Genomic DNA, 62,631 nt, shown 5'->3' with positions numbered 1-62,631 from the left:
GTGTTTTCCAGATGCTAATTGACACTGCCCCGCGGAGATTCCAAAAGCAATGCAGATAAAAGAAAATAAAAACTGGTGCTTCAGCTCCACCTACAGAAAAACAAAATAAAGACATTTACTTATCAACCTGCCAACCAGTGAAGTGTCAAATTCTTAAAAAACAAACAAACAAAAAAAAAAGCACTTTTTTTGCTACGAATGCCCAGGCAGAGAAATAATTCTTCAAATACCATGAATACCATGGTTACAGGCAGCACAGAAAGAAAATGAAAAATCTCCAGAAAATAAACTTAAAGACATGAAAGAATGTGATTTAAATGACAGAGAATTCAAGATTGCAGTTCTGAAAAAATTCAACAAGATACAAAAAAACTCAGAAAGGCAATTCAACAAACTCAGAAATAAAATCAATGAACAAAAGAAGTACTTCACCAAAGATATTTAAACTATAAAAAAAAGAACAAAACAGAAATTCTGGAGCTGAGAATTTAACAAAAGAGATGAAGAATGAATTAGAGAGCTTAGAAAATAGAGCAGACCACCTGAAGAAAAAAAAAATAAAGATATACAAAATAGACATCTAGAAATAACTCGGATGTAAGAGAATCAAGAATTTAAAAAATAAAAAACTCTATTAGAACTATCTGAATTTATTAAAGAGAGAAATGTAAAAATAATGGATATATCAGAAGAAGAAGAGTAAGAGAAAGAAACAGGGAGCTATTTACATGAATAATTGACAAGAACTTCCTAAACCTATGGAAAGAACTGGATCCTTGAATCTAAGAACACTTAATTATCTCAATCAAAAAAGGCCTTCTCCAAACACATTATATTAAAAATATCAAAAATCAACTGAAAAAAGAGAATTCTCAAGGCAGCCAGGGGAAAAAAAGATGGTAATCTATAAAAGAAATGCCATTAGAATATCATCAGATTTTTAAGCAGAAACCCTATAAGCCAGGAGAGAGTGAAATCATATATTCAAATTATTCAAAGAAAGAAATCGCCAGCCAAGAATAATATGTCCAGCAAAGTTATCCTGCAGATATGAAGGAGAAATAAAGGCTTGTCCAGACATACAAGAGCAGAGGGAATTTACCACCACAGTTGCTGCATGACAGGAAATACTAAAGGGAGTTATTCACCTGAAACAAAAAGACAAGAAGATACAAAACTACAAGCAAGAGAACTAACAAACAGAAGCAAGAAATTGCAACCCTTGTTCAGAATAAGGTATCAATCATTTAAAGATTACATAAAGGTTAAAGGAAGTAGAAATATTTTAAAAGAAGAAGAAAAAGAAGACAATAGCTATTGAAATTTGGAAATGAACACACAGCATAAAAAGGGATAGTTTGTGACAACAAAAACATAAAAGTGGAGGGGTAAAGGACTGACTTTGCACAGGTGGATGAAGATGCAATCAGAAGAAAAAAGATTACTATATATATGAAACTTTCTTTTGCATGAACCTGATGATAACCACAAAAAAAAAATCTAGAACTGAAACGTAACACAAAAAAGAGGAAACAGAGGAGGAAATCATAGAATACCACCAAACTATAACATCAGAGAGAAATAGAGGGAAAAGAAACTATGGAGACACAGGGCTACCAAAAAATAAAAGATAAAAAGGCTATAGGAAAACCTCACATTTCAATAATCACCCTAAATGTAAATGGACTGAACTCATCAATTAAAAGGCAAAGCATATTAGTTTGGATCAAAAACTAAAATCCAACTAGATGCAGCCTTCAGAATATACATCTTGGCTTCAAGGACAAAGGTAGACTCAAAGTGAAGGGATGGAAAACAGTGCTCCAACCAAATGCCATCCAGAGAAAAGCAGCTGTAGCTGTATTAATATCTGACAAAATAGATTTCATGATAAAAGAGGTAACAAGAAACAAAGATGGATATTTTATAACGATAAAGGGGAATATATGTCAAGAAGGCATACCACTTATTAATATATATGCACTCAACCTGGGAGCACCCAATTATATACAACTAAACTAAAGGGAGAAGCTGACAAAAATACAATTATAGTAGGTGACCCAAATATCTCCACTGATAGTTATAGGTAAATCATTCAGAAAGAAAATCAATAAGGAAATATCAGGCTTAAACGACCCATTAGACCAAATGGATATAATCGATATTTACAGAGCTTTTCATCCCAGAACACCAGATTACACATTTTTTCTCTAGTATACAAAGAACATTCTCAAGAATAGATCATATGATGCGACACAAAAGGGACAAAAAACTAGCCTTAACAAATGTAAGAAAATTGAAATCAAACCAAGCTATTCTCTAACCACAATGCTTTGAAATTGGAAATCAACAGCAAAAAGAAAGCTGAAAAAAAAAAACAAAAATGTGTGCAAATTAAAAAACATGTTACTAAACAATGACTGAGTCAAAGAAGTAAAGGAAGAGAGCAAAAGATACATAGGACAAATGAAAATGATAACATAATTTATCAAAATTGGGGGGATACAGCAAAAGCAGTAATAAGAAGAAAATTTATCGTTACTGGCCTACCTCAAGAAACAAGAAAAATCTCTAATAAATAACCTAGTATTTCACCTTAAAGAACTAGAAATAAAAAAGAGCAAAGCTCAAAGTAGAAAGAAGGAAATAACAAAATTACAGAAGGATTAAACAAATTTGAGAACAAAAAAGACAATAGAAAAAATTAATGCAACAAAGAGTTGGTTCTCAAGATTAATAAAATTGTCAAACCTCTGGCTAGTCTGGATAAAAGATTCAAACAAAATTGGAAATGATAGCATAGAAGTTACAAAGGACACCATAGAAATACAAGGAACTATGTTTGAATGCTCTGAAAGGCTATACACCATCACATTTGATAACCCAGAAAAAATGAACAAGTTCTTAGAATACATAACCTTCCTAGACCGAGTCATGAAGAACTGGAAAATATAAATAGATTGATGACTAGCAAGAAAATTGAAAAAGTCATCAAAAACCTCCCAAAAAAGTAAAACTCCAGGACCAGATTGTTCCACTAGTAAATTCTACCAAGCATTCAATGAAGATTTAATACTTATCTTTCTCAAACTCTTTCAAAAAATAAAAGAAGATACAATACTTCCTAATTCATTTTATGGGGCCCATGTTACAATGATACCAAAACCAGGTAAGACAACACACAAAAAAAGAAAATTACAGATCAATATCTCTGATGAATACAGATGTAAAATTTTAAAAAAATACTAGCAAATTGAACACAATACATTAAAAAAGATAATACATCATGAAAAATGGGGTTTATTTCAGGGATGCAAGAATGGTTCAACATAAACAAATTAATCAATGTGATACGCATATAAACAATATAAAAGATGAAAATCATATGATCATATGAATAGATGCAGAAAAAGCATTTGACAAGATAAAATATTTATTTATGATTAAAACTCTTAATAAAATGTGTATAGAAGAAAAGTACCTCAACATAATAAAGGCCATACATGACGAAACCCTCAGTTAATATCATACTTAATGGTGGAAAACTTAAAGCTTTTTCTCTAGGATCAGAAACAAGACAAGGCTGCCCACTCTCACCACTCTTTTTCAATACAGTATTGGAAGTGCTAGCCAGAACAATCACGCAAGAGAAAGAAATAAACAGCATCCAAATCATAAATGAAGAAGTTGAATTGTCAGTTTTTGCAGATGACATGATTCTCTATATAGAAAATCCTAAAGACTCCACCAAAAAATCTATTAGAAACAATAAACAAATACAGTAAAGTTTCAGGATACAAAATAAATGTATAAAATCCATTGCGTTCCTATGTACTAACAATGAATTTCAGAAAAAGAAATAAAAACAATTTTTTTGCAATTGCAACAAAAAATATGAAATACTTAGGAATAAACAGCAAAGGATATAAGACATACACATTGAAAACTACAAGACATTATTAAAAGAAATTGAAGAAGACACAAAAAAAAATGGAAAGATATTCCATGTTCATAACTGGCAGAATCGACATAGTTTAAATGGCCCGTTACCCAAAGCAATATACAGCAATATGTGATCCTTATCAAAATCTCAATGGCATTTTCTAAAGAAATAGAACCAAAAATCATCAGATTTGTGTGAAAACTCAAAAGACCCTGAATAGCCAATGCAATCCTTAGAAAAAAGAACAAGGCCAGAGATATCACACTACCTGACTTCAAATTATACTACAAAGCAACAATAATCAAAACAGCATGGTATTGACAGAAAAACAGACACAGTCCAATGGAACAGAATTGAGAACCCAGAAATAAACCTACATGTATCTGGGCAACTAATTTTCAACAAAGGAGCCAAAAATATATAATAAATAAAAGAAAGCCTCTTCAATAAATGATGCTGAAAATTAGAAAGAATGACTTGACTGCTATTTGTCACACTACAAAAAAATTAACTCAAAATGACTCAGCCAAGTTTAAGACCTAAAACAGTAAAATATATAGAAGAAAATATAGGTACTGAACTCATGAACTTTGGTTTTACAAGATTTTATAAAGTTGACCTCAAAGGTAAGGGAAGTAGAAGAGATGGGGAAAAAATGGCATAGATGATAGAAGTTTTGTTACCTGCTTTTGTGACCAAATCAAAGTTGTAATAGAAACACGGAACAAACAGCAAGTAAAGTTGCTTGGGATCTAGATGAACAGAATCACTACAACTCGGGAGAGAAATAATTAATCAACCTGCACTGGTAGAAGGTAGGAGAGAGTGAAAACACAAGGCTACCTGGTTCCTGCAAGCTGAGTGAGACAGAGCCTGCTGCAGCCAGCAGCTTCAGATGCTTCTTAAAGGGGCCATGTCCAAGGGCAAACTTTGCATTGACATACCTGCTCACTCTGAGCACCAGCTTCTGGTCAGCTGCTCAGGGGACACCAGGGACTTACAGGGAGTCACTGAGTTATCACAGTGAGGGCCAGGCAGGAATGCCTCAGTGTATCCATTGTTCCTCTGTTGAGCCCACCCCACTCCCACTGCACAGACGCAGTACCACCATGGCTGATACATCATCGACTGGATAACAGAGGTCGCTCCACCCAAAGGATCCCCTGAAACTCTGCCTACCACAACTCACAGCCCCACCCAAGCCACATCCAGCTGTGTCTTCAGCGAGTCAAGTGCTCCTGAATGAGCAGCACCAGATTCAACCTGCTGGCAGCTGGCCTTGGTTTCTGGTGTGAATTCTTGAGGCAACTATAAGCACAGCATCTGTGGATTGCTTGCTAAATCTTAATAGGTGGACCCAGATGGGCACAGGCTAAAGCTAAATTTGGCCTGTAGCTGAACCTCTCTAAGGACTATGCCACTGGATGCCTACTATACAAAGCCACACCAATAAGACTGGGAGACTTGAGAGCTTTGCTTAGTACATAGAAACAGATACAGAAAGGCAGCCAAAATGGGAAGACAGAGAAGCAGAAACTAGATGAGAGAACAGAACAGAGATCTAGGAATAATGGAGTCAAGCAATCTAACAGATACAGAGTTCAAAACACTGGTTATAAAGATGCTCAATGAACTTAGGGGAAGTGTAGCTGAATTCAGTGAGAACTTCGACAAAGAGATAAAAAACATAAAAATGGAAATTATAAAAGGGAGCCAATCAGAAATGAAGAACACCTTATCTGAGATGAAGAGTATATTAGAGGGAATAAACAGTGGGTAAAGTTAGATAAAGTTAGAGTTAAAGGACAGATAAAGAGCTTCCCAAACAAAATAAGCTAAAGGAATTTATCGCCACCAAGCCAGCATTACAGGAAATGTTGAAGGGACTTCTCTAAAAGGAAAAAACATGTATCAAAAACAGGAATAAAGAATGGTAATAATTACATTCCTATCAACAAGTACCTCAAGTGGAAAAGAATTAAGTGCTCCAACCAAAAGATAAAGTGGCTGAATGATAAGAAAACAGGACCTCTACATATACTGCCTACAAGAGAATAACTTCAGATTAAAAGACACACAGAGACTAAAAGGAAAGGGTTGGGAAAAGACATTGCCCTGATAGATCTAGAGGGTAGTGCACTGAATGAAATGGGTTGGATAGAGAAAGACAAATATCACATGATTTAACATACATGTGGAATATAACGAACAAAATCAACAACAAAATCAACAACAAATGCAGAAATAAACTCATAGACAGACAATATTTTGAGGGCTACTGGATGGGAGGGGAGTTGTAGAGGACAGTGAGAAAAGGCAAAGGGATTAAAAAGTACAAAAGGATAGTTCCAGAATAGAAATGGAGACATAGAGTATAGCATGGGGAAGATGGTTAATAATGTTGTAATAAATATGTAAGGGAGAATTGGGGGTACAATATTTAGTGGGGTGATCACTTTGTGAGTTATATGGATCTCTGATCACTATGCTGTACAACTTAGACTGGTATTTTATTGTATACCAACTATAATTGAAAAAACTCATTGAATTGTACAATGTAAATATGAGCAACTAATTGTCTATTACATTTCAATAAAGCCAGAAAAAAAAAAAGATGTTTGATATCACCAGTTATCAGGGAAATGCAAATTGAAACCACATAGATGTATCACCTCACACCTGTTAGAATGACTACTATCAAAAAGACAAAAAATAGCAAGTGTCGGAGAGGATGTGGACAAAAGAGGACTCTCATACACTGCAGGTGGAAATGTAAATTGGTACAGCCACTATGGAAAACAGTATGGAGATTACTCAAAAAATTAAAAATAGATTTATGTTTTGACCCAGCAATTGTACTCCTAGGTATTTATCCAAAGAAAACCAAAAACAATAATTCATAAAGATCTATGCATCTCAAAATTCATGGCAGCACAATTTACAATAGCCAAAATATGGAAGCAACATAAATGTCAATCAACAGACAAGTAAGTAAAGAATTTGCAGTTCATATATACAATGCAATTTTATGCAAACATAAAAAAATGAAATCCTACAATCTTCAATGACATGGATAGACCTAGAGGTTATTATGCTGAGTGAAATAAGTCAAACAGAGAAAGATAAATACCATATGATTTCATTTATATGTGGAATCTAAGGAACAAAAAGAACAAACTAATCAAAAACAGACTCACAAATACAGAGCACAACCTGGTGATGGCCAAAGGAGAGAGGATTGGGGGCCCTGTAAGAATGAGGTGAAGGATTAAAGAAGCACAAATTAGTAGTTGAGAGATGGCCACATGGATAGGGAGCATAGCAACATGGAATGCAGTCAGCAGTAATGTAACGGCTATGTGTAAAGCCAAATGGATGATAGAATATTTGGGGTAATAGTTTCATAAACTATATAAATGTCTAAAATGAGATGCTTAGAGTATTAAAAAAAATGCCTCTTCTGGATATTTACCTGAAAAAAATGAAAACACTTATTCATAAAGATATATGTACACTTATGTTCACTGAAGATTTACAAAAGCCAAGACAGGGAAACAAGTTTACTGTCCACCGAAGGGTGATTGGATAAAGATATTACATATATATATATATAATTTTAAAAGTTTATGATTAACATGAGTAGTTTATTAATAGGCAAATTATGCGATAATTATAAAACTGTATTTTTTCTTTTAATATTCAATTAAATTTATTGGGGTAACATGGTTAATACAATTACATAATTTTTCAGATGTACATTATCAATTGACATCTGTATATTCTATTGTGTGTTTACCACCCAAAGTCCAGTTTCCTTCAGCTACCACATATTGGATCCCCTTTACCCACTTCACACTCCCCCTAAACCCATTATTTGACCCCCTTTACCCTGTCTACCTCCCCCTTTCTCCCTCATCCCACTAGTAACCACTAGTCTATAGTCCTCTGGTAACCACTAGTCTATAGTCCATGTCCATGAGTCTCTGTTTGTTTGTCCTGCTCATTTGTTGCTTTTAGGTTTATATCCCACATATAAATGATATCATGTGATTTTCAACTTTTTCTGTCTGGCTTATATCGCTTAGCATGATTATCTCGAGGTCCATCCATGTTGTCGCAAATGGCAGTATTTTATCTCTTCTTATGGCTGAGTAATATGCCATTGTATATATGTACCACAGCTTCTTTAGCCAGTCACCTATCGTAGGACACTTCGGTTGCTTCCATGCCCTGGCCACTGTGAATAACGCTGCTATGAACATCGGAGTGCAAATATCTTTTTGGATATGGGTTTTCGAGGCTTTGGGGTAAATACCTAGTAGAGGGATTGCTGGATCCTATGGTAGATCAATTCTTAGTTTTTTGAGGGACCTCCATACTGTTTTCCATAGTGGCTGTACCAATTTGCAGTCCCACCAGCAGTGTATGAGGGTTCCTTTTTCTCCGCATCCTCTCCAACATTTGTTATTACTTGTCCTGTTGATTATAGCTATTCTAACAGGTGTGGGATGGTATCTCATTGTGGTTGTGATTTGCATTTGCCTAATAGCTAGCGATGTTGAGCATCTTTTCATCTATTTGTTGGCCATTTGTATGTCCTCTAGGGAGAAGTGTCTGTTCAGGTCTTCTGCCCATATTTTGATCGGATCATTCGGGGGTTTTTTGTTGTTGTTGTTATTAAGTCGTATGAGTTCTTTGTATATTTTGGATATTAGGCCCTTATCGGAAGTGTTGCTTGCAAATATATTTTGCCATTCGGATGGTTCTCTCTTTACCTCACTGATGATTCCTTTTGCTGAGCAGAAGCTTTTTAGTTTGATATAGTCCCATTCATTTATTTTAGCTTTTACTTCCCTTGCCTTTGAGGTCAAATTCATAAAATCCTCTTTAAGTCCAAGGTCCTGGAGTTTAGTTCCTATGTTTTCTTCTATGCGTTTTATTAATTCCGGATTATACTAGATCCATTTTATGGATGGAGAAATGAATTTTAGGTTAAATTTAAGACTTCTAGTGAACCATAGAACTGTATTGTGAACACAACTTTTAAAATATCTTTAATATAATTTTAGAGAAACTTTTAGGCACATTATACCAATGCTCAGAATCACCAAAGAGAGGAATTAGAAGATCCAAAATTATACTATTCCAAAATCATCACAACTCAGGCAACATGGAATGTTAACTTTCATAATGCTTTGTTTATTGCATATGCTTCATTTTCATACCCTACATGGGAACTATTTCCTTTGTATCTTGATATACATCCTTTGTTCTAAGCATATACCTAACTAATAAGGAAGCAAAAGTTTAGACATTTGGGGGAGGAATTAAACTTCAGTTAAAGTCTAACAACTAATTAGATTCATCATATGACTTTGATAGATTGCTGTGGCTGACAGTACTGATCATTAATGGGAAGTAAAGGCTACTAATGAAAAGTAGTAAAAGGCTAAGATTCTTAGGGATATATAATCAATCTAATTCAGATACAAACAGATTAGGCCTACAGAGTACACATAAGTTCTCTTCAGGGAGCCTTTGGCAATATATACATATATATCTGATAAAGATATAGGTATATAGATATATATGGTATATATATCAGATACAAGATCAATATACAAAAAACAGTTGCAGCAATGAATCATCAGAAAATGAAATTAAGAAAACAATTCCATTTACAACAGCATCAAAAAGAAATACATAGGTATAAATTTACAAAGCGCAAGACTTGTACACTGAAACTGTATAATAGTGTTGAGTGAAATTGAAGAAGTAGATAGAAAGTCATCCCATGTTCATAGTTGGATGATTTAATGTTGTTAAAATGGTAAGACTTCCCAAAGTAATCTATAGATTCAATGAACTCTCTATCAAAATTTCAACTTTTTTCACATAAATGAACAGGCTGATCTTAAAATTCATATAGAAATGCAAAAAAAAAAAACCAAACAAACAAACCAAAAAACAAAAAACAAAACAAAAAACCCAGAATAGGGTTTTTTTGTTCTTGAGAAAGAACAAAATTGCAGGACCCAAACATCTTGATTTCCAAACTTACTACAAAGCTATAGTAATCAAGACAGTATGGTACTAACATTAAGTATATACAGAGATCCATGGAATAGAACTGAGAGTCCAGAAATAAACCCATATATATGGCCAATTGATTTTCAACATGGATGCCAGGACCATTCAGCAAATGGTACTGAGATAACTGGATATCCACATACAAAAGAACTTGGATCCCTCTTTCATACCATACACAAAAATTAACTCAAAACAGATCAGACCTAAATGTAAAAGCTAAAAGTGTAAAATTCTTAGAAAACATAGATCTTCGTTTTCTTCTACTAAATAATGCTGTTATAAACATTAGTGTACAAGTCTCTGTGTGGACGTTTTCATTTGTAGATAACTAAGAGTGCAATTGCTTAGTTATAATGGTAACTCTGTTTAATCATTTGAGGAAATGTCTAGTTGTTTTTTTAAGTGGCCACAATACATTCCTACCAGCAATGTATGATGGTTCCAATTTCTCTACATTAATAAATCTGTTACTGTATAAGTCAGAACCAATAGTAGATAAATGGATGGATGGACAGATGGACGGACGGACGGATGGATGGATGGATGGATGGAGATAGGCAAGATAGAGTTATTTTTAAGGAATTGGCTCAAATGATTGTGGGTGCTGATCAGTCTGAAATGCACACAGCAGTCCAGCGCACTGGAAATTCAGGCAGGACCCGATGCAGTCTTGAAGCAGGATTTCTTCTTATCCGGGAAGCCTCAATTTTCACTTTTAAGGCCTTCAACTATTGGATAAGGCCTAATCACATTATTGAAAGTAATCTTTAAAGTCAACTGATTGTAGATGTTAACCACACTTACAAAATATCTTCAAAGAAACACCCAGATTAGTATTTGATTAAATAACTGGTTACTATAGCCTAGCCATATTGACACATAAAACTAACCACCATATTGACCTTGGACTAAGCGATGATTTCTTAGATATAAAATCAAATGTACAAGTAACCAAAAAAAAAGAAATAAAGAAAAATTAAGCTGCATCAAATCTTAAACTTTTGTGCATCAAAGAATACTATCAAAAAAGTGAAAATGACAATCTAAAGAATGGAAGAAAATACTTGTAAACCATATATCTGGTCTAGTATCTAGAATATATAAGAACTCTTACAACTCAACAATAAATCAACAAAGAACTCAATTTTTTAAATGGGCAAAGGATTTAAATTGACATTTCTCTATAGAAATACACAGCTAGCAAAAAGATGCTCAGCATCATTAATGATTAGGGAAAAAACACAATAAAATACATCCACTAGGATGGCTAGAATCAAAGAGAAACACTGTTGACAAGAAAGTAGAGAAATTGAAACCACCATACATTGCTGGTAGGAAGGTAGCACAGCTACTTTGAAAATCAGCCAGATAGTTCCTCAAATGATTAAAAAGTTACTATATAACTCAGCAATTCTACTCTTAGGTATCTACAAATGAAAACATACGTGTCAACACAGAGACTTGTACGTCAGTGCTTTATTCATTTATTACAAATAACAGCATTATTTATAATAGCCAAAATATGGAAACAGCCCAAATATCCATCATTCTGGAATGTTCTGGGATGGTTGCACAATTTTGTGGATATACTACAAACTACTGATTTGTACACTTTAAAATGGTGGTTTATGGTATGTAATTTACACCTCAATTTAAGAGGAATATAAATTAAAAGCTCATGGAAATGTAGGTATGACAGAACCACATCCCCATCCTGGCCTCTGGCCCAGTACTCCTAGAGCTGGAAAGGAGTGGGCTTCCTGAAGCAGCAGAGCAACATGGCACCATTGTCCAACATGTGGAGCTTCAACTCCAGGTAGTACCTTCCGTGGGTGCAGAGATCATTCGTGCTTAGGAGAAAGGATCTGATCAGGTTATTGGTCACCACCCTCTGATAGAGTCCTACTTGGCAGTGTTTCATACCAAGTTAGCTCAAAGGTAGACTGGTTTCCTCAACATGTTCAATGCCGGTCCAATATGTCCAATGTGGGGCTGTCCAACCTCTACATGGTTACTTTGCTACTCATGTCAAAAGTCCTGTATTTCTGTTGGGCCACTGAGGTGTGTGCCAATACCCACATTGAATGAATTCATAAATAAATTACATCAACAAAACTTCAAGTTTCTTTTAATTTGTAAATTTGTATTAGACTAGAAAGTAATACAATCATAAGCATATTAATAGCTCACATGGAAATGACCATGGAAAGAGGAGTAAAGCTGGGATTCAGAGCCAACAGGAGCCACACTTGAAAAGTACCACTGTCCTGTATGTAAATCTCTTATGTTGTCTCTCTGGGCCAGCTTGTCCTCTCAGACTGGTTTCACCCTCACAGTGAAAATTATGGTTCACAGTACCTCCTCTTCCTTGTATCACACACATCTGTCCCCAGAGGGGGAAATGGCCAATGTCCCTCCTTAAATGAAAGGAAAGATGCAGATAATGGTTGTCTACCACAATGCTTTTGAAACTAGTTTCAAATTATACATATTAAAATTTCAATGCCGGCTAGAACATAAATATTTAGAAACTGAGCTGATGACAAAGTTCTGAAATTCATGAGATTTTTACTTGCACCTTTACTCTTCGCTTAGAGACAAATCAGAAAACAAGCATATTTGATAACAACAGGCTTAATTTTCAGTGATGAAAATATTTTCTAACACAAAGGTGGCTTATGATGTCACTATTCCCTATCTCTGATTCTATTAAGATTCGCCTTTAACATAGCTTATTCTTGACAAATAGTTGACTTCTTCCTTGCCCAGGGAATGCATCTTGAAACCCAGTGGTAATCAAATATTTAGAGCCATCATTTTTACATGAGAAATTTTTCTCAAAATAGTTTCAAAATTAGAGAATAGTTATATTTACCCAAAAAGCTAACAGGGTGGCTTTAGATAAAATGACAATACCTCAGAAAAAGAAATGTGTGTAGTGCTTGGAATGTGTAAAGAGGCTTTCTACTTAACCCCACAAAGTATGTGCCTAAGTTCAGAACCAGAGAAAAAGAAATGAAAAAAAAGACCATTCAATAGACAATACTGAATTTAACCTTAAATCACACTTAACTACAAAGTAAATTATTAAATCGACAAATATCTATTGTCTATTTTTATCTATCATGTATCAATTTGTCCTGGTAATTTAAAAATATTTAAGGAATATAATTGAGTTTAAAAGAAATCTCAATTCTAGCAGTAATGAGAACTACAGAGGACTCAATGTCCACTTTTTCCTCTTCCACTGCAAGCTGGCCTATCTGTGATGTTGTTCAGTAGTTTGCTTAATTACCTCTTTCACTCCGCATTTATGCCAACACCAGATGAGCGAAGTTGGCAGTGACGGTGGACAGCACACACCCCATGCTAGTGAGGACATCACTGCGAGTTTATTAGAAATACAGAACCTCAGGTCCCGTCCCAGACCTACTGAATTAAAATCTGCATTTTAACAACGCCTAGGATGTCATTAAAATCTGAGCAGCACTGGTCTATGCCAATGAATTACAACTTTTCAAGAGACTGTGCACTACATGTAAATAAAACTATCATTCTGTGTGTCCTCTGCAGGACCAGCAATATTTGGTACAGAGTAAAGCATTCTATGCTTATTCTTGACAAGTAGTTGACTTCTTCCTTGCCCAGGGAAAGCATCTTGAAACCCAGTGGTAATCAAATATTTAGAGCCATCATTTGTATAAGTATCTTTAAGGAGGAAAAATTCTTGTGGATGCAGTATTGTCTTGAATTATTTTTATTAAAAAATTGTTTAATGCACAAATATAGTGCAAATATGTAAACATGCTCTTAGCCTTTATAAAATTAAAAAGATTACACACTAAACAGTAATTAAAATATAAAGTAATATAACATTGAAGATGTTTTATTGACTTAATCTCTGCTTGAAATATAAGTTGGTGTTGCCTCTTCTTTACTTTTTTTTTTTTGCTATATATGCATTGTCACATGCTGTTGGACCTCAAAATTTCTTTTTTGATCATAACTGAAACATCAAACAATTTAGCACTGAAGTTGTCTCAGAACTTATCTACTTCAGTTTCCTCTTTTTGTGGATAACTATTGCAGAGAATGTGTGGGCTGTGCAAAGTCTAATAATTTTTTAATGACTCTTTAATAATTACAGGTTACCAAACACCAAGAATGATAACCAAATGGGTATTTAGGTATGGCTTATATTCATTTTAAAAGACATGCTATTAATCATGATTTGTAGCTGTTCAATAATCTTATTTTAGAAATTGCCCTTATTCTGAATGCTCCCCAAATACCAAAACTTCACCTCTCTTGGTATTTTTCACTAGATAAATTGCCTATTGGCCTATCACTAAGCTCCACTAGATTACAACCTGTGGTGAGAGGCTATGTGACACAATTGTATACATGCCTGGTGGACTGTAGGAACCTAATACAATTTTGAATTAATGATTTAATGTAACCAAAATGAAAATCAACTGATCAAAATCACACACAACTGTCAGTGATGACACCAAGATTAAAAGCTAGTCTTTTAACATGTGGCAGGAAATTAGTAAATACTAACAATCCACATTTTAACTTTGATTAGTTAAAAACCAATAAACATTTACTGAGATCTTAACTTACCCAGGAACGAGATCACATACAACTCCCAGAAGACAAAGATTAGTAAAACAAAAGCCCCATTCTTGATATTTGCCTGGATATACCCCCACATTGACATGTGGAGACTCTAGACTCTTATTTTGGGGAGGAGGTGAGGAGTTCCTTGGCTGACTTTACTGTGATTACATTCAAAAGGGAGAATGATTATGGAAGAGGCAAGCTTAAAATATCTTTCCTAATCATTTTTCTTAGTGTGGTGGAAATAATGTGGGCTTTTTAGCCTAAGCTTTACAAGCTTCTTTTGCATTATAAATGTTACCTCTTTCCAATGGTCTTCATCCTAAAGACCTGATGCTGGTGCCAAAGTAACTGCATCCATCTAGAGGTAGATCCACTAGGGCCACTGCATCCTCTTGGGGAAAAGGGCAGTGTCAGGAGTGCCAGGTATGCCCAGACTAACAGCCAAAAGCCTATCTGTTTATCTTAAAACATGAGCAGAAATTTCATTCAGAATGCACTAGTTTAATGAACTATCATATAACTTCTTTAAAAATCAGCCCACACTTTACACAGGATGCAGACAATGCAAGTATTTTAATACAAGACTGAATGTTCTTAATATTTTTAAGTGCTATCATTTGTCACTCTGCTTCAGACTGTGATTAAAACTATTCATATTATTTGATAAAACCACAACCCTGCAAGGTAAGCCTGGCCTTTACAGAAGAAACTGAAGATTACAGGGGCAAACTAGCCCAAAGTCAAAGGGCATAGGGCAAAATGCTATTTGCCCCAAGATTTGCATTAGCTTCCTATCTACTACTTTTCATTTATCAATATAACTATCCAGTGCAGCTGAGAACCTTATTGCTAATGGGCACTTAAGCCCTATCATCAGCAAGGATTACCAGATGAGGCACCCAGATTCATCCTCCATTCAGTAACAAAGAGTTGACCATAATTTATTATTTACCCATAACTTCAATATTATCACCTACATTCGTGTACTAAATAAGTAGCACTTCACAAAGACTTAACACAGAGAGGGCTTCAAAACAAGCAACCCAATGTGTTTGGTAAATAACACAGTGACGTTTTCATCTCATAAAGTTAGCTAGTTTCTGGTAGGTGTGATTTCAATAATTTTTAATTCAAATAAATGATTTTGACACTTCTTTGTAGCCAAATACACGAAAAGTAGCATTTTTAATAATATCAAATAAGAAACCATCCAACTTTTGGTTTTAGTTTCAAAAATATACTTTGGTGATGTGATTCTTTTTTAGTTCAAAGAATTAAATTTAAAAAATAAATTTATAAATTTTACAATTGTATTAAGTGATGGCCACTAGCACCATAGTTAGATGTTTGGATATCAACACCCAAGAGCTAATAAAGCCAAAAATGTCAACACATGAGGGTACTGTTGTCAAGGAGGGCAACAGTGAGAGGTTAAGAAAAAGATCTGCAAATCGAGTGAAAAAGGAGAGTACCCAGGCAGAACAGGAATAAACATCAAGGCAGTAAATAAATGGCACAGGGTAGAAAGGAGTCAGTTCAAGCTGTTGAAGCAATCTCTCAAGAATATTCTTCAAATTCTTAGTGTTGATGTCAAAGATGAAGAGGATCACATTCAAGATAATGGGGAAAACAAAACTGAAAGAGCTTAAGGAAGTTTAAAGGAAGTATCCACTCAATAGCAACAGAACTGGTCACAAGAACAGAGGTGACCGCAAGCTGACAGAAACAGAGATAGAGATTAACCAGAAAATGATGGCACAGAAGTCACAGAGAGGGAAGGGTCATTTTTGACTGCAGTTTATTTTCTAAACCAAGAAGTATATTAAGCACCCCTTATCACTGAGGTTGAGAGATCACACCATTTAGCTATATATCACTGATTAAAATGTTACTCTCATTTAAAATAATGTTATTACTACATCAAGTAGTCACTGTAATTATTCTTACACAGGGTCACAACCACGGCAACATGAATTACCACTGTAATTCTTCCTAATAGAGGGTTCAGACAATTGTGGTCTCAAAGTGGAATTAAAAAGACTAGGAAGTTTTAGTTTGATGAAGGTACTGTCTCTGGCTAATAGAAAATAAAGAGGTGGGCTTATAGTTATATTTATACCAAATGAAGATCAGATAACATGACAATGACAAAGATGTTTTCTTAGCAGTCCAGCAAGAGAAAAAAAGAAATTTTGAGGTCCAACAGCATGCGACAATGCATATATGGCAAAAAAAAAAAAAAAAAAGTCAAGAAGAGACAACACCAACTTATATTTCAAGCAGAGATTAAGTCAATAAAACATCTTCAATGTTATATTACTTTACATTTTAATTACTGTTTAGTGTGTAATCTTTTTAATTTTATAAAGGCTAAGAGCATGTTTACATATTTGCACTATTTTTATGCATTAAACCATGTTTTAATAAAAATAATTCAAGACAATACTGCATCCACAAGAATTTTTCCTCCTTAAAGATACTTATACATTACTCAAAATTAAGAAACTCAGGTAATTACACGTTTTACTTTTGATGTACTTTATGATTTTCACTTGAGTATTAAGATAACTGAAGAAAAGTCTGTTGCCCACTTTAAATGTCTGTATAGCCATTACCATTAGGCATATTTTTTAAATTATAGCAATAGAAAGATAATTTATGATAATGAATATAATCTGGACTTTGACCATCATTACTTATTTGGCCAACAAGGCTTGAGAAGGGTAAAATACATTTGTCAGTTATCAACTGTGAAGAAAATCTGCTTTTCTTCCTTAAAATAAGGGCTGATAAACTACAAAGGTTATGAAATCCCACTCCTGTGTAATAATGGCGTTCCAATTACCATGATTGTAAAAGGATGTCTTTGAAATCCAAAAAATGATATAAATTTTATTACATTTTAATTAAAATCTATCACATTATAGTGTAAAATTTCCAGATTACTTTGTAAAGCTAATTATTAAAAGGCTGTTTTTTTAAAAAAAGCTATTATATTAGATGAAGAATATACACTGAATTATTAACAGTGCTTCCTTATAATCTTTTAATATTTTTTTTACTCAACTACTGCATTGAACAAGCAACTAAGTTTTCACTCTCAATCAGTTCTGTGATTTGCTTTTTTACTGACCACAGGTTTCTCATTACTGTTGGTTTCTTAGTGCCAACTATTAGTCTTACTTTGGAGGTAGAATATTAACTTTGCTTTTATAATCTTTTGGTTGCCAAGATTTCTAGTAAGGTAGCTGCTTAGAACAAGATAAAAGATTCACATGTCTACATTGGACAGCATATGGATCACAACCTTTACGTGGTATTGGTCAGTTACTCACTTAAGGATAATTCCTACAATCTTTCCAAGTTAAGAAAGTGAGATCTAGCTAGCTTATATTATTAATTTCATAAATGAACCTGCCAAAAATTTATTGGGTTGATCTTATGGACTACATGTAAAAATGAACAAGCCCCTAGGAATTTTCTCAGGTCAGAATATCCTCTAAAGGATTTCAATGCCATACAACCTCTTCATATTCAATTATCTTCTTTTATCATGCACTCACTCCATGAGTTCCCAAAACTCCTTTATTAACAAAATGATGGTTCTGACTTGTCAATTTATTTTCAGTTTCATGAAATACCTTCATTAATTTTCTCTTCAGAAAATAAGGTGTTTTACTTCCAATGTCCTACTTTTTAAAATAGTCAACATTTTCAGTATGAACTATAAGATTTCCATCTACTCTTTATAACTTCTATAAGGCATATTAATTTTAGCATAAAAGGTATTCTATGTCCATGCATTTCCTGCTTTTAAGTAAATACAGTACTGGGTTGGAATGTACTGCTAATGCTCCAATCAATTCTATAATATACCACATCCATTCTTTTTTGTTTCCATTTTATATACAAAATGTATACACTTTCCAAAATCTTGAGTTGGAATCCTTTAGTGAATATAACCAAGTCAATCAAGTTGGTACTGAAAAATTATATTGATACTTATCAGAAAAGTAAAACCAGAGCCTTTTAGATCTTCACCAGCAACAGATACTATGATATACATATATGTCAAAAAAATACTTATAAAAGGAAATCTGAAAAAAAATTCCTTAAATACCACCCAAATCCAATTATTCATGATATGAGTTTATCATTAGTATTTAGTGTCTTTAGTATGTTAAGAATACAGCCATGTGTTAAGACATAAAAGTTTTGACCAAAGTCTATAATTTCACGATGTACCTACTAGAACAATCCAAAGCCACACATACCAAATCTACTAACGAAAATGCATTAATATTTTCTAGCTGTGTCCTCCAAATTTTCAGAAAAACGTGAATTTCATATGTATTTATCAATAACAATATATATTTAGTGAGAAAGACTTAAGTCAATGAATTTGTATTAAGTAATCCAGATTAATATTTTATGGGATTCAAATAAATTCACTCTCTAGTCATTTACCCAAATCTGAAGTGTGATAAATTCTTTTAAAAGTATAATCTAAAATTGTAAGTTTTTGTATTTTACATAGTAAGACTTAAAATACTACTGACTATCCTTACAAAGTTTATGATCCAAAATTCTAAAACCTCCATGAGAACAAATGCTATTACTATAAAATACTAAAATAAATATTTTTAATTAGCAATTCTGAAAATTAGTAAGTAATTAAAACCATTAAAACATAACGCTGACCTAACAGGACAAGAATTTTATTTTACTAATCTTTATTAATATAAGATCAGCCCCTAGGGTCTCACCTGCTGGCCTTTTAAACAAATTTCAAAGGCAATTTTACAGTTCAATTTAGTTAATACTATACACTCCTTCCTATCTTAGCCACTTTACAATACAAAGGAAAAACAGCTTCAAAACTACTGCCTTAGTAATGTTACTACAATTAAGAGTGGCTCTATTTTAACTCCCATAATCAACCAGTGTGTCTTAGATTGCCATGTACATCTTGATTGTAACATGCAAAATGGATCTGCTTTGGAATTGGCTAATTGGCATGCAGATTTCAGCAGAGATCCATAGTCCCAAAAATAAAAGAGAAATAAACATTATAGGGTTAACTCAAACAACATACACTTGGGGGAAAAAAAACCTTCACAATAGTGGTTATGAGAAAAGGAAGAGAGATCAAGATACCCAGATTCTCAGCCCATCAATATATAATTTAACAGCATGCAAATGGTTACTAGCTCCTGTGTATGAGAAGACACGTTTTCAAAGTGGAAAAGTTATTAAAGAGACTAATTTAGACTACCCATAACCATCAGACTCATATATAACAGTGTAATTCAAATTCAATCGCCTTCAATCATTTAAAAATTTTATGAATGTATTCCATTTCAAACCTATTTTAACGAATCCACATATGCACTAATTTGTATCTATTTATTCTGTGTCATTTTAAAGCATTTTAAACATCTTTGATAATTAAAATAGAATAGCCATGTTGAAATTAAGTTTAGAAAAGTTGTCACTGACTTTAATTAATGTATTATTGACCAAAAAAAGGTGGCTCAAAGCTTTAAATTTGAATGAACTTGATGAAAAACATGTCAGAGCATGTTTGAGAAATTTGTCCTTGTTACCTGACCAACTATTTTTTTCAGTGAATTCCATGAGAGTATTTTCCAACAAAGCAGTATACCCAGTGCTTTGAAATGAAAAAGTGACCTAAAACTTCACATCACTTTGATAAAAGCAGAACGCAAACTATCAGTTCAGAATTACATATATGCCAAAGTGGAAATTAAGTGGAATACATAAAATTAATCCCAGTTAGTATTAAAAGCATTGGGGAAAGAAATGTCACAGAAAAATAAAGAAAAAAAAGATATTATGAAGAAAAAATGAAATGTATATTTGGATAACTGGCAATCTATAAATCTATGAAAATTGCTAGAATTCAAACATCTTTTTAATATATTTCTGGTGAAATCAAAGTCAAAATATAATACCTGGGATTTTCCTTCTCCAAAGAAGAAATTAATCAGGTCATTTGTTCTCTGAAATACTCTACAAATTCCAATTCAAAAGAAGTAAATTAAATAGGATAAATAATAAAAGGTGTGTATGAATGAAAAGGTAGAGTAATTCCAATTTCTGATACTTCAGCCAGGTACTGTACATATACCACATCAATATAATAGAAATGGCACAGTTTCTGAGGACACGATCCACATTTTATTTACATTTTAAGACTAACTTTAATCTCAAAATCACATATCCATACACCTATTTCCTTTTTGTTGATTTCACTTAAACTTAAATGCATGGTTTGTCAAACAAAACTGTAAACAAATATTTACCATGTCTGTTACATGTCACACACAGGAACAGCATTTAAAAGAAATTCATCGACCTTTCCCACGACATTTTTTTATTATAAATACAGGTATCAAAACAATCCTGAACATATTTTTGATACTACTAGTAGTCAATACCCACACTTCAAAAATTAAAATAATTTGTGACAAAATGCTTGTACCTGCTACTTTAGACAATTTAACTGAAAACTCTTTCACTAAGCAAGATGGATAAAGCATGCCATTTCTTTTTCTGTCTTGAGATTTCTACTTTTTAGAAATACACATGCTTCCACAGCTATCTGACGCTTCTCACCATATTTTCATCTTGTAAACCTGAATTCTATTTTGAGTGCTCAGGTTTATGTTTAAATGACAGTGTCTTAAAAAAACTGTGCTGCATTTTCCCTCCTGTTACCCGAAAACATAATGGTGTACATATATTAAATATATTCTTACATGTATCCAAGTCATGTTTACCAGCTGGAATTCTTTTACTTAATATGTGGGTATTTTGCATTGTGATATTTAATCAAGACATTAACATGAGAAGATTGTTGATTTAAGACAAGTTTAAGATCCACTAAAATTAATTGTTGTATGTTTGTCCTTCTGGTGGCTGCGGAAGCTTCATATTTTCTTTGGACATCATTAGACGTCTAAGCTCTTGAAGTACAACTTTAATGCTATATGAATTTTGCCATTTTGCTAACACTGGTATACTCCGTGCATCCACCTGAAAGGAGAGAAAAAGAGTTAAAATTAACTACCAAGATTAAAGTACTATGGCATCAATTTATTAAACAAACTTTAAATAAGTCCTTTTAAAAATTCATCGCCTGGCTCTATTTTCACAAAAGTTAACATTACAAATATAATATTTAGGAAAAATATTCCTTCTTTAACAGGTGTTTCCTAAAAATTTGTGTCTTTTGTGTGTGCTTTTCTATATTTTACAAATAAATATGTAGTGAACTTTGGTCATCAGTAATAATCAAACATTATACTAAATAATTACACTGTAAACATCTTTACCAACTCTTTCTTGATGAAACAAGGTTGAAAGGCTCCTCTCCATTTCAATACCACTATCACAAATCTGGGCAATTATCTTCATTGAGATTTAGGAAAGAACTGTGAGCCTGATCTCTGCTTTCAGATTTTTCTTTCCAATGTATTCTATGCACCATTCTAAGTTAATATTCCACAGTGGAAGACTGACAGAGGGGAGACAGCCTCATTCCAAAGTAACTGTCGTCACTCGAACTATCTGGGAATTCCCTGGAAAATGCCATTCGCAGGGCTTTTATCTGACCTCAGAACTCACCTACTAGGTATTGCTTATTCTCTCACCCACCCACCCACCGCCACCGCCACCGCCACCCCTACCCCTGGCATTTAAATCAGTGTCAATTGTTTAACATCTCTGCTGTCTGGGGAGGCAATAACAAAGCAAACAGGAAGGTGGCCAAAATACTTTCAAGGACATCTACAGATGTCCATAGAGCCTATGAAAAGTTCTACCATATGCCTGTGAATCTAGAAGACCAAACATGTATAGGTCCATGCACAGGCTCATGAAAGACCTGAGAAGCCTATAAATTCTCACCTGTGGGTGACCTGGAACAACATTTAAAAAAGATTATGCAACATAGACAAGTGGGATTTATCTAAGAAAGGCAAAGTTGGTTCAACATTTTAAAAGTCAATGTAATACACCATATTAATAAAATAGAGAAAAAACATAATTATCTCAACAGACACAAAAAAGCATTTGACAAAATCCAATAACCTTTCATGATAAAAATACTCAAACTAAGAACAGAAATTGCTTCAACCTAATAAAGAACACCTATAAAAATATACAGCTAATATCATATTTAATGGTAAAAGACTAAATACTTTCCCCTGATATGAGGAACAAAACAAGAATTTCCATTCTCATAACTGCTATTCAAGACTGTACTAAAAAAGAAGAAAAAGAAAAAAAAATTGTACTGGAGATTCTAAACAGGCAATCGGGCAAGAAAATGAAAAACATCCAGGTAGGAAAAAAAGTAAAATTATCTCTATTTGCAGTTGACATGAGCTTGTCCACAGAAAATCCTAAGGTATCCATTAAAGAAACTATTATAATAAGCGCAGCAAGGTTTCAGGATACAGGATCAACATACAAAAACCAGTTGTATGTCTGTGCACTTGCAAAGAACACTCTGAAAATAAAAGGAAACAATGCCAGTTACAATAGAATAAGAGAATAAAATACATAGGAATAAATTTAACAAAAGTTTAAGACCTGCACACTGAAAATTAGCAAATATTGTTGACTGAAATTAAATAGCTAAACAAGGGAAAGCTTTCATGTACATGGATCAGAAGACTTAATATTGATTGTTAAGATGACAATATTTCTCAAAGTGGTCTATAAATTCAACACAATCCCTATCAAAGATTCAATTTTTTTTTTTTGCAGAAATGGTCAAGCTGATCCTAAAATTCATATGAAAATGAAATGTACCCAGATAACCAAAGCAGTATGAAAAAGAACCAAGTTCTGCCAATTTCAAATCTTACTGCAAAGATACAGTAAGCAAGAAGGTGTTGCTTATATAAGGATAGATATACCTATCAAAATAAATCCATGCATCATGCGTACACAGGGAACTGATCTTTGACAAGAATACACAATTAGGAAACGACAGTTTCTTCAATTAATGGTGTTGAGAAAACCAGATATCCACATGCAAAGGAATGGAGTTGGACCCTTAACTCTCACCATACACAAAAAGTAACTCAAAATAGATTACAGACCTAAATTAAGAATGAAAGCTATAAAACTCTTGGAAGAAAACGAAGAGTAAATCTTTCTGACATTGCATTTGGTAATGGTTTCTTAGATATAATACCTAAAGTACATTTGACAAAAGAAAAAAATAGATAAAATGGCTACATCAAAATTAAAAATTTTTGCATTGCAAACCATACCATCAGGAAAGCAAAGAGACAACTCATAGAATGGGAAAAATACTTGCAAATCATATATTTAGTATATAAAGTACTCTTACAACTCAATAATAAAAAGTCAACTATCTCAATTAAAAATGTGGGCAAAGGAAGACTGTGGTAGTCAGTTATGGAATGCATGTTTGTGTTCCCCCCAAAATTCATGTTAAACCCTAACCTCCATAGGGATGGTATTAGGAACTGAGGTCTTTGGGAAGTAATTAGGTTTAGATGAGGTCATCAAGGTGGAGCTCCCATAATGGAATCAGTGACCTTTTGAGACGAGAAAGAGACTAGAGCCTGCTCTTACCTCTTGTGAGGATAAGTCAGTTGTCTACAATCAAGGATGAGTTCTCACCAAAACCCATTCTAGCATGTAGCCTCCAGAACTTGTGAGAAATAAATTTCTGTTGTTTAAACCACCCAGTATATGGTATTTTTGTTATAGAAGCCTAAACAAAGAGAGCAGCTTTTAAATGGCTCCCGAAGATTTTCAACTCCTGATATTCACATCTTGTGTAATTCCTCCCTTTGAGTAAGGGCTCAATCTAATGATTTGCTTCTAATGAGTGGGCTATTGAAATGTCAGTTCCAATATTGTTACAAAAATAGTATCGCTTCTATCTTGATCTTTCTTGCTTTTACTCCTTGCTACACAGAGGAAGTCAGTTGCCATGTTGTGAACTGCCCTGAACAGAGGCTTACATGGCAAAGAACCAAGGATGATCTCTGACTAACGATGTCCAAGAAACTGAGGCCCTCGGTCCAAAAACCCACAGAGAACTGAATACTGACAACAACCAAAAAATTAAGGTTGGAACTGGATACTTCCTTAGCCAAGAATCCAGATGAGACCACAATACAGGCTGACATTTTGATTGCAATGTTGTGAGAGACCCTGAGCCATAGGACCCAGTGAAGCTGAACTACATTCCCGGCCCACAGAAACTGTGAGATAATAAATCCTTGTTGTTTTAAACTGCTTTAAAAATAGACAAAGAATCTGAATAGGCATTTCTCCAAAGAAGATATACAAATGGCCAATAAGCATCTGAAAATGTGCTCAACTTCATTAGCCTAATTAGAGAATTGTAAATCAAAACCACAATGAAATACCATTTCACAACACATGGGGATGGCTATAAAAAAAAAAAGACACAGACAGTAACAAGTATTGACAAGGATGTGGAAAAGGTGGAATCTTTAGATGCTGGTGGGAATGTAAAATGGTATGTCCACTTTGAAAAACAGTATGGTAGTTCCTCAAAACTTGAGTTGAGTATGGTAAGTTGAGTTACCATATAATCCAGCAATTCTACTCCTAGGTATTTACTGAAGAGAAAACAAAATATTTGCCCACACAAAAACTTGTACACAAATGTTCACAGCATTATTCATGATAGCCAAAAGTGGAAAAACCCAAATGTCCAACAGGTAATAAATATCCAGATATACAAAATGTGATATTACCCATATAATGGAATAGTATTCAGCAATAAAAACAAAGTACTAATATACGCTACATCATAGATGAACCTTGAAAATATGTTAAGTGAAAGAATCTAGTAACAAAAGAACACATATTGCATAATTCCATTTATATAAAAAGACCAGAATATGCATATCTATAAAAACAATAAATTAGTGGTTGTTTAGGGTGGGGGAGAAGGGATGGAAAGTGACAACTAATGTGTGAGGGGTTTGCTCTGAGAGAAACAAAAATGTTCTGAAATTGGATTATGGTAATGGCTCCACAACCCTGTGAATATTAAAAAACATTGAGTTATACACATTAAATGATTCAATTGTTATGGTTATGTAAATTATATCACAATAAAACTTTAAAAATAGAAAGAAAAATAATTTTTATAATTTTCTTACAAGTAACTGAAATAAGAATGTTAAGATTAATTCTAAATGCTTTAATGTAAAGGAATAGCAATCCCATTAGCATATTTTAAATAAACTCCACAAGTGAACAAGTTTATAAAATAGACTGAGAGAATACCAAGTTACTTTCAAAGCCAAAGCAAACACTTCCAGCTGTAAAGTTAAAAGACAGTTAAATAAACATAAATGACTACAAATCCTATAAAATAACAAGAAAGCATAAAAATTTTTGAGAAAAAAATAGATGAAAAGGGAGGAGGGGAGGAGAGCGAAAAGAGGATGGGAAAACAAATATCATGTCAGAACAAATCTGCATCTTATCAGTCTTTGATAAACAATAACCTCTAAAACTTGACACCTCAGCATAAAGCACTGTAACTTAGGCTTTACAGCAGTAACCATCCACAAAGAATAATTTTGACAATAGTTGTATTAAATAACTATACACTAAAATGACTGAAGAAATACCCATAATTCATCTGGTACTTAAATAATCTCAAAATACATAAAATTATCCTGGCACGATCAACAATGGTGAATGTAAAATTCTGACCTATTTACTAGTTAAAAAAGTAATAATTTAAATTCTTAGATACCAACCAAGAAAAAAACTGACATCTAATATATTCGCCCTACTTTAACTCTCTACACATACCTACATTCTAGTAATTAAAATCAGTATTTATTTTTGTTTCCAAAATCCCATTCCAGCTGGACAACATGAAGTGTGGTGGGAATGAACATTCACAGGGTACTCTTACACAAAGCTAGTGGGACAGACATGGAGGTAGAGCCCTGCAGAGAGCCACCTGGCAATGTTCAACCGGACTGAAGACAAGTCCCACACTCAGGAGACATTCCACTTCTAGGTCTACACCCTAGAGCAAGTGCTACCCAAAATTTATGCTCCGTGGAATAATTCCAGGCTTTGAACTGATTTTTACTTATCCATGACAAGATAAACATATAAATTGAGAGTGCTTAGAGAGTTCTACAGCAATTTGACAGAGAATTTTTTATTTTAAAAAAATCTGAGCTTATATTTGCTTTCCTAGTATTTCAATTTTATTATATTTTACAAAAATATCCACAAATATTGAAACCAATGAACAAATAAATACTCAGTCCAGTGAAACACTGCCTTAGGGTACAAAAATGCTCTACAAGAATGTTCAATGTAGCAATTTTTTCAGTGAAAACTGAAAAAAAAAAAAAAAAAACCCTAATGCCTAATAAGTGAATAATGGAATATTAAGCAATTAAAAAAAAAATCTAGTTTGCATGATTTAACATGGATGGACCTCAAAAATCACTGACATATGATTCTACCTAAAAGTGATAACAATATAGAGGCATACACACATTCTTCATAGTTAAAGCACAACAATCATGGACAGAAATTATAAACACCAAATTCAAGATGGGGACTACCTCTGAGAAAGAGCAAAGAGGGAAACTGGAAGACACATCAAGTTATTTATTTATAATGCAGTCTTTAAAAAACACCAAAAGCAAGGGAAAAGTGATAAATTTACAGTTAACTGCTACAAAGAAAACAAATAACAATGTGACTATAATAGAGTAACATAGACATAATTCAGACTGGGGAATCAGAAAAGATTTCTCTGAGAAAAGTGACATTTACACTGAGAACCTATAAAGTTAGCCAAAGTGGAGATGTCCAGACACTAAGAACAGAAAGTGCAAAGGTTCTAAAGCCAAGTGAAAGGTGTGTAGGGCAGTGTACATCCTGCCAGCTCCTCATGAGCCATGGCAAGAAGTGTGCACACTGTAGCTGAAGTCATTAAAGGATTTAAAGCACAAAGGTGACATGACACCATCAGTGTTTTAGAAAGAAAGACCCCTCTGTCGGCTTGCCTTGTAAAGACTAGAGGAGATAAAAAAGTAGAAGCAGAGAGGTTGTTGCAAAAGTCCAGACAAGAGATGATAGTCAAGATTCATTTGGTGACAGTGTAAACAGAAATATAAGACCTGATTCAAGTTACATTTTCAACAAAGACTGACAGGACTTAATGATAGGTTGAGAACAAAAGAGAGACAAAACGTCAAAAGGTGAACAAGAAGCCCATGAGTTTAAACAAAGGTCATCACATGTTTGTTGGAGATTGCTAAAGGTCAATCTGAAACTGAATCCTGAATTTCCTAGTTCCCACAACAGTGCAGAACCTACCATCGATTACTTAATTTATGGAGTCTATAATGTGAAAACAAACAGCAGTTGAGAAGAAAAGTTACTCCTGGTAGAGAAATTTAACAAAAATATCTTCCTCATAAAGGCAATGCTATGACACAAAAGAAATTCCCTAAACAATATCCTTTCTGTAAATTCAAAATGTTTCTTAATCCTGCTTCTATCACATCTCATCACTACCTGACAGAAATAGTTAACTATCTACATTGTAATTTCAGGAATAACTACTGAAAGAACAGAAACAAAATGAAAAAAGTTAACGATCATTTCAAATGTAGGCAACAAACACATGGGAAAATAGAAACCTCAAAATAAGATGATTTAAATCTGAACAAATCAATAATTACTGTACATTAAATGTAAATGGACTAAATGCTCCGATAAATTACAAAGATTGACAGAATGACATGGACGACTCTTAGGGCCCACCTATGAATTGGCACATAGCATGTAGGGAGGTTTGAGAGTGACTCAGCAGGTCCCGATTTGAGATTTCTAATGACCTTTCCATCTTCCTCTTCTTTCTGGGTCATGCTTTCAGTGCACCCAGCAGGAAGGTGAGAGCCTATCTGGAGCCCAGCTTTAGGCCTGCATACTAGGTTGGGGGGTGAGAGGAGCTATCTGTGTGCTCAGGGCTCAACCTGTTGCCAGAATTATGGTTACATGCAAGGAGAATTGAGCAAATTTAAATAAATATATCGGGGACAATGGGAGCCAAGTTTCTCACTGTTGGAGGAGAGAATTAAAATATGGGAAGGATGAAAGTTGGAATAAGACTTGTAGTGTTGGAATAGAATTGCAGGCACTGGTATAAATCCATGGTTTTTGATAGCTAAACAGACAGGAAGGAAGAAGAAGGGTGGGAAGATAGGTGTACATATGTTATACATTAGGTAAAACTATAAAGAAAAATTTAAAAATATAAAAGAAAATTTTCAAGATGTTAATTACCATTGGTGGAGAAAAAATAAAGGATGGATGAGGAGGAGCACATGACAAGTTAAAGATATTGGTAACATTCTATTTCCTGTGATGGATGATGTTTATTTTACATTATTATGTTTCCTAACTTGTATTTTGCATGTGAGTGTGCTCTCAGCATGGCACCTCAAGAGTCTGAACTTTAGTCTTAACATGAACCTAACAATCTACTCATATTGGAAATTCAGCTATTTCTACTTTCTTGCATGAGTCAGGTAGAGTGTATCGTTTGGTTTATTTGCTTTAAATAAACAATGCTCAATTATGACTATTTCAATACAAAAATACTTGTTTCTCAAAGAAAAGCCTCTTCTTCATGAATATTCATCCTTTTAATCTCACCAAATATAACTTAACCCTAAAGAAAACTAACATTCAAAAAAAAATAATAATAATGGTCATCTTTTTACCAAATAAGGACTCAATGAAATATCACTGCTGAAGCAATTAATAAAACCCTAAGAGAAGTATTACTATCACATCTATACAGGCTGGTACATAAAGGTTTTTAAGGATAGGTTGATTTATAAAAGAATAAACACATAATATAAACTTCTTTAGACTTTCAGCTAAACAAAGGTCCTTTTCTCTTTAACCTTCTCCTGACTATATATTATAGGTTATATAATTTTAAAAAAATGACTACGTTAACTTACCATTCCACTGGAATTATTTATTCCATTCATATTAATTTTGGTTACAAATCTAACTGATGGAGGAGCTTCTGGGTATTTAGGTCCACATTCTACTTTCAGGCTATATATTCTGTTTTCATAATTTGTCTGGAAGGCAAAAAAATAATAATATTCAAGTGCTAATAAAGAGGAAAAGTACAATGTGAATGTACTGGATGTTACTGTATGTGATCAAGAATTTACTTTTCTAAGTATGGTTCGAAAAAAATGCAGCAAGCATACTTAAAAAATTTTATAAAATAATGCTACAGTCATATCAAAATGATCATAACTTGCTTTTTGTGATACAAACAATGCCTATAACAAATTAAAATGAAAAAGCAAACCACTTAAATTCAGATTTTACTAAAAAGTTCACATTGTTGGGGGAGGGACTACTTGATTACCATGCATACATAAAGGGTCCCGTTTGTCCAGGATAATTCTGTTTATTCCTATTGTTCCAGTATTAATATTAATAGAGCTTCTTTTCATTCTCAAAAAGGTCTGATTGAACAATACATTATATGGTTACTCCACTTATATGGCAATCAACTCCTAGCAAAAGGGAAAACACTATATTATACCAATTTACAGTAATAAAAGTATTATTTCATGCTCTTATTAGTTATATTTACATTACTTCATTAATTTTGTGGCTCATTAAATTCTATTAAGTGAATTCAGAGATAAAACAGTAACCTTTATGTTCCATATCATTTTAAAATAAGGTTTCTTAATAGAGAAGTTTAACATTACCATATTATAAAAAGCCATTTCAAAGCTACCACACTTAACGCTTCTAGATTATTCAGGGCTTATTTTCATGTGTATAATTAACTCTTCTTTGTTCTTATGGCTTTGTTCACTTGGTTAACTAACTGATATACAATTAAAACAAGAAAGTAAAAAATAAATGAAAGGGACAAATGTAATGCCTGTTGGTTTCTATAATAAGCCTGGGGTCAGCTAACCATCCGTCTACAGCAGCGGTCCCCAATCTTTTTGGCACCAGAGACGAGAGCTCCTATGAGAATCTAATGCCTGATGATCTGAGGTGGGGCTGATGCAGTGATGCTAGCGCTGGGATGCAGCTGCAAATACAGATGAAGCTTTGCTTGCACGTCGCTTACCTCCTGCTGTGCGGCCCAGTTTTTAACAAGTCACAGACTGATATCAGTCCGCAGACTGGGGATTGAGGAATCCTGGTCTACAGATTTCATTTACCAAAACTGATCCACAGCTTCCTTTCCCTTAAGTAAGAATTACTCCCAAGTAGAGATCAGATCTAGGATATTAAACTACTGTAGTTTAAAATGTACACAACGATCTTGTATAGACGTTAAATATTTAGATATTAAAAAAAAAAAAACCTGCTGTATAAAACTCATCCAAGCTTAAGGGCAAACATTTTCAATAATATGTCCAGCACTTTTGATATGCATAAAAAGGACTAAAATCAGACAGATCTCAAGGAAATCATCGATTCTGTGGTTCTCCAATCTGGACACACATCGGCCTCTCTAGAAAACTTGGATTTAATAAAAATAATAACAGCAATAATAACAACAAGACCCCGAGGAATTCCATAATGTTAAAGATACTCAAAGTATGAGGAAATAACTAGAACTTTCATATTTTGCTGCGTGTCAAAAATGGTAAAACCATTTTGTAAACAATTTGGCATTTTCTTATAAATATAAGTAAACATACACCTACCCTATGAGTTAGAAATTCATTTGTAGGCGTTTTACCCAAGAGAAATGGAAACAAACATATGATCACAAAAAGACTTGTAAAGAATGCTCATAGCAGCTTTATCTGTAATAGCCAGTAAGTAGATAAAATCCAAATGCCTATGAACAGGAGAACTGAGATACACATTACGGTATATCCACACAGTCAATACTACTCAGTAATAAAAAAGAAACACTACTACTACATGGAACAACAAAGACGAATCTCTGAGACATTACGCTGAGTCAAAAGGAGCAGACTGGTAAGTGTATGTGCATGATTCCATGTATACAAACTTCTACAACAGCTAAAACTACTAGAGGGTGCACGAAGTAGTGGTTGCGGCGGAAATAGGAATGGGATGGAGAATAGGGAACTTTCTGGGGTGACGGCTATGTTCTTGTACTTCAGTAAGGGTGTGGGTAACAGTACATTTGTCAAAACTCATGGTAAGATCTATACATTTCACTCTATGTAAATTACTCAATTTTTTTAAAGGTTAAAAAACCCTAAGCTAGCCTATTCAGCGCTTAAACATCATCCTAACTTTTGACGCCTTGCATTAATTTTTCTTCTCACCTCTAAATTTTAAATTAATAGCCCAGTCTTTCTATTATCTAACAAAAGATTAAAATAAAATAGAAAACAGAGTAGTAAAAGGAACTGGTATTTACTAAGTATATACTATAGCCAGGTACTCTCCTATTGTCTAATTGTTAATTCAATTCTCAAAACTTCTAAAGATAGGTATACCTCCATTTAGATATAAGGACACTTATAAGGAAAAGTAACTAAATCTCTAATGCTAAAATATACTGCTTCAGAAAATTTCACAAACATACATGGAAAAACAAAATTGCTAATCATATAAATACAAAATGATATAAGAATAACACAAAAAAACCCAGCAATCTTAATCAGTAACATATAAAAAAAAAAACAGTTAACCAAGTAATAGTATGATAATGTAACAATTTTCCTATTACACTGGCTAGATGTGGATACCTATGCTGGGGACAAAATTAGTCTAAATATGACACCTTCTAAAGAGAAAACAACTAAGGTGAGACACCAACCCCGGCAGGTTTTATTAAATGGCAAATGAATGAGTACTGTGACCACTCACCTTCGCCCAGTCCCATTTGCCTCAGTGAGGGAGATAACTGGAGAGAAGTTACAGAGCAGAAAATCATTGAGTGGTGAACAGTCTGACTCAGAAAGAATACTGTGCCTTTGCAAGGTACTCCCCTCCTGCCTCTTCCTGGCACCAAAAAAAAGTAAAAGAATGCTCCAAGACCACCACTCATAGAAAGCAGAGGATCCATTAGAAGAGAAGGCTGGTATGGGAGTCTATGGCAGCAGCCGGTCTATGTCCCCCTTACCCAGCCAGTCCTACCCTCCCCATAAGCCAGAACAGATTTTGCGCCCCACTGGGCACAGCCTAGAGATGGGAGCTTCATGCAGTTCAGTGACACCAGTAAAGGAAGCCAGCCCGGAGGAGTCCCGCCGGTGACCACAACTGTGTGAGAAATCAAGTGGGAGCTGCTCTTCTACATTTAGGTACTGTACTATGAAACGGCCCACAAGAATCATTGAAGAACTCAGATACAAGCTCCAACACATTCTTAAAGTTTAAAGTCAACTGGAGGTAGTGGCTAGAAAATAAACAAATTTAAATAACTTCAAATTTATACTCCACTGAGTTCAGACTGTCATGTGTTCAAAGTACTCACAAGTAAGAATGTTCATAAGCACCTTTTTTTTACTAAACAGACCATGGTAATAATGTTCACAGGCAGTGAAAATCAAGGTTTTCATTATAAATATCAAGTTATAAAGCACAACAAAAATTCTAACCATAAATATTGTTTCTTTCCTCAAATGTCTTATGGAAAAATCAGAGCAGGGTGAGGGTGGTAGAGTTTGTTAGTTTAGTAATGTACACAAATTTTGCAAGGAAATGCCAGAAAATATAAAACATACATTAATTTATTCTTTAAATAATAAATTTAAAATTCTTTAACATTGCTAATTACCTGATCCATTTTTCTTTTGCAATAATCAACAGGAAATCTAAACTCTACCAAACAGGAAAACAGGTGAAATGTTTTCTCACAAGGTGGAAAACAGTATGCAAACCAAAGACTAAAAAAACCTTCAAAGGTGTGTTCTTTCCAGCAAGTCAAACATAATACATAGTTCAAAGACTCAGTGCAGGGAGTGCAGTAAATGGAAACTCTGAATAAGGAATGAAATGTAAAAAAGAAAAAATCCCAATTTGAAAAAATTTGAGTAAAAATAAAACTTCGTAAACTTGAGAAAGACCCAAGAATAAAACACAACGGCCATGTTGCCAGCAATACTAGAAAATATGCAAGACTCACAGCCTTCTCATATTTTATAGATGAAGAAACTGAGGCCTATAACATTTACATGGTAAGTCAAACATCAGAGAGCAAATAGCAATGTGCACTTAATAGGAATGAATTTAGAAACCCTTGGTTACACATAGTGGGTTAGTAATATGTAAAATAGACTGTTTGCTCTTCCCAAATATCCCCTCCATATCTTCACCTTTTCTCCTCTCTATCTGGAATGTTCTCCATCCCCATTACCACCTTCTGAAATCCTACCAGTCAGTTCTTTAAGGCTCATTCCAATGGCAACTTCTTCCACTGTTTAGCCTTCCTCAATTATTCCAGCTAGAAGAAACATATTCTAAAGACCCGTAGTGAACTTTCTCTGACGTATGTAGAATCTGTCATTTGTATTTATTTTGTCTTCTCTACTAAACAGCAAACACCTTGATGGCAATGACCATATCAATCTTTTCCCCCCAAAACTCCAGAAAATGACATATACCCTGCACACAGGAAGCATCAATAAAAGTATATAAAACAAATAAAAAAGGGAGTAATTGTTTCAGTTAGAAGTTATGATAATTATTTTAATATCATTAAAATGCTTACTCTAAAGTTAAGATAAATATTAATAGAAAAAATATATAATTTATAGCACTGACCCTTGGTGGCCCAATAATCATGCCTGTCCACCTTGTAAGTGTCATATCTTCATCATCTTCAAGGCCCCAGCTAACCGTACCATCGCCTACTCCTTTTTGTCCTTCTTCAAGTTCTTCCAACAAGCGAAAATTACGAGGAACTTTAACTCCTATACAAAAGAATGTCAATGTAAATGTAAAAAGCTCATAATTGTAAGAGCTACACATAGTCAAAATCACTTTTTCAAAATTAACCTTTATGAAATTTCTTCACCAAAGGACATTATTGCCTCTAAAAAACATACTACTCAGAAAATGCAGAATCTAATAACCTCTCAAAATAAAAATGCTAAAGAAAGCACCGTACCAAACATTAACAACAGTACAGAACATGTATATAAATTCCTAATTATCAATTTTATACTGACATATGTCAATCATTAGGGAGTCATTGAAGTGAATAGTTGAGATGTCTGTTCCTAGCCAAGATACATCAAAAAAAATTTAAAAATAAAAAAAGGTGGGGAATATGGAAATGAAAAATAATTAAGTATAAATTTAAAAAGCCTAAAAAATCAAAATAAAATGTTTCAACTGAAAAAAAAAAAAAAATACTACATCAAATAAATGGGCATGACCAGAAAGTTCAAAGTTCAATTTCATTAACATTTTTAAAGAACAGAATTAGGGTCATCCTTTAAATGCACTACAAAGTACTATTTTCTAGAATGCTAAAGCAGCCCCACCCATAGTCCCCAGTCAGTCTCTTTTCTGTTCTCATCTCTAAGCTATGGGGCCATACCTCTCCCATGTCAGCACCAGCGCATAATCATTAATCTCACTTGAGGAGTTGCTTGATTTGAAAACAAATTTCCTTATAAATATATCAATATCCTAGGACACACCCTTCACCCTTCACCCCTTTGCCCAAACTCTAGCAAATAAATATTACACAATCCATAAACCTTTCTCACACTTCTACTTCTCTATCTCTTAACTTCATCCCTCTTTATTTCTAAAATCTTACCACAGATATCTTTCTCCGTCTAGAATCTCCTAACCTTTCAGTTTCCCACTCCCTCATTCTCACTAAACCTAGTTGGTCTTTGCCATCAATTTGATCTCTAATCTCTGGAATCAAGCCATGATTCTTCCAACTTATCACAACCTTTCACTAGGATTACTGGCCTGGCCTCTCAAAAAAATGGACCCTGTGGTCTTCCCTGTTCACAATAGCATCTAACATGAAACATCCTCTAACCCCACTGAACAAGTACTGCAAGTCCTGAAAAAGTAAATGCCATCAGAATCCTTTCTTTGGCTCTGGCAGGAGCACTTGCTCGCACACTCTTATTCTCTCATGCACACACATACACGCAATTATGAGGCACAGGAAAGAAGTGTCATCTCCTTTAAAGTGATTGTCATTTTGCATAACTTCTGTTGCTGAAAACCAAAACATCTCTTTCACTTACTAATTCAGAGTAACCTTTCTGGACATGTAATGGAAATCCAATATGTGTTATAACCTAAAGCAGAAACACTATTCACATTATATGCTGTTTTATAAAAAAAAAAAAAAAGACTGAAAATCTTGAGCCACAGAAATACAGAGCTGTAATAAATCACAAAAACAAGAGTAGTCATTATTACAACTACTGTGATTATTAATAAACATTTGTTGCCATACACTGTATGCTATTTTAAATAAATTATCCCTTTTAATACTAAAAGCATCCATTTTACAGTTGAGACTGACGTTTAAAGAAGTTATGTGACCTACCAGTTTCTAGAATGAAGTCACTCTTTTAACCATTAAGTTATGTAGTACTACAAGTTACACAGGCAGCATATCCTGGCTCAGATCTAGGAGTCAGACTGCCCAGGTCCAGATCCTAGTTCTACTGCCTACTTGACATGTGACCCACAGCAGTTTCATCATCTGTAAAAGTGAGAATAACAATAGTTCCTACCTCACAGAATCATTTAAACAAGGTAATCCACCTGAAACAATAAATGTTGGTTATGATCACTTTAGTCTCTATATTAAGTAGAATTATATAAAACTTCGAATTACTTCCATCTAAGTTGTGTGAAAATAAAAGTTTTTTGTACAACACCTGGAAATTTTATCCTAAGCTATAAGTCTGTATTCATATAACATTGGGACATCTGCTATTTTCCTATAGCTGTACAGTTACATCTCCACAATATAAAGCTATTGAATTGCTTTTTAATGTTAAACGAACTTGATTACCCTTACCATTATGAAATTATTCCCCAAGAATAATTCTAAATTGTGTTGAATTTTGTTGTCTCCTTTTTATAACCAATTCAGTAAGGTGATCTTTATGAGCATCCAAAACTACAAAGTAAACAATGTCTAACTAATGTTTCTCTTTACATAAGTGCCATAAAAGTGATAAACCTAGTAGTCACTGCTAAACTTTTCATCATCTCTATATAGCATTTTGGGAAAACAGTTCTAAGATTAATGGATCAATTATTGGCAATGCTAACATTTAAAAGGTTATAGCAGGTTTTGTTCTTAAAGTATAAGACTTAAAATAAAAAGCAAATACAAAATGAGCTATATTTTCAAATTCAGGACTAGAGCATTCTGGTTTTTATTTCAACCAATTGCTAATGCCTGTGTGAAGAGAACAAGCCACGAGATGGGGATGTTGCTCCACAAAAGTTGCAGTGTATACATTAGCTGCCCACTAGATCTCTTGTATCTATGAGACTTTTTCTATAGTTCTGCTTGTCCTTTTTATATGTGTATATATGTGTTATTTTTTAATACGTTTAAATATTTTAATCCCTTTAGTCTTGGATCTTCATTTTAAGAAAAAAAAAAATAGCCCCTTTCTAGCTGTAATTCTTTAAATGTTGTCAATTTTTTAAGTCCAGAAAAACCTCAGAGATCATCCAGTCCAAAACCTCATACTTTAGAGGATAGAAAATTATCACCAAGAAAAGTCAGGTGATAACCCTAAAGTCACTTAACTACTAGTTGGTTGCCTAGGCCAAGTAAAAAACTCAAGTCACCTACTTGCTACTAATTTAGTCTCCTCTTTACATTACAATGAACCTCTACTAACCAAAAATAATTCATATGCAAAACTATGAATGCAAACAACCTTGAAAACATGCTTCCAGTTTTTAGTCTCAAGGATATCAACATTCCTAATCATTTGCCTTTGATTCCCAGTATACCAAAAATAAAGGCATAAAGATTGCCAAATAAATACTAGAATAAGTTTTACCATGCTGTTTATTAGAAACAGGGATTTACCAATTTTAACTCAAATTTTTACTTTTCAAGTTATAGGGGAAAAAAGCATAAATAAGACCTAAAATAGTAATAAATCTGTCAATCTATCCACACAAACATATGAGAAACAATAGTAAAGCAAATTACTATCAGTTTGCAACTAATCAACTAAATTAAGACAGCCCTGAACACTAAAAAAAAAAAGTATGAGACGTATAACGTTTTGAAGAGGGCAGTGCAGATTTCAATTTCAGCTAATGATAACAGTCTGGCAGGTACAGAACCCAATAAATTCGGAAATAATTATGGTTAATATTTTAGTGTACTCATTTTATTTTCCATACATAGTAATATATGGTTTCTGTTTTTCTCCAAAATGAGATCATATGACTCATAATTGTTACTTCCCTTTTTTCCTGCTTATGAACATATTTCTATGTCAAACACAATCAAGTACCATTTTAAAATGCTCTCAGGGAAAATTAGCCTTGTTCAGAGACAGGGGTAGGGAGACTTCACTGTACACTCTTTCGCACTTTTTGACCAGATGAATCATCACCTACTCAAAAATTAAAGGAAAACAAACGCCTGTAGGAATGGAATAAATTTTCCGTCTTACTTGCTTTCCAATCCTACTTTAGCTCGTCCTCATCAAAATGCAGGTTGGCTGTAAGTTCCTTTCCCCTCACCCCACTGCCCAGAGTGTCTGAAGAGCTAAAGAAGAGAGTGTCTGGGGCACATGAACAGTGGGATGACTGGCCCTTCCAGGTTCACATCCAGCTTATGGGATGGCCAGGCTGCTTACCTGCCCCCTGCAGAGTTCTCTCAGGCACATGGCTTTGTCACTTCAACAAACCTAAGGGGTCATGTTATTAAGATGGAACTCATGAAAAGTCCCACCTATAATTTTAGTTCTCTGGTTCCTGCCCTACTCTGGAAATACTGAGTTCCTCTCAAATCTCCAACAAGAAGACTTGTCTAAAAATAACATATTTATTTAGCAGCTCCTATATGCAGACATTTGCTATAAGCTATACAGGCAAAAGTATTTCATTGAATCTCAGCTTATAACCTGTTATCATTTCACAAGGTAAGAAAATTAAGGGTTAAATTATTAGGTTGAACCTTATGAATGAAACTGCCATCTATCTGAATACAGGAAAAATCTTTTGAGGTATGACTAGCAGATAATATCCACATTTCACAAAGACCAAGATCATGGCAAACTAATAGCTGAGTCAAAACTAAAATTTCCCAACCTAGATTCAACACTCTGTTACTGAATACTGCATCTCGAAATCCAGGGGAAAAAAATAAGGCAGACTACAAAATATGTACAACTTAAAACACAGTATATATTTTTCAAAAAATACCTGTTGAAATTTGCTATATAAATAAAAACACTGTAAAGAAAGTTTTAAAATTTCAGTCCCAGAAATAGGGACTCGCCTTCTGGTTTTGCAGTGCTTAAAATTATGTTAACGAGAAGCATTTATACAAGTTCTCTGAGTAATAGTTTCTGATTTTTCAAAAATTTAATACCAAAAAAATTTTTTGGTTTTAATATTCTTATCTTCCTAAATTCCTGATTCTTATCTTCCTAAAAAAAATTATGAGTCTATGGCCATGCCACCCTGAACATGCCTGATTCCATCTGATATCGGAAGCTAAGCAGGGTCGGGCCTGGTTAGTACTTAGATGGGACACCGCCTAGGAAGACTGGGCACTATAGGCGTTAAAAAAAAAAAAATACACACACACACACACACACACACACACGCATGCACACATGAAAACATCACCACGTAGAGGAACACACATTAAGCAGAAAAGTCTTGGGCAACCATATTTGCTATCCATTCACTTTTATAGTAATTCATTCCTTCACTCAATAAACATTTGATGACTACTAGATGCAACTGCTGTGCTAGGCACTTAATACCAGGACTAGAACCTTTGCCTTCAAGAAGTTTACAATCTATAAGAGGAGGGCAATTAAAGAGACATCACAATACAATGTGAAAGTATTATGGGAACGTCTAGAAAAGAGAACCCCAAAAGAAGAGACAAGAAGGTCACTCTGAAGAAGAAATTCTCCAGATAAACCTAAAGGAAAGAAACCATTCAAGTGAAGAGTGGGTGAAAATATGTAAAATGTCAGTGGAGAAATTACAAAACATAATTTATGAACATAAAAAGCTGAATAAATAGAGCAATCTGGTTACATGAGAAACTGCAAAAATTTCTCCTCAAATTAATCTACAGATTCTTTCAATTTAAACTGAAATTCCAATAGCATTGTTCCTGGAATTTGACTAATATTCTTATGGAAGACCCAAGAGCCAAGAGTTTGGAGAAAATTTTTAAAGAAAAAGAAAACACAGCAGATACTTTTCCTATTAAGACTTCATCATCTGCCAAAGAAATTAAAACAATGTGAAATTAATGCAGGAACTGACCAATAAAAAAGAAAAGCTGCAAAATAGATATATGCATATATGAAAACAGAAATCCGGATTAAAGGAGACCTGACAACCAAATGCTAACTTGAATCATGTATCAGGAAAAAAAAAAAAATAGTAGTATTTTGCTTTAAAGGACATTAGTTGGAAAATTGGCTGAATTTGAATAGGGCCTATAGATAAAAGTCTGTATCAATGTTAATTTCCTAATTTTGATAATTATATTGTTGTAATGTAAGAGAATGTCCTGATTTTCAGTAAATACACAGCGAAGTATTTAGGAGAGGATAGACATTTAATTCTCAAATGGTTCAGAAAAAAATATTGTTTCTGTGTGGAGGGAGGAGAACAGGGAAAGAAAGCACACATACAAGCACATGCAAAAACATTAAATATTAACATCTGATGAATCTGGGTGAAGGTATATAGGAATTCTTTGTACTGCTTATTTTCTGTAAATCAAAAATTAATTCAAAAGAAAAAATAGAAAAAGAATGCACTGTTTAGTTAATGGTATTACAACATTTTATCCATATTGAAAAATAAAATTAGATCCCTATCTCATAGTATACATAGCAATCAATTCTAGGCAGATTAAATGCCTAAATGTGAAGGACTGGTATAACTACTTTTGTGAGGAAACTGATAATAATTACAGAGATCCACATAAGGCTAGACAAACTCATGTTGAGTGCTCACAGGAAGGCAGGAACAAGAATGCTCACTAAACATTACTCCTAATAGTAAAATTTTAGAAACAACCTACGTATAACATACTGTAATCAATGACAGAATACCATTGTAATTAAAATTAGAGCTACAAGTATCAATCAATGCTAAAAATTTTAAAACATGCTGTTTAATGAGTGTAGAGTTTGAGTTTTGTAAGTTTAAAAAATGAGATTGATTACACAACAGTGTGGATATACTTAATTAACATTACTGCACTGTACAGTTAAAGGCATTTAACACAGCAAATGTTATGTTATCTACACTTAACCACAATTAAAAAGAAAAAACAAAAAAAGTTTAACATTCATGTATTACATAAGGACATTTCAGTCAATGACAGACTGCATATATGATAGTGATCCCATAAGATTACAATTAAGCTGAAAAAATCCTAACCTCTAGGGAGGTCATAGCCATTGTACCATCACAGTGTAATGAATTACTCACTCATATGTGGTGATGCTGGTTTAAACAAACACACTGCACTGCCAGTTATATAAAAAAAAAAACAGCACATAAAATTACAGTAGTAGGCTATACCACCTAGATTTGTATCCTATACGATGTCTGCACAACAAAATTGCTTAATGCATTTCTCACAACCATTTCTCACAACGTATCCCCATCATTAAGTGGTGCATGACTGTTTATAAAAAGACCTTTACACTGCTAATGAGTATATACACTTGTAGCAAGTATAAAGATGTCTGTGGAATACACACTAAAAGCAGGATAGTGATCACCTCTGGGCAAAGAGAAAGGGGCCTAGTGCTTGGAAAGGTTTGGGTAATGTTTTATTTCTTCGAAAACAACCTGAAGCAAGAATAATTTATTAGAATTTGAGAGAGCTGGGTATGTGTATTCGTACTTTTTTCTGGTGTTTAAAGTCTTTCATTTCAAAAGAAAAGGGTAACACTACACAAAAAAAGAGAGACAACAGCAAGCAAGGACTATTTGGGAACAGCAGAGTACGAATGAGGAAAGAGCCAAAAATTGCCTGAAGGCATGGCTCAACATAGGAAGGGCAAGCGCTTACAAATTCAGACTTTACTTGCATCAATGAGGATTCAGGAAGGAGTTTTAAGTATAAATATCATGGATTAGGCAGGAAGATGGTAGAATAATATCAGTAGTTATGAAAGACCAATCAGGAAGACGATCAGGGAAGAAATGTTAAGTGCCTCAAGTAAGAAAAGTGTGATTCATTTTATTATTTTAATTCTGTGATTTTATTTATTTATTTCCAATTAACCAAAATTAAATGTCTACTACCACCTAGGAACTATGCTAGGCCAGTAGGATCTAGCACTGATAGTCACAGTCCTAGCCTTCATGGAGCTTACAGTTTAACATGGAAGCTTACAGTTTAACAGAAATCAAAGTATGAGAAGTATTAAGATAAAAAAAAAGGAAACACAACATTTTCAAATAGTACTAGTTTTGCTCTACCGCAAAACTAGCCAGATGACTCTGGGCAAACAGTGTTTTCTTTTTATATTTTGCATACTTGGATTTAGTGGGACTAAATTACTTCAGTGATGGACGACCTTTTGTCCACTTCAGCATATCTCATTGGCCAACACGTAAGAGTCTAGTATAGGAGGGAGATCTAGTGTACTAGAGAGAAATCAAAAAAGGCAGCAGAAAGAAAAAATCCTTGTCTCTGCCCCAATCTCTATCACTTATTCTCTGGTTCAGAATCTCTGCCGAACCACATTATTTCTAAAGCTCCTTCCAGATTGAGGATTCTTAAATTACATGAAAGCAAGTTATCACAGACAGAATTTTAAACATAACCTACCTATATGATACCTAAAATGCCTTTTGAATCAAAGATTAAATGCGGGTCTGGTGTTGTGAAATTCATATTGTTTTACTTCTTTAAAAGTCATGATTCTTTTATATATTAACTCTCAATCAAAATAGTGAAGAATTATATTCTGTACTAGATTAAAGATGACCAGATATTCTTTGTTATTCCTCCCACCGAGAGGTGGAATTTAATTTTCCTCCCCATTTAACTTTCCTTCATTCCATTTGGACACTGATTCAGACATGACCCTAACCTAAGAAGTTAAAAAAAATCAAAGAAAGGCAAAATAAATATAAGGTATAAAATTTTCAAGTTGATTTTTAAACAATTAAAACCCTATAATATCAATAACCAGTTCCACTTAACATGCAGTAAATGGGTGTGTGTGTGTGTGTGTGTATATATATATATATATATATATATATATATATATCTCTCTCTCACAAGTAGTAAAGAGACAATATACATTTCATAGATATGAAATACAACTGCTAATTCTACAAGAAAATAAACCAAACAAGAAAAATATGCGAGCTAAAAGAATTATGAAAATTAAAATTAAAAACATGCTAAACACAAGGTAGGTAGATCTATGGAAAAATTATATTTTATTATAATTATATAATATTATACATCATTATACATCAATGGAAATTATGTGGTGCTGCAGAGGTAATGACAAATACACAAAAAAATTTTAAATATTCATATGCTTTGACTTAAAATTCCACTGTATGAAATTTGCCCTCAAGAACAAAACACAAGTGGTATAGACTGCCTCCAGAGCCAATTGTGAATAATTCTCCCCCCATTTCTAGGCACATGCCGTCATCACCACCCTCCTCTCAAGAGTTATTTCCCCTACCCTTGAATCTGGGCTGGGCTTGCCCCTTGTTTTGATAAAATGTGGTAAAAGTGATGTTGTGGTGCGGCTCTGAGACTAGCCTTTTCAGAGGCCTGATAGAAGTCAACCACCATATAACATCTGCCCATTCTGATACTACCAGGATGTAAGGGAGTCCAACAGGCCACCAGAGTGACCTGAAGGAATAAAACCAATGCACCCAATCAACAGGCCCAAACCATCATCAGGTGAAGTGAGACCAGTTGAACCCTAAACTCCAAATCATGATTAAGAACAAATCATTGTTTGAAGCCATTAAGTGTTGAGGTGATTTGATACACAACAATAGATAATTGAAGGGGAGAAGAGTAGGTGGAAAACTAATCTGGACAAAAATATTTAGCAGTGTAAAAACTTAAAGAAGCTAATTGGCATATGTTCAGGTGAACTACATCACATATTTAAAACATTATATAAAGTCATTTTAAAGTACATGAATTATATTTACTGTGTATAAATGAAAAAAAACTTAACAACACATACACATTGACCATACTTATCGAAAGCTTTCAAAGTTACATTAGTATGGATCCAAAAACGACCTACAACTGATGCTTTAAACTCACTGGACTTTTTTACCTTATAAAGTTATTAATGGCAGAATATTTTCAAATAATAACTAAGAAAAGTCTTCCAAAAGTAAATGAAGTCACATTCTGTGATCACTTTACTGCCCTCTATTCTGGACCATATGGACTTGCTCCCTTCCAGGCACCATCAGTGGAATTTCTAGCTGAATTCCTGTCATCTAAATACTCAATCAGTAAAGGAACAAATCTGACTGAATCAATCATTAATCTCTATCACAGTTTATTCAAAAAAATCTTGTCCCATAATCCTACATAGGCCCATAACCCCCAGTGGCTGTTTCAAAAACAAGTTACGACCCTATTGTAAATACCATTAGCAGGAATGATGTTAAAAATGTCAAGACTACACAATTACTCATATCAAGGCATATGATTTACATTTTAAAAACTTTAAAATCGAATTACTTCAGATAGTGTGAAAGTACACAAATATTAATTATTAAAAATTATATTTATATAATTCACAGAAAATAAAATTAATCTTTCTGCTTAAATGAAGGTTTAGCAGGTATAGCAATTTTAACTTTTTTCTCTAAAATATTTGAAAAAATTTCATGAGATTAAAAATTATTTCACCAGAATACATTTGCTTAAATTTATAACAATTGCTTAATATTCGATTATTAAATGAGAACATGTTAATGTGTCTGTAGAACCCAGTATTTTATAATCTAGTATATATTCATCTCACTGAGTTCTTTTTAACAGATTTCTAAATATTGTCTTTCATCAAATCTAAGATGGCATCAACTATACGACCAGTATTTTAAAAAATTAAAAAACACTATCAATTAAACTATACCCATTTCAGATATAAATTGTGTCAGAATTGATGAAATATGGTAGGTAAAAATATATGTGAAAAAATTCAAAACAAACATTGTACATCTAAAGCATCTGTATTACACCTTCAAACATAGGTGGAATATTCTTGAGATTAGAGGATTTGCAAAGTACCTCAATCCTGTGGTATGGGGGATCCATCATGTACAGGAGAATATGAATCATGTTACTGGTACTCTTTAGGTTACAATCGAAACCACTCTGTCCCTTAAAATTCTACAACTATATGAATAACTCATTCAGAAATCTATGTGCTATATATTCACTCAGCGAGATGTGGAAATAAACAGCTTAGTGTTTATTTAATGAGCATATTTGAACATAAAGTATTCTTTTAGTATTGCTTAACTTCAGAAAATTAAAAACAAAATTTATGAGTAAAACATTATACAAAGGGGGAAAGCCAGATTTTACTCGTTATTTTTCTCATTAAATATATAGAAACAATATTATAAGAAAATGAATACGACACAAGAGTCACTCAATAAGCACTTGGTAAATTTATGGCAAATGTTACTTTCAGTCTTTCAATATTGGCAGACCAGTCAGTCCTGTAGCCAGTTTTGCTTATTCTGAACACCAAAAAAAAAAAATGCTTTCCCCAAGGTCTTACACTCCAGTGGAATAAAGACAACCATATAAGCAGACACATTCAAATACAATGCAATAAGTTGTTGCAAAGATTTTGCTTTGCAGAAGATTTTGCTGGATACACTAAAGATATCTCACTGATCAAGGGAGAATATAGAAGTTACTTAACATTCTCCAGAAGAAAAGCTAAAAATGTTTATTTCAGAACTAAGAAGAGATAATTCCCTTAGAATAAACTAGGGAGTGGAGGAAAGTTAGGTAATCCACAATATACTCTGGTTCCTCTCTAGTATGACTTTCTAAGTAAAATGAGGAATGGCATACACTCTAACAGCGGTCTCCAACCTTTTGGCAGCAGGGACGGGTGCTCCTATGAGAATGTAATGCCTGATGATCCGAGGTGGAGCTGAGGCAGTGATGCTAGCGCTGGGGAGTGGCTGCAAATACAGATGAAGCTTTACCTGCTTACCACTGTTCACCTCCTGCTGTGCAGCCTGGTTCCTAACAGGCCACAGATTGGGGACCCCTGCTCTAGAAGATGTGAGGTCTTCTGACAGAGAACACTTAAATGAATATAACTGATCTCTGAGTCTAGGAAGCTGCAGTTAGCTTCCAAAGTCAGAATACCACATTAAACAAAACAAGTAAATATTCTTCCAAATCACTGCTTGTAAGGTAAACACTTCAGAAAATTAAAGACTTTTCAATAATTGATATATTTCCACTCAGGAAATAACTACTTACATCAATACGGTTGAGTAAACCAAAACTGGTTTGGGTAACAGATGACACCAGAATGAATAACTTACAGTACAAGCTATGCATTGTTTGTACTTTTTGATAACATTCCAGTCACTAGACTGAAAAATCTATAATTACAGTACTTACAAAGAATAATTTACTTGAAGTATACCTGATATCTGGCTATATAACTTTTCTTAATGTAAGATTAAACCTCACATCTGGCAAGGTGCTTAGACTCCTACCCCTCTGTCATAATGGTAATCATGTAAAATAATCCTAACCAAATCAATTAGAACTTACATTATGTTGACATGTTTTTAAAACAAAAAGCCAGCCAGATGATAAAGTACATACCAAAAGCCAGACTTTGCATCCTAATAAAGCAGAAAACTGGACTTAATCAAAATTTAAAACTTTTACATTTCAAAGGACACCACTAAGAAAATGAAAAAGCCTATAGAATGGGAGAAAATACTTGCAAACCATTTATCTGATAAAGGACATGCATCTAGCATACATGAAGAATTCTTATCACTCAAAAATAAATAGAAACCCCCCATTAAGAAATGAACAAAGAATCTGAATAGACATTTTTCCAAATAAGACATACAGATGACCAATAAGCACATGAAAAGATGCTCAAAATCATCAGTCACCAGGAAAATGCAAACCAAAACCACAACAAAATACCGTGTCGCACCCACTAGGATAGCTAGAAAATTCAAGCAATAAGTGTTTCTGAGGATGTGGAATAATCACAGGAATACAAAACAGCTTCCCCTTGGAAAACAGTCCAGTACAAACAATTAAACATTGTTACCATATAACCCAGCAATTCCACTCCTAGGTACATACTCGGAAAAATGAAAACATGTCCATCTAAAAACTTGTACACAAATGTTTATAGCATTATTCATAATAACCAAAAGGTAGAAACAACCAAATCAACAGGTAAATGGAGAAATAAAATATGATATATATAAATAAGATATTCAGAGCCATAAAAAGGGATGAAGTACTGATACATGCCACAACATGGATAAACCCTAAAAACATTATACTAAGTGAAAGAAGCCAGACACGCTTAATAATAGTTCCCCACGCTAAAAAGACCACATAATGTATACAATCCCATTCATGTGAAAATCTAGAAACTATAGAGACAGAAAGATTAGTGGTTGCCAGGGGTGGGAGATATGTTAATAATCTATTGGCAACTTCTTTACAATTTATATTTCACTTTCTAAAATAACTAAACATGGTTAACAAAAGTATCTACCATTAATATCATCTAATATTTGGTCTTTTCAAAATATTTTCACTCTATGTTAGAAAAAATCATGTTTAAACAAAGCGATCCACAAAATGAAAACTATCATATTAAAATGCACCATCATACCACTAAATTTTCAATAACCTGTAGGTACAAAGAACAACTCTTAAAAAGAAATGGCCCCATTCATAAGCACACTCAATTTCAAATAGCAAGTAAAGTTGTAACACTTAAACGTCACTTTTTAAATAATCTTTGCTTTGTTGGCTGACCCCAAATATACTGAAATAGTTCCCCACGCTAAAATCGTTAGACCTTGACACATGTAAATAATAAATGAGATTTAAAAGGCACATGTTTTCATTAAAATGTAGACTATATTCTGAAATATTACAAGTACCAATCAATATACACAGAAGTATTCCATTTTAGCACATACAGATTTGAAATTTCGTTTTATTATGCAATGGCATGAAATATTGTCATACTGTTCTATAACCCGGTTTCAAAAGATCATACGCATTAACATTTTTAACAGGTAAAACTTAACATTGTTAACATTTTTTAAATGGTCAAATTCCTAAAACCTCAGCGTTAAAACTTTATTTCAAAGCCTGTGCTCACAGGAAACCACTGTATTCAGTAAAACAGAAAAGTTGAACAGCTTATCTAAGTAACCACTTTTTGTTCAATTAGCTTTCATCTTGTTCTGACGTTTATTGTTCGCACTGCAGTTTTTCACTTAAACGAAAAAAAGATAACACGAATTCAATCAGGTAAGGATGGTCACCTCTATATTCTTTTTATTACTAAAAGCAACGGTCCTCTTCTCTTAAGCCCTATCCTCCTCCACCCAAATCAAGAAGAGTCCAGACGCGGACCGCCCCCACCAACTCGACCCAGGAAACTTCGGAACCTGACCCCCAAGCCCCGAATACCCATGGTCGACACCGCCCACCATGGGACTCGCTCTTCCCGCCCACACAGCCTTCCGCTCAACACTCGGACAGGCACCCGCCCGACCCTGCGTCAGCGCCGGCGTCACCCCGCCCCCAGACCGCGAGCGCGCGGCCGACGCGCGAGCACGACTCGCCGCCCCCGACGGCCGCCCAAGGCCCTCGTGCCGGTCACACCCAGACCATCCGCGGCCACGGGCTTTGTTCCGCAAGGAGTCCGGCGTTTGAGAAGGCGCACTCCGGCTTCACCCACACGGTCAATCCCTGGCTGCCGGCAGCAGGCAGAGGGTCAGAGTCAAGTCAGAGGGGGAAAGCCCACAGCCCGGCCGGGAACCGACCTGTGGAGACCGCCATCTTCTCCTGCAGCCGACGCAGCCGTCTGCACGCACGGCGACGCCTGCGTCACTTCCGGGAACGCGCTGGCCAGCCTGCCTTTGCAACTTTATCTCGTAACTGTGAACTCCGCCCACGGCAGCGGGTTCTTCAGCTACCTGGGGAAGGGGTATGGTTCTTGGCCTCTGCGTGGGCAGCTTCCTAGACTCCACAATTCAAAACAAAACGTTAAAGAAAAAGTTTATAGGGCGGGTCGGAAGACAGAGTTGAGTCAATTACCATAGTGTAGGGCAAAAGACAAAGTGAAAATATTTAAAAGGCATGTGCAGTGGGACTGAGATCAATACTGCAGCCGCGTGTGCCACGAGCGTTTACGTAGTGAGTGCTATAAGGAGAAAAACTGCGCTGGTTTTCAAACCTTTAGGGCGCTTTAGAAAAAATAAATATGTGTGTATAACATCTATAACAGCGTTTTACACTGATTAAATATTGAAATAATATTTCGCTATATTAAAGTACGTTATTAAAAACCATAGCAAAATGTGGCATTGACAAAGCTGTGTTGAAAATGTTTTAAAAGGCTTGTGCAAAATATTTCAGGAAGCCCTAAGAATTAAGTCAACTTATATTTTACTCGAGCTATGCATAATAGTGAAACGATTAAAATCTGTGTTAAATCATTTCAAAGAGTATAAAGTTTCTAAGCAATTAGGAAGAATTATGTCATTCAAAAAGCAAAGATTTTTACATCCTTAGTTTTCACACAAGCAACACAATAGAAATGTTGCCATCCAGTATTTTGTAACTATTGTTTAGATCATTTTAAAGAGTTTGAGCAAAACTGACAATTGCCTGCAAGCAAATTCTCAATGAATTAAGAAAATGGTCCAGTGAATAGCAGTTTTGCAGCTTATTTTATACATTAGAATCAAAGTGGGAGACCTAAGAAGTTCATGAAATCCATTAGTGGTAAGTAGGTTAAGGGAGTGGGAGAAAGCAAAGCAGGGCAATCTCTGGGATTAGATACAAAGTGAAATGAAGAGACACGTATTTCTTTTACATTGGTAGGTACAGGATAGTTAATATTAACAACACATAGAGATATTATGTAGGGGGACAAGGTAACAATGAGAGGTTCTGTGGCGGTGTTCTCTGGTGTGGGGAAGGGATTACTTTGACATTCCAAGGGTATGTTATCTTAGAAGCAGAAAGACAACAGACAAGCTTACTTGCAGTAAAGATGGACCTATCTCAAGAAAGCTATAGGCCTAGGATGTGGCTACCCACTATGAGCTGCTTTAGTTAGGAATTTTTATATTCAGATCATCCTATGTGGCTAATTGTGGTCTCCTGAGTTTGTAGGGCCTACCATGTGAGCCTCCCCTGAGCTCAGATTTGATATGTGGCCTCTTTTTTCATCTACAGTATCGTAGCTCTCAATAGCTGCTTCATACATATAGCAGCTATTTTATAAGAAATAAAACTAAACCTCGATTTTAATGACGTTCCTAAGAGCACATCTATCAATAGTTACAACAGAGCTGAGATTTAAACTTCTGACTCCGAAGTCAATGCTCTTCATTACTGGTTTTCTTCACAATCCTGGGCCTAAGAGTAGATGTTGATGATACTTTAGTGGTACTCACCAGCCTGAAACTAACTTTTAGTGGTAATTGTTATGCAAGGGGCAGAGGCTGGAAGATCCTATTCTTAATTTCTGAATCTGCTGGAGTGTCAGCTACTTTTTCTTCCCAGATGGCCAAGCTATATCCTCTAATATGAAGTGACACAATATAGAATTCTTTTAATGTTTGTTCATTCTCTGTGATAGGCAGCCTCTAAGATGGCTCCTGGGACTTATGCAGAAACATGGCAGAGTGAAAGATCTCTCACCTTGAAACAACAATAAGCTGAACATCTAAAACTCAACAAAAAAAACACCCAAACTGCACATGAGCACGTCTGAGCATGGGACCTGCGCATAAGAGCTACCATAGGTCAGAACCCATGGACTAGGAAAAATAAAGACGCTGCCTCTCACAGCCTCTGGAGCTCCCTGCAGGGGAAGGAGAGGGGAGAAGGAGCTGTGAGTTCATGAGGCCAGTTCCCTGATGGATCACGCCAGGAGCAGCTGTAAGATCCACTTGGCTAGCTGGCTACAGGGCCCAGTCATCAGCGCAGAAAGCAGAGAAGTGGCTGGCAGAGAAACAACAGTTGATTTTTATCGATCGCGGTTGCAAAACCTAGGCTGGGCCGCAGCCCCCAACCCACACCCAGAGAGCCCCTCCCCCATATCCTCTGAGACCAAACACCTTGGAGCCCCAGGGGAATCTGAGCAAACACTGCTGAGACCATCCCCGACACTGACAGGCACTGAAACTGAGGGTACCAAGCATGGTTAAATATCTACAAGAAACTTTCTGAGAAAGGCATTTTAAGCCTTTATATAAAGCAGGGATCCAAGAGGCTTAGACGTCACCTACTGGAAACCAAAAGAAAAGGGCTTTTTTTACAACAGGCTAAAAAGAGACCTTTATATAATAAATCGTTCTGTAAAAGCAGCAAAATACACTTCCATAAATGCCCAGGTAGAGAAATAGTCCATTAAATATGACTAACCAAGGTAACAAGGCATCTCAGAAATCAAGAGAAAAATCTCCAGAAAAGAAGCTTACAGGCATAGAAATATGCGACTTAAATGACAGAGACTTCAGGATCGTACTTCTGGAAAAACTCAATGTGTTCCAAAACGAGTCATATCAACAACTTCAGGAATTAAAAAAAACTATATGAGCAGAGCAAGGAGATTGAAACCCTCAAAAAGAACCAAATAGAACTTCTAGAGATGAAGAACACACTGCAAGAGATGAAAAATGAAATAGCAAGCTTGAGAAATAGAGTCAACCAAATGGAGGAAAGGATCAGTGATTTTGAAGACAGAAATCTAGAAATGAATCAGAAGGAAGAAGAGAGAAACTGAAGAATGAAAAATAATGAAAGAGAAATTCAAGAACTAGTTGATACCATCAGAAGAGGAAACATAAGAATAATGGGCATTACCAAAGGTGAGGAAAAGGAGTAGGGACTAGAAAACATTTTCAGACAAATAGTGGATGAGAATTTCCCAAATCTAAGGAATGAGCTGGAGCTTGGAATGCAAGAAGTCAACAGAATATACAATTATCTCAACCTAAAAAGGCCTTCACTAAGACACTTAATATTAAAGTTATCAAAAATCAATGAAAAAGAATTCTCAAGACAGCTAGGGAGAAAAAAAAAACTAACTTATAAAGGTAAACCCATTAGATTATCCTCCGACTTCTCAGCGCAAACCTTAAAAACCAGAAAGGAATGGAATCAAATATTTAAACTAGTAAGTGAAAGGAAATACGAGCCTAGAATAATGTATCCAGCTAAGCTCTCCTTTAGATATGAAGGAGAAATTAAGATTTTTCCAGACATACAAAAGCTAAAAGAATTCTCCACTACGAGGCCTGCACTATAAGAAATACGGAAACAAATGAAAAAACAAAATACATAATTAGGAGTAAGGCAACTAGCAGGCAAATAGAAGCAGAGGAGTGCAATCCTTACTAAGACTATGGCATTATAAGCTTAAATAATAATAAGAATTGTTATAACAAGATAGTAATGAACGTTCAGCATACGTAGGAACAAATTGAGATGACGACTGAAAAGGGGGGGATACAAAGATCCATATTCATAAAGGAAAATGGAGATAAGGCACAAGCATAAGAAAATGGACGACTATATATATAACTATCCTTTTCACATTCATAATGGTAACCACACACCAAAGATTCAGAGCTGAAGTATAGAACATAAAACAAGAAGAACCAGAGTCAAAACCCAAAAAAGCCAACCAAAATAAAGAAAACAGAAACACAAGGACAAGGAAGCAATGGAAACACCAAGCTAACAGAAAGCAAAAGCTAAAATGGCTATAAGAAGACCTCATATTTCAATAATCACCCGAAACGTAAATGGACTAAACTCACCAATGAAAAGGCATAGCATTGCAGAATGGATCAAAAAACAAAACCCAACCATATGCTGCCTCTAGGAAACACATCTCAGCTCCAAAGACAAATATAGACTCAAAGTGAAAGGGTGGAAAATGATATTTCAAGCAAATGGCATTCAGAAGAATGCGGGAGTAGCAGTACTAATATGAGACAAAATAGACTTCAAAATAAAAAAGGTAAAGAAAGATACTGAAGGACACTTAATAATGATAAAGGGAATCATGCGTCAAGAAGACATAACACTTATTACTATCTATGCTCCCAATCAGGGAGCCCCGAAATATGTAAAGCAATTACAGAACTAAAGGGAGAAAGAGACCTACTACTATCGTAGTAGGGGGCCTAAATACCCCACTGTCAGGTATGGATAGATCATCCAAAGAGAAAATCAATAAGGAAATAAAATCTGTAAATGACACATTAGACCAACTAGAGATAATTGACATATACAGAGCCTTCCATCCCAAAACAACTGCTTATACATTCTTCTCTAGTGCACATGGAACATTCTCAAGAATCGACCACATACTGGGACACAGAAATATCCTCAACAAATATGAGGGTTGAAATCATACCAACCATATTCTCTGATCATAATGCTTTGAAACTAGAGATCAACCACAAAAGGAAATTAGGAAGAATCACAAATACATGGAGATCAAACAACATGCTACTGAAGAATGACTGGGCCACAGAAGAAATAAAAAAGAGAGATCAAGAGATACATAGAAGTGAATGATAATGATAGTACAACGTATCAAAACTTTTGGGACATGACAAAAATGGTCATAAGAGGAAAGTTCATTTCATTACAGGCCTACCTCCAAAAACAAGAATGAGCCCATATAAACAACCTAGCGCTTCATCTTAAGAAAACTAGAAAAGGAAGAACAAATGAGGCCTAAAGTCAGCTGAAAGAAAGAAATCGTCAAAATTAGAGCAGAAATAACTGAAATTGAAAACATACAAAAAAATAGAAAAAATAAATACAAGGAGCTGATTCTTTGAGAAGGCTAATAAAATTGACAAACCCCTGGCTAGACTCAAAAAGAAAAAAGAGAAATGGCACAAATAAACAATATTAGGGGTGAAAGAAGAGAAATTACACCAGATATGGCAGAAATACAAAGCATGACACGAGAATATTATCAAAAGTATATATCACCAAATTTAATAGCCTTGAAGAAATGGACCAGTACTTAGAAAGATACAATCTTCCTAGACTGAATCAAGAAGATCTGGAATATCTAAATAGACCAATCAGCAGTATGGAAGTTGAAACAATCATCAAAAACCTACCAAAAAGTCAAAGTCCAAGACCAGATGGCTTCACCAGTGAATTCTACCAAACATTCAAAGAAGATTGAATACCTATTCTCAAACTGTTCCAGAAAATCAAAGAAGAGGAAATTCTTCTCAACTCATTTTATGAGGCCAATATTACTCTATACCAAAACCTGGTAAAGATAACACAAAAAAAGAAAACTACAGACCAATATCTCTCAGGAACAGATGCAAAAATCCTAAATAAGATACTAGCGAACCGAATATAGTAACATATTAAAAAGATTATACACCACAATCAGAGGGCTTTATCCCAGAGGGATGGTTCAACATATGCAAATTGATTAATGTGATACACCGCATAAACAAATTTAAAAATAAGAATCATATGATCATATCAATAGATGCAGAAAAAGCCTTTGACAAGATACAACATCTTTTTATGATCAAAACACTTAACAAAATCAGTATAGAAGGAAAGTACCTTAACATAATAAAGGCCATCTATGACAAACCCTCAGCCAACATTGTACTTAATGGTAAAAAACTAAAAACCTTCCTTCTAAGATCAGTAACAAGACAAGTCTGTCCACTATCGCCACTGTTATTCAATATAACATTAGAAGTCCTAGTGAGTGCGGTCAGTCAAGAGAAAGATATAAAAAGCATCCAAATAGGAAACGAAGAAGTAAAACTGTCACTATTTGTGGATGACATGATTCTCTAGATAGAAATACAATAAAGTCTCTGGATACAAAATCAATGTTCAAAAATCCATTGTGTTCCTATACTTGAATAATAAAGCATCAGAAGAAGTGGAAAAAATAATTCCTTTTGCACTTGCAACAAAAAGAATGAAAAACCTAGGAATAAATTTAACGAAACATGAAGGACCTATATAATAATAATTACAAAACCCTATTAAAAGAAATCGAAGAAGATACAAGAAAATGAAAAGATATTCTGTCTTCTTAGATTGGAAGACTCAACATAATTAAAATGACCATATTACCTAAAGCATTATACAGATTTAATGCAATCCCCATCAAAATCCCATCGGCATTTTTTAAAGATATAGAAATCAAAAATCATCAGATTTGCATGAAAGCACAAAAGACTCTGAACTGCCAAAGCCATCCTGAGAAAAAAAGAGTGAGGCTGGAGGCATCATCACTCTGCCTGACTTCAAAGTATACTATAAAGCGACAGTAATCAAAACGGCATGGTATTGGCAGTAAAACAGACACACAGACCAGTGGAACAGAATGAAGAGTCCAGAAGTAAACCCATATTTATATGGGCAAATGATTTTTGACAAAAAAGCCAAAAACATATAGTGGAGAAAGGAAAGCCTCTTCAATAAATGGTGCTGGAAAAATTTGAAGGGCGCTGGCAAAAGAATGAAACTAGACTGTTTTCTATCACCACACACCAAAATTAACTCAAAATGGATTAAGGACCTGCATATTAGACCGGAATTAATAAAATGCATAGAAGAAAACATAGGAACTAAACTCAAGGACCTTGGACTTAAAGAGAATTTTGTGAATTTGACCTCAAAGGCAAGGGAAGTAAAAGCAAAAATAAATTAATGTGACTACATCAAACTAAAAAGCTTCTGTTCAGCAAAAGAAATCGTCAACAAGGTAAAGAGACAGCCATCCAAATGGGCAAATGTGTTTGCAAACAATGCCTCCTATAAGGGCCAAATATCCAAAATAAACGAAGAACTCGTGCGACTCAGTAAGAACAAAAAAAAAACAATCGAACCAATCAAAAAATGGGCAGAGGACCTGAACAGACACTTCTCCCTAGAGGACATACAAATGGCCAAAAAATAGATGAAAAGATGCTCAACATCACTGGCTATTAGGGAAATGCAAATCAAAACCACAATGAGATACCATCTCACACCTATTAGAATCGCTATAATCAACAGGACAAGTAATAACAAATGTTGGAGAGGATGCGGAGAAAAAGGAACCCTCTTACACTGCTGGTGGGACTGCAAATTGGTACAGCCACTATGGAAAACAGTATGGAGTTTCCTCAAAAAACTAAGAATTGATCTACCATATGACCCAGCAATCCCTCTACTGGGTATTTACCCCAAAGCCTTGAAAATTTATATCCGAAAAGATATTTGCACACCGATGTGCATAGCAACGCTATTCATAGTGGCCAGGACATGGAAGCAACCGAAGTGTCCTCTGATAGACGATTGGCTAAAGAAGCTGTGGTACATATATACGATGGAATATTACTCAGCCATAAGAAGAGATGAAATACTGCCTTTTGTGACAACCTAGATGAACCTCGAGACAATTATCGATTCGCCTAGCAAAATAAGCCGGAATGAAAAAGTTGAAAATCACATGATATCATTTATATGTGGGATATAAACCTAAAAGCAACAAATGAAAGGTACATAGACAATGGACTAGTGGTTACCAGAGGGTAGGGTGTGGGAAGGAGGGAAGAGGTAGACAGGGTAAAGGGAGTCAAATACAGGGGTTTGGGGGTGGGTGAAGTGGGTAAAGGGTATCAAGTATATTGTAGCTGAAGGAAGCTGGAAGCTGGGTGGTAATCACACAATAGAATATATAGATGTCAAATTATAATATACACCTGAAAATTATATAATTGTATTAACCAATGTTACTCCAATAAACTTAAAACAAATAAAAGAATAAAAACAAAAAATTAAAAAACAAAATAAAATTACTGCTGAAAGTGAAAAACTAAAAGAAATAGAAATAACCAGAAAAAAGAATATGAAAGACGAAAATCACAGAATTCAAAAAATTGACTAATCTAATAAAATTTTGATCAGTATAGAAGTGAAATTGCAGAAGGAAGCAATTTAAAACATCTGGGGTGTTTAGATAGAAGTCAAAGAACAACTTTGGAAGGAAAACCTGGTGTCTATGAGGGTATCAGCACCATTCAGTCACGGGGCAGTGTGAAGGGCTCAAAAATGCAGGAGAGGCAGGGTAAGCAAGGAATATAGATCTCTCTATCGTTTCCCCACCTCTGCTTACTCAACTCATCAGTGTACAATGAGGAAAGAGGATAGATTTGGAGCTAGAGAGATTTAAATTCAATCACTCGTTCACTTTGTAATCTTTAAAAGGACATTTAATCTTTTTAAATCTCTATTTCATCACAAATGAAATGGAGTTAATTTTAGGATTTACACTTAACACAGTTAACATAGTGTCTGGCACATCATGTGTGCGCAATAACTGGGTACAATTATTATTATGGTTAAACCTTAGGAGAAAACTATTCTATCTACTAGTAGGCAAATAATTTTTATAGGAATTTTGTCTTTTCCTCTTGGCTCTGGCTGCTGGAAAACACAAAGCCAAGTCTCTAGCACATTTCTAGTAAATGTAATGTATATACTGACTTCACCCTCAGTTCCCCTTTTCTTCCTATTTCTATTTCATCATATTTTATACTTTTTTTTCCTTTTCATGGCTTTTAATATATCTCTATAAGTTATGTAAATTAACACAAATTCACTTTTTTTAGTAAGAAAGATAGTATTAATAAATAATATATAAGCTATTTATAGGCCTTTGATTTCTATATAACCACTGGATAACTGAGTCCTGGTATATGCCATTTCCTAATCCCCTCCTAAGGAAAAATAATGCCCTATCATGTGCTCTAGTGGAAGACACTCTAAGTTTTTTCTCAAACAAAAGTGGTCAAGCTACAACATATAAACCACCTCCTGACAACTCCGGCTAATGTGATTCAAGGACATCCATTCTGCAGGCTAACTAGTAGCCTATGTAGAGGTCTGTCACAACATCGACATCAATTTCTCTCTTCTCTCTCTCTCTCTCTCTCTCTCTCTCTCTCTCATCCTCTGTCTCTCCTTCACATGTCCTGGAAAACACAGAAAACAACCATGGATTGAAGCAAGAAGAAAAGAACAACACAGGAGAAGACACATAGATACAAAGAGGAGAGGAGTTGCAGAACCCCTTTAAAGGCAATTTGAAGACATTAAGGTGACCAGATCCTTAGATCTACATTGGATCCTACTAGTTACCAAAATAACTGTTCCTCTTCTTCCATTAAGTAGATGTACAACTCACATGAAGTTCTTGTTTCCCTCGCTGCTGTTAGTGTTTGTGCTGGACAGTCTAAGGTGCCCCATGATCCCATCTCTTGATGTTCATGCCCTGGTGTGATCAATCACGCTTTGAGTGTGAGCAGGACCTATGATTTGTCTTTATTGAGGTATAATTGTTAAATGATTACCACCATCAAGCTACTGTTACCATGAGTTCTATTTCTTTTTTTGTTTGTTTTCCACATATAAGTGAATGTACAATATTTGTCTTTCTGTGTCTGATTTATTTCACTTATTTCACTTAGGGTGGACACAGAAGTACGTGTAAAGCAGACATGCTAACCACTACCCTATGGAGCCACTCCCATTACCTGAAATTTCTTATGTGTGTGGAAGAAAACCCTGATACTATCGTTGATTATTAAACATACTTTCCCCAAGTTTCTCTCTTCAATTCCTACTGACCTCAGCATTACATTACTTATCTAGATTACAACAGTCTCTCAGCTAACCTATCCTAAATATCAATGTTTCTTAAACTTTGTTTTTATTATAGACTTTCTGATTGAGAACACCTTCATTTGCTCCTTTTTTCGTACCACCTGTTTGGCAATAAGTTTCACATTGACTGCCAATTCTAATCAATTTAGAAGAGCTATGTGGAAAATTCTAAGGCTATATCCATGCTCAGCAGAAAAAAAAAAAGTGTTGTAATCAAGCGTTGATGTCTACCATAAGGAATTACAGCAAACTATTGTCTATTTATCAACCTGGCAAAAGATATCAAGTCCAAACACCATTTCCTGATGTTTATAACCTGGAATCCAGCCTCCACTCCCTATCCTGTATTATTTCTGATTACTCTCCAATGGCTACCCCATACTATAATCAAGCCATCTCTCAAGTGTGCTATTGCTATACTTCCACTTACGTGGTTGTTTTTCTACCTTAGATTTCCTCTTTCTCCCCTACCTTTTAATATCCTGTTCTTTCTTCGGACCCAATTCAAATCCTATTTTCCCAAATCTTTTCCTGATTATTTTTCCTTGTCCCTTCATTAAATTGCTCTAGGTCTTTTAGTCTGTTCTAAGGAGATACTATGGAAACATAGTATCCATATGTTTATGCAACGTAAAAATCAGATCCATTTGAATCCACTTAACTTTCAATCCATAAAGTTGTAAGGCCTTAAAAACTAAGGTATTCATGGATCTTATCACAAATGGGAAGCTTGATACCTGTGATAAAAACACACTTGTGTACATGTACACACAAAAACCTCAATTTTCATTCTGGGAATATTTGTCTTCTAGACACTATCTTCCTTGTGCTTCTCATTTGTAGCTGGGCTTTTTTCTCTTGCTTGGGACACATTTCAACCATTCAAAGCTATTGCTCTAAAGCTTATCTTTCTTCACTTTTGTTATTCTTTTCCTGCTTACATGACAATCAATACAGCAACGCCACTCAATTATGGAATCTGGTGGTTAATCCCAGGGCTCATTTTACTTGATCTGACAGCAGATTATAGCACAATTGACAATTATGTTATCTGGGAACCTTTTTTTTTTTCATTTGACTTCAAAGTCACCACACTTTTCTGGTGTTTTAAGGGTAAGTGTGATTTGTTTTAATCAGGTATGATAAAACAAACAAATTAAGAAATTATTGTTATGAAGGAATAAATTGGTTATACTCACAATTCTGTAGAAGATGGAGGTATGGTATACCACATTTGGCCACATGGAAAAGTCAGTCAGGAGGTCAAAGGAGTGAGGGAGGAAATGTGGACAAGAGTCTTTATTGTGGATTCCACAAGAAAGAATGGACTAAGCAGGATAAGCAGGCTTCACATTGGCCACTCTGAATAATCTCAGGGTCCTATGGCATGGAGCTATCCCTAGATATCTGGTGACTTGCTCTGGAATAATTAGTACAGGCAAATAGTAGTCCAAAGTGTGAAAGCCTAATAAAAGAGGTGATGAGGATGTGGACTCTGGATTGCTTGGTTTGCTTTTAAAAGGCACAATCCCAAGTGAGTTGTTTACTCTCTCTAGGAATTAGCTAAGCTTGGGAAGGACCATACCACCAGAGTCAGCAAGGCCAAGAGATGTCAAAGCATCAAAATAAAGAAAATAAAAGACAAAGATAATAAACTTTGTCTTCCTGCTATTTCACTGGCCATTCATTCTAAGTCTCCTTTTATGATCCTTTCTGTTCTCCATCAATTCATAACATTGAGGGCTAGTTCTCTGTTCTTAAATATCTTTGTTTTTCTCTCTACGTTCATTTGGTAATCACATGCAGGCTCATGATTTTAAGTGGCATCTATGTGCTTTAATTCCAAAATTTCGTCTCAAGCTTGAACTCTAGATTCCAAAATTTAACTTCCTATTCAACTAAGCCTCAAGAAGATGTCTACTAGACATCTTAAAGTTAATTGTGCTCCTGATCTTCTCCCTCAATATGGTTTTACCAGAAGCCTTTTTTTTCTTAGTTAATGACAAACCTATCCTTGCTGGAGCCTACCCTTGCAGTTGTCCTTCATTCCTCTTTCTCTCGCATCATGCATACAGTTCATCTGGAATTTCTGTTAGCTCTCCTTTTCAAATATATCTAACATGCTATCACTGCTCACAGCCTCCACTATTCCTGCCCTAATAAAAGTTTCTATTATCTCTTATCTCTTATCTCATTTATTTAAAGAACCTCCATGTTGCTGTCATTCCCCCAAAATAATTCATTCTTACCATGGCAGCGAGAGTGATCATTTTAAGCCATAAATTATATTATGTTAATCCTTTGTTCAGAAACCTCCAGGGACTCCCAAAATTTGAGGAGATTAAAGAACTCATTTCTAAATAACATGGGTCAAAGATGAAATGTCAAGAAAAATTTATATGTATTTTCAAATAAATATAATAAAAAACGACTTATCAAAATTTGTGAGATGCAGTGAAAGCTGTGCTTAGAGGGAAATGTATAGTACTGAATGCATATATTAGGAAAGAGGTCAGAAACATGGAGGAGTGAGAGACATCCCAAGAACTCTCCCCTTGAAACAACAATAAGCCAAACAACTAAAACTCAAAAACAAAAACAAAAACACCTAATCTGCACACCAACACATCTGAGCATGGGATCTGCACATAAGAACTACCACAGGTCAGAACCCTGGGTGTTGGGCAGTGGACTGGGAGAAACAAAGAAGCTGCCTCTCGCAGCCAGAGATCCCTGCAGGAGGAGGGGGAAGGGAGAAGGTACAGTGGGTTCCTGAAATAGCCCTGCCTGACAGAGCTGTGAGATTCATGTGGCTGTCAGCAGTGCCCAGGATTTAGGGCAGAAATCAGAGAAGCGAGAAAGGCAGAGAAACAACAGTTAATTATTACCAGCTGTGATTGCAAAACTGTGAGGCTAGGAGGCAGCCCCCATTTCCCAACCAAGAGGCCCCTCCCCTCATATCCTTCGAAAACAAAAACCGCAGAGCCCCAGAGGAATCTGAGCAAACGCTACCGAAAACTGTCACTAACATGGACAGAGATTGAGACTGAGGGTAGTGAGCATGACTGAATATCTATTCTAAAAAAAAAAAGGAAGTCATTATTAAGACTTTATATAAAGCAGGGATCCAAGAGGTTTAGACTAGCAGACACATAGAAGCAGAGGAGTGCAACCCTTACTAAGAACAGAGCATTATAAGCTTAATCAATAAAAAGAGAATTGCTATAGCAAGATAGTAAGGAACATTCAGCATACAAAAGGACAAATTGAGACAACAATGACTGAAAATGGGAGGATTCAGAGAACCAAATTCGCAAAGGGGAATGAAGATAAGGCATGCGTGGAAGAAAATGGACAACTGTATATATATAACTATCCTTTTCATATTCGTAATGGTAACCACACACCAAAGATTCAGAACTGAAGTATATAATATAAAACAAGAAGAACCAGGTAGAAAACTCACAGAACCCAACCAAAATAAAGAAAATAGAACACAAGTACAAGGAAGCGATGGAAATACCAAGCTACCAGATAGCAAAACCTAAAATGGTTATTGGAAAATTTCAGAGTTCAATAATCACCCTAAATGTAAATGGACTGAACTTGCAAATAAAAAGGCACAGAGCTGCAGAATGGATCAAAAAACAAAACCCAGCCGTACACTTCCTTCAGGAGACACATCTCAGTTCCAAAGACAAATACCTTAAAG

General features: G+C 34.7%; 1 protein-coding gene and 1 pseudogene across 2 annotated transcripts; one reads left to right on the top strand and one right to left on the bottom strand.

The window, feature by feature from the left end:
* Positions 1-20,576: 20,576 nt before the first annotated feature.
* Positions 20,577-49,161, bottom strand: UBE2V2 (ubiquitin conjugating enzyme E2 V2). Of its 2 annotated transcripts, XM_039850447.1 has the most exons (4): positions 49,004-49,161; positions 34,502-34,650; positions 29,725-29,850; positions 20,577-21,718 (listed from the first exon to the last, which is right to left on the bottom strand). In XM_039850447.1, the coding sequence occupies exons 1-4, from the start codon at positions 49,017-49,019 to the stop codon at positions 21,572-21,574; spliced, it is 438 nt and encodes a 145-aa protein (XP_039706381.1). In that variant the 5' UTR covers positions 49,020-49,161; the 3' UTR covers positions 20,577-21,571. The 2 variants fall into 2 exon arrangements, with proteins under 2 accessions (XP_039706381.1, XP_039706382.1); XM_039850448.1 differs by lacking the exon at positions 29,725-29,850.
* On the top strand, positions 39,374-39,492 carry LOC120592736 (uncharacterized; annotated as a pseudogene).
* Positions 49,162-62,631: the final 13,470 nt, after the last annotated feature.

The sequence above is a fragment of the Pteropus medius genome, unplaced genomic scaffold (genome assembly GCF_902729225.1).
Source record: "Pteropus medius unplaced genomic scaffold, Ma_sr-lr_union100, whole genome shotgun sequence".
In the NCBI taxonomy this organism is placed as follows: domain Eukaryota; kingdom Metazoa; phylum Chordata; class Mammalia; order Chiroptera; family Pteropodidae; genus Pteropus; species Pteropus medius.
The sequence above is the reverse complement of the archived record's forward strand: the minus strand, read 5'-3'. Positions and strand labels throughout refer to the sequence as shown.

Excerpts from the sequence above, each read along its gene's own strand:
- UBE2V2 (XM_039850447.1), bottom strand. Across the intron at positions 29,851-34,501 it reads TGATTATTGGGCCACCAAGG|ACAAATTATGAAAACAGAAT; the intron begins GTCAGTGCTATA and ends TTTGCCTTCCAG. Across the intron at positions 21,719-29,724 it reads TAAATAATTCCAGTGGAATG|GTGGATGCACGGAGTATACC; the intron begins GTAAGTTAACGT and ends CTCTCCTTTCAG.